The sequence below is a fragment of the Amblyomma maculatum genome, chromosome 9, assembly GCF_055883805.1.
Source record: "Amblyomma maculatum isolate TAMU_Amacu chromosome 9, ASM5588380v1, whole genome shotgun sequence".
Lineage (NCBI taxonomy): Eukaryota > Metazoa > Arthropoda > Arachnida > Ixodida > Ixodidae > Amblyomma > Amblyomma maculatum.
The window spans coordinates 35,587,806-35,659,894 of NC_139352.1; the positions used below are offsets into that span (position 1 = coordinate 35,587,806).

The window sequence follows — 72,089 nt, forward strand, 5'->3', positions numbered from 1 at the left end:
TCAGATTATGATCTGAGTTGTGAGTCTGGACTCATACTCAGATCGTGACCTGAGCCACGAGTCCGGACTCACACTCAAATTATGATCTGAGTTTGAGTGAGTCCGGACTCACATTCAGATCATGATCCGAGTCGTGAGTGAGATCCGGACTCGCATTCAGATTATGATCAGAGTCTTCCCGAGTCCGACCTAGAAAGTTCCTATGAAATCAAATTAATTCTTGCTCAGAGGTTGAAGAATCATGATCGGAAGTGATCGAGTAAGTAATGGGCACAAGTTGCTGCTAATTAGATCCTAGCAGACTCGAATTGCCTATGTTATTCTAATAATGAATAAGCTTCTTAGTGAGCTGATGTAGAGCAATTTCATTGTTTTTTGTTACGAAATTATTTTGGCTGTGGCGATTAATGCAGGTTAATCGAGCATTTGTTCTCAGTTCGTCCTTCGCTTTTTATTTACTTCGGAATATCTCACAAATGATTTCACAAGTTAGCTGCCCATATTGGTGCACAGCGATACAAATGAGACAGGCTAGACGTGCATAGCTAATAATATCAGGCTAAGTTAGAAGAGACCATTGTGTAACTACATTTTTAATGTTCTTTCTTAGTGCGAAAGTCACAGGCTCACCACCAGAGGCCAAGAATCTTGTCCGATATTTCATTTTGTGTGCCATTGCTCTAATTGGGTAGGCTGCTTGAAAAGGTCACAAATATGTGGCTATGTACGTGGGCAATTTAAACGCATTCCGGTATAGCTGAAATTTTGCTTCGGTCGATTTGGTCCAAAACCGGTCCAACATAATTCACCTACGGCGACCACAATGATGACCTCCAGGACCGCCTTATATTTTGCCCACCCACCGCCGAAATTTGACCTCGACTGATTCGGGCAAAAATCTGTCCAATTTAACATGACTATGGCGAACAGGATGGTGACCTCAAATTTGACCGGGCCCACCCTCAAATTTGGTCCTTTCACCCTAGTAATTGACCTGAGCTGATTTCGGACCAAAATGAACGGACATTATTCGATTATGGCGAGCACGATGGTGACCTCCAAATTTTGGTTTGGGTCACATATAGTTTACCAACCCTCGAAATTTGATTTTGGCCAATTTACATGAAAAGCGATCAGTTCCTAATTGCATTGACTATCCTCGACACTATGGCTACCTATGAAGTTGGCCATGACCATTTCCAGAATTTGGCCCAGGCCGCCTTTGAAGTTCCACCTTTATAAATGGTATCCAACCATTATTGACTGTGCCCGACAAGACGGCAACCACCAAGTCGGCCAAGCCATATCAAAAATTTGGCCCGTGCTATAGCTAAAAAGACCAAGCTTTCGTACTATAATCAGCTTAAAAGAGATAATTCCTACCATATTTTTTCCTTCTCCTGTAACCTTTCAACTCATTCATTACTGAAGAAAACAGTCTAATCATGTAAGGTTACACATTTTTTCTATTTATTTCCAGCGTTTTTCTCTGTACTGCCTTTCGCCTACCTATACAAGCTTTAGGACCGTCACTCGTTGCTTGTCGAGAGTGGAAATGAGTGAGTCTATGATGAGTGAGACCCAATAAGTTGAAATGAGTGAGCTCAAATGGGTCGTGAGTTGAAATGAGTGAGTCCAGATGCGTCTGAGTTCAGATGAGACGTGAGTCGAAGTGAGTAAGCACAGATGAGTTTTGAGTTAAAAATGAGTGAGTCGAGATGAGTGAATTCAGATGAGTCGTGAGTTGAAATGAGTGAGTCCATGACGAGTCTGTAGTCACGAGTCGAAGTGAGTGAGTGCAGATGAATAGCGAGTCAAAAATTAGTAAGTCAAGATGAGCGAGTGAGCCCAGATTAGTTATGAGTCTGAGTCAGCCTGAGTGAATCTTCATCATGCGCGAGTCTGAGTTCATGAGTCTGAGTGAGACGTCAGCTTGCGCGAGTTTTTCATGAGTATGAGTCCAGGTCTTGTGAGTCTGAGTCAGAGTGGGCCCGCAGATGGACCAAATTTTTCTGAGCGAGCCTGAGTGAGCACACGTGATTTTGCCAACCTACGTTCAGGAATTCAAAAATCTACTTCTGCAAAGGCAAGAATAAGTAAATAGAGCTGCAGCACTAATTAACCTGATATAACACCATGAAATATATTTCAGCAACATTGGGTCTTCCGCTTCCCCTTTTCAAATCTCTTTTTCTGCAGCCGCTACATGTTGAGGCTGTTTCTATACATTCTCAATCGACTCGTGCCGACCACTGGTTAATGCCTGTGTTGCCTTTTGATGTTCATGTTTTTAGCACTGTTTCTCAATAGTGAACTTATGGTGCCTGCTAGGCTGACAAAATGACCCAATTAAATAACTGCATCCACAAGACATCTGAAGGCCAAGTGCTTGATTATTTTGTCATCTATGGCATCAGTAGCAGAGTTTGTCACTGGTATATTGATAAATTTTACAAAGGTGCACTCATAGCATATAATTAATGCAGTTCGGTTGCCTTTGTACTCTCCATCACCCACATTCATGCCAGCCTGGCGGGATCAAATGTTGAAATATTTTTGTTCTCGTCAATGGGGAAAGCACAGGCATCATTCATTGTTCAAAAACTCTGGCCTGGGGGATGTTCTCTGTCAAACCTCTCAGGCAGTGTTTAAAGAGTCCTTCAGCGAGGACCTTGCAGCAGTAGGCTTTGCTAAGTTCAGATATCTGTAGGTGTAGTTTCGCTCAAAGCATGGTCCAGTATGATGGCCCTTCACAAGCAGCATATATCGGAGGGTAATGTTGCACATCAATGAATTGAATTCAGTTCTAGTTTAGGCATGTTTTAAATCACCTCTGCCACCATGAAACGTGTCAACGTTGCATCAACGCATTCTTCAAACTGCTTGCCTTTCCTAGATCTCACGAAGCATTATTACCTCAGGATACGAGATGGTCAAAACATTTCAAAATTTCTCTCTTGGGCTACGATAGCCCCATGAATTCAAGCACACGTGAATTCTAACCTTATATGTGCACTGTACACAGGTGGCTTATCTAGTCCTAAACACACACAAGCAGCTACAACAGTAAACAAAAACTGAAACAGGTTACAGCTACTTTGGCTTGATTTAAGTTTGACCAGATGCTTAACCTACGACGCCATAACACTAGTGCCGCCAAATGATGATTATGCTGATGATTAAGATGTAATTCAATAAAACTTCAGGAATCTTCCGTACGAACTGGGAAGGTTGGCAGGTATGCATCCACATGCCATCATTACTAACGTAAACTTCTGTATAAAAATTTTATTCGAACAAAATGACTCAAGGACACGTATTAGGAAGCAAATTTGTTGAAAATTGACCAAAATTGATGCCATTTATTTCGTGCTTGTACCGCCACGATGCACCTTCATGTGTGACAATAGATTACTCTTGCGATTAAATGCACGAGAGCACGTGCCACAGCCAAACGGCCTCTCGCCTTTGTGGATCATCTCGTGTTTCTTGAGATTCGATGTATGCGAGAAGGCCTGTGGGCAGACGGCGCACTTATATGGTTTCTCGCCCGTATGTGTCCGCATGTGCAACGTGAGGCTCGCTTTAACACGCGTCTCATAGGAACAAAAGCTGCAAGAGTAGCGGCAGTCTTCGATAGTGGCCATGGCAATGCTCCGGCAACCTCGCCCGGCCACAGAGCCAGAAATTAAGCTGCGTGTTGGTACAGACTTAGCAAAGTCTGCATCGGCAAGGCTGCTTCCATTTGCTCCTATGTCCAAGCAAACGTCATAGGTGGATGAGCTTGCTATCCTCCCGATCTCTGTTGTCTTGCTGGCCAACAGCTGGCTGGAGCCGTCACAAGCCAAGCCTGGGAAAATAAAGGACTGCTGAAATGGCATGCAATAGCCACAAAAATGGCAGGAAGTCTGAGCGCAGGAAAGAGAATTCCTTTGAACATTTCTAATGCGCATATCTCCAACCTAAACCACATTTATACATTCCTCGCTTATCAAGATCCTGACAGCTTCTGTGTTTATTTTGTCTAACTTCCTTTTTTACAGGTCCTGAATAGCAATATTGCGCCAGTAAAGACTGCTACAAATGTATTGCTGGTCTCAACTGCAAAGTTAAAATTCAAATGCAATAGCAACCACAATGACATCCTAGTGATACTTCCTAAAGTGAAAACAAACAAAAAGTATGGGAGCCTGTATAAAATAAAGTGCACAGGCAACAATCTGCATTCCAAGATAAGCATGGCAAGGTATGACCAAACTCAAATGAAGAGAGAAGGCTGGTCACAAATGGCACAGGGTATAGCTAATTGGAGAGCAGTACCACAGGTCTAAGTCCCACATTGGACATAAGCAAACTAATGACAATGATGATCATCAAGAGAGAACTATGCTGTACAGTGAAACCACCTAAATCACGTCTGAATGCAATAACCTAACAAGACTAAACCCCACCCACCACAACAGAAAAACACTGTCCATCAACTTGGACAGGGATATACTTATTGAATATAAAGTCTGCTTGGGGAATAAATGGGTCCTTAGCGACAACACAAAGTAGCCCTTTTCACTCAAAGTTGGGTGATATGCAGCGAGTGCAATCCATGCATAAAGTAGGCTTTGTTCCTTGGTTATCCACAATAGAACGCTCAGAAAATCAAATTCACAACACTTTGCATTTATATAGAAGAGCCCAAGAATACACCACATCGGAATCTTATGCCCTCATTTCAGTCTACTCTCAATAATATCATAGCTTCATGAAAGAGACAATTTCACTGCCAATACTGCAAAAATATATGAATATAACATCAACAAAGAGAGCAAACTACAGATGCTTGCTCCATAAAACTTATCAGAAACATGTTATGTGGTCTTATGCTAATTAGAGTTCAGGCAAAATGCTCGCTCGAAACTGAGAGATCAGATGAGTTGTACTTATTTACGCTACATCATACAGTTTATAGTCCATGTTAAGGTAAACAACAAATGCACTCAAATCTGAGTTGTTTTAAATGCCTATGTCTGCAGAAAAAAATTAAGGGCCATCTAAACTGGTGTCTGTGTGTGTGCATATTAGGCATTAAACTAGAAAAGCATAAAAAAAAAACCCGCCCAGAAAAGTGCAAGACAAAATGACCAAATAGCAAAGAAAGTGACCAAGAAAGCACCCTTCAATACAAGTTAAACCAAATGTAACGACTATTCCGGATAACTTATATGTCACCCAAAGATTTCAGGCCTTGCACCAAGCACAAGAACCTTTAGAGCACATTAAAAGGAGCATTGTGAAATAATAGGGTTGAATTTAGAGACTAGAAATCTTTATTGTGGCAAGCACTATTTCTTAATGATAAAATGCTCGTGAAATTAATGGAATAAAGATGCATATCCCAACCACAAACTCTCTCCAAGAAGCTTTCATAAATCCAGCCCTCTGATACGATCGGCCAAATCACTATAACACTTAGCTTTGAAAGCTCTTGGCTCTACAAAACATATACGACAAAATTCAATTAGTACCTAAAACAAAGAAAAGCCTGCAGGAAGTAATTTTTAATTGTTCAACCTAGCCTTATTCTTAACTTCAAATTTGACCAATTAGAGTAAGAATATTTTATCAAATTTTACGTAATTGGCTCACTCTCAACAAATGCTTACAAAGATGAACTAGGCACAAGCTACAACTCGTAGAAAAAGCCATATGCATAACACCATACAAACAATGTGCACGTATTCCTCTTCACAAAATATGCAGAAATATAAGGCACAATGAACTAGAAAGCAAGCAGGAGATCATTACGGAAGAGCCAAGATTCTTTTGCAGGCATCTATCTCATCTGTAGAGTACCAGTATAGTCACTAAGAAAAGATCTACCCTCATTAGCAGAAACTGACACCAAGCAAAACAAGCAACTCCAACAGTCATAAAACCTCATGTTTTCATTATCTGCAAAGAACTACACACAGAATTATGTTAACAATTTTAGTTAGATACTATGTAACATTTTAACAGAGTGCACGACCGCTTGACATTCTTTGCACTTCTTTCAACTATTTCCGATACTCAGTAACACTGCAAATACAAACTACAAGATGTTTTGTTTTCATGAAGATGCTTCAAGAAATTTAGTTTTGCTTTGACACAAGCTGCTGATGAATGCTGGCTAACAATATAAATAATGGGCAATGCACATTCAAGCATTTCCACCAAAATACCAGGACTGCGCAATTCAAATGGCACTGTTTTTCGGCCACAGCTGTACTATGAGTGGCACAGTACAGTAGAACTCCTGCTATAGTAAACTCGGATACAGTAAAAACTCAGATGTAGTGAAGGGAAGCTGAAGTCCCAGTTCCTCTTCCATATACAACTGTACACTTCTTCCCCTTTATAGCAGAGATATTCTTGATAAAAATTGGCTGTAGTAAACTGCACATGGCTGAAGAGATGTACTTCCATTTTAAGCACCACCTAAATAAGTCAACTGTTTCATTACAAATCTGTGCCATTTAAAATAAACCAAACAATCTAAGCACATTGAGAACCAAATAATGTTAAATTCCAATCAGATCTACAGGGAGGTTGTTGTAATCTAAGTTCTTCTATTCTCCATTTTTACCAACTGAAACAAATAAAATCACACATCAAAAGATCACCAATGTTCATTACGACACATAAGACCAATATGCTCAATACTGCAGAAATCTACAATGCGAGCGATATATACTTTAAAAGACCTATTTACCAAAACATTTCATTTCACAATGCCCCCGCATCATTGCTGCATCTACAGGAAACAAATGCAAAGTGAACCTCCACACTTTCAATCTAGCACCACATTTCTGTCTAAATTTGTATAACCAGCAGTCAATGTATAGCCAAGCAGCAATCCTACCCATGTTCACGACAATGAATTGAACACTGATGAGTCGAAATTATTACGCATGCATTGCGATTTCTTGATATATCTGGCATGCGCAGGCCAAAAAATAAGCTCTTTGCCATTATTCCACCACAATTCATTCTAAATTTAAGGCGCCAAAACAACATGCACACATACAAAAAAAGAACTGGACAGAGTGCCTTTTCTTCTTTTCTTGTGTATGTGCATGCTGTTTTGGCGTCTTAAATTTAGAATGAACAGACACCAATTAGCCCAACAAGAAGTTCTCTTCTGCCACAATTGTTTAAGCAAGCCTACTATGTGGCTAATGTGTATAAGAAACAATGTATCTGGAATGTGATTAAGCTGAAGAATAGAAGTTGATCTCCCCGGCACTTTTCAGTGCCTTGTCACACACTTTGGTTTTTATAGCCCAACAAAGAAGTAGTACACCTCTGCAGCCTACACAGAAGGAATGGCCATGACGTTATCATGGTAGAGCTCACTGTATATTTCAAATGAAGATGGCCTCCCAAACCTGATTAAAGCTAGTAAAAATGCAAAAACTGTTTTCACTAGCCATGCTGAAAATGAAACGTCGTTATCGCACATATACATGCTTTTGCACGAAGCAAAAATATTCGCATGGTTGCTGCTTAAAATTCTTCTCTGAATCACACTGACATAGTGTCTATTGCAATTATTTCCAACGCAAGAAATTGGAGCAAGGCTAGGATGAAGGCTGCCCTTGAGTTTGCTAAAACATAAAATCTGTTCTCAAATGCAGTTTTGATATCCTTCAACAAGAAGTACACATTCCTTTATCCTGCTTTAATACCAATGCGAGACCCTGAAAAAAATTCGACAACCTCAAAGGGGCACTTACGAAAACTCCATAAGACATTAAATCTGAGCGAAAATCTGCTCCGTGGCTCTGTACAAATCCACTCATATTTCTTCAGCAGCAGAAAGATGCATTGATGCCAAGAAAGCTAGACTTAAAAATCAATATTTGTGCCACTCAATCCAATCTGATGCCAGCAATACAAAAGAGGTGCCCTTTTCAATTCAGCCTCAACTATGCCAAAAATTCTTCACAAGGCATACATGCCCTCCTTGCTGCCAGTCACTTAAAATTCGTTATAAGTAATGCTTTGGGCCCCTCCTGAAAAAACAAAATTAAGTAAAGATGGCTTAAGGCCATTTATATATAGCCTTTTCTAGCGATTAAAAGATCCACTTACAGAATAAGTAGCCTCAAGTATCTCTACATATCAAAAGTAATAAAAATTCACAGTCAAATGAACTACTGCTGCCTTAAACAACAGAAAACATCCCAGTGCCAGTGACATTGGTCCACTTTCAAGGAAGCCCTCTGAAATGAGACCACAGATAGGTTTGCCACTGGCAACTGCTCCACCAGGCCAACAACATATCACTGAACACTTGGTACCGCAATACCATCCACTGCAGGTGTGTTCGGTACTCTCGAAACTGCATGTGGCACAGTTGCCTAGTGATTCAACAAGTGGCGTTGCAGCGAATACTTGCGACAAAACTCCTTTGCGCAAAGGTCACACCGAAACCGCTTCTCTGCCGTGTGGCACAGCATATGGCTCGTGAGTGCAGTCTTCTGAATGAAGGCACGCGAGCAGATACCGCACTTGTACTGCTTCTCACCAGTGTGGATGCGCCGGTGGTGCACAACGTGCTGTCGACGCCTGAACGCCTTGCCGCACACGTCGCACTGAAAGGGCCGCTCATTGGTGTGTATTCGCTCATGGATGACAATCCTGGCCTTCCGCTCGTCCTTGTACGGACAGTATCGACATCCATACATTGTCCGTCCCAGAGGATTCGCTGCTACCACAGGATCAGGAGCGATTTCACCGATGTTACTCAAAGTTCTGCTGAAGGACAATGCTACTGTGTTGTCATCTACTAGCTTCTGTGTGTCCAGCGAACTAGATGTCAGTGCTGGGACAAGGATGCCGATGTCGGCCTGGCCAGAAACATCAGCTGCCAAGGAGGTAGACCACTGGCTGCAAGCATCGATGGGAAGCACTGCAAACAAGAGGGCTTTTGTCAGCAATGATTTTTTCTCAGATTGATGAGCATTGATGAAGAAGCATTGATTTAAACTAATGGTTGAATGTTTGATCGCTAATAACTAATTACAGTGAGGTTCTCTCAAATTCACTAAATAACACAACAGACCACAGCAGCCAGAACACTAAAAGCACAAGTAAAAAGAGATAAGATCGAGAGATAAGAAGATCGAAAACAGATAAGAAAGAGATGAGAAAGAGATAAGATCACTTTTTGTGCGACACCTTCTCTGCCTCTTCTAGTGCCTAAGCTTCCCCGAGGCCACGCAGGATAGGATACAACTTTATACTTTCTTGAATCCTGACAAAACACTTTCCCCTTCTGAGCAGACATTAATGTAGAAATTCTCGTTTCCAATATGCCACATAATAAGAGAAATGATCAGCACACGTGATTCAACTTCAACGACAACATTCCGCTGGACATCAGCAGGCATGATGCCCACATAAGCGACAAGCAAACCAGTTTTTAATGCAATGCGATAACATTAATGGCCCCAGTCTGCATTCCGAGTACAACATGTTAACCCTGGGCCACGCAGGCGAATCTGTAAGGCTTGCTTATTAAAATGGTAGCTAACAACTATGCTCAGGAGAATATGTGGGACAACAGAAACACAAATTAGGTGATTAGTGATTAAGCAAGTTGCAAAATATGTGGCAAAAAGAGGCATAAATTGTGGAATCAGTAGCTGCATGTATGCAAATGAGGGCGCACAAAGAAGCCGCAGATGAGAGACTTTAATGCTGTTGCACGATGCCCTCAATGATGGACTTATGTACCCGCCCCCATTTTTTTTTAATTACTGGTGTAGAGAAGATCAACTTATAAATACCAGGACTTTTCTGTGTAGCAACTCATAAAATGACTAGAACTGCACGGAGCCTATGCCAAATTCAGGGACTGCAAAAAATAGTCATGATGCACACCATAATGAAAAGGGTACTTTAAGAAGCATCTCTAGGTCAGTACTCTAGCAACATATTGATTGAAGCACTATAGACGCACACATCACAATGCACGAACCACATCCAGTATTTCCTTACAACTGCAAACATTCTACAAATTAATTCCATCTTGATGCTGTTTGTTTCTCAAGAATGAAGAACGGCTTTAACATCCAAATGTTTTAGGTTCAAAGAAGGCATTAAAATAATATACATATATATATATATATATATATAATCGATGAAATACTGTTGGCTGCCGGAGAAGGGGTAGGCGGCGAACGCGATGGTTAGATGGCATCCTCGAGGCACTGCAGATGAAGTTATGTGACGTTAAGAAGATAGTGAGAGACCGGAAAGCGTGGCGTGACATGGTCCATAGGGTCACGAAGAGTCGGACACGACTGAACTGAACTGCCATCTTAGTTATCGAAACACACTGGCTCCCTCAATGTTATGAGTTGAAATTATGTAACAGCTCTTATACTCTTTTTTTTTTTCATGCATTACATGGCCTAAATATTTCTTTTACATGTCACAGACATCGTTTCATTGTGCAATCAAAACTAAAACAGCAACAAGACTTCCCTAAAACCCCAAATATTTTTAGTTAAACACACCATGAGTTGATCCCTGTAATAAATGTTGCACTAATTGAAAGAAGAAAAACATGCAATGAAAATATTGCTTTTTAAACTCGTTTTAGGTAAAACAACAAACTACTTTTTAGAAACACTTCCTCTGTACAACTTGTTTAACTGCATCTCAAAATATTTCATCCCCACAAAATGGAAAATCTCTCAACACTGGTCTGCACGGAAGCATTAAATAAAGTGACAGGTTCAATCATAATGCATGTATCCAATTTCTGCAGCACATAACAAAAGCTTCACCATATTAGGGAACATTTTTAAGGTTCATATCTACAAAATGTGTATGCTTCAAGTAAAAAGGACACACAAACAGATACAGTATACGCTTAAAAGTGAATGCCATAGCACCGTAGCCCGACATCACCTATAAAACCAGCCCTATCCCTGGACACTGTGATACATCATGGCATGAAGCAAAGACGAACAGGGTAGGTACACTGCCACATCAAGTTCTGAAAGGGCCTCCTCATTACTTATAACAGTAAAGATTTTCTTCCAGGCAAGCAGCACTACAGCAATTGCAGTATTTGTGAGAGCTTGTGAAAGTGGCTCTAAAAACATGCCTTCATTTCCATAGTACAAAAATAAAACAGAGCATACAATACAAACACCTGTGCACCTAGAAAGATGGACTTGCATGTAAGTGGGAACATTTAAGGTCACCGCAGAGAATCACAGAGGTAACACTAAGACAAACTGAACTATGCTACCTGAGTTAGACAGCTTTGATATAAAACCATGTTGGAACAGTTCTTCCTGTCAACATGCATAAACATAAGGACCAGTCCTACCATGTTAGTGGGACTCTGAATAGGCCATGGTTGCACATGATGTAACTGCCACACCAACAAATGCCCCTTCGCCTCATTTTGATGCAGCAGTAATGTCAGCAGCAAGGGAAGCCTCTCAACGAAAACACAAGTGTCTTATCTTGATTTGGTGAGCGCCATATACTAAGTACATTACATGAAAAAAGCCGCTGCCCTCATCATGCAATCCCACAGGGACTGTGACTGTTTCGTGATCAGAAGCTATGCTTAATAACAATTACCTAACAAGGCACAGCAATGAACAAGCTACCACAAGTTAACAAAAAGTACCTATTTTGAGACCAAATATGGCTCATAAGCATGCCCTTCTTTCATATCGACTGAGCATTTCCTCAATGAGACACATTTTTGCCAGACCACAAGCATCCGAGTAACAAACAGTGCTTAAAGGAGACGTGACTTTGAAACTGCAGACAAATTGTCAAATATTTGCTTTTTTCAAATATTCGTATCTGCTTATATACCTCTTTTTTATGCTGTTTTATGTTTTTATGCTGTTGCCCCATCCACCAGGAAGTACTCATTTTTCTTTTCGTTCCAAGCATTGGCTTTGTATTGATGAAATGCACAAAGAATCATTCTTATTCTGCATTGTGCTTTCTGACTAAATGACTACTATGGAAGCACATTTTCTGATGACTGCTTTATCTTTTTGATCCTGCTGACAATTTTTTGTGCACTCGGAGCTATATGCAAGTTAAGACGTTCTTTGTTTTTCCAATTTGCTAACTTAAATTCTTAGTAGACAATTTCCTCTCAGTCTAGGCACATCTAAGGAAATCGCATTGCAAAAATTCGAAACTGAAAATCTGTCTTTTGTAGGAATAAAATAACCTAAGAACATCTTGACCTGGAGAATGCTGGGAGATGCTCAACGAATGCTGATTCAGCTGTCCGCCCTGTTAACTCTGCTGGTTTTTCACAAGAATCAAGACAGAAATATTCTGGATAAACAAATGTTCTTGAGCTTTAGCCCCGAAGTTTTGTAAGGGTAGTCATGACAGCATTCTCAATGAGCACAAAAAGATGTGTGCAAATAAAACAAGAAATAAAAATCGTCTTCATGAAAGCCGCATCCCCCTCCAAGGCTAGCATAAGGTAACATGGCTCTTTTGCCCTGGCCACACATGAACAAACAAAAGCTGCACAAAATGTTGCCACTGTAACACTGCCACAATTCATACAAAGAGCCAGAAATTTTAAAAGCCTTGGGAACTGAAACTTTTTTAAACACCGATGCAACATCAAGCTACTAATAATGGTACTGCACAGGGCCAAATGCAAAACATGAAGCTCTGAAAACCGCAGCTTCGGCTGACCCAATATATAAGGCAGTTATATAACAGTATACAACGCGGAAGCCAAATCAGCAGCAGCTTCAACTGACCCAATATATAAGGCAGTTATACTAACAGTGTGCAATGCGGAAGCCAAACCAAAACCAGAATTGTGCAAGGGAATTTCACCGCAACCTGCAGCTTCTATGTGCTCCTATCCCAACTGCACTATTAATTTTTCACTCTCTGGTATGGCAAAGGAGTGTTTACCATAAGTGAGTACGAAGGGCAACAGCAACCTTAAGACATGAGGCTAACCCAAAACAGCTTCTCCGCGAGTTGTCAGCCGAGGAGAGAGACATTACTTCATCAGAATCTTGTGTAATCAGTCTCGTAAATAGGCCCTATGGGCCCAAGCTAGTGGAATCAAAAAAACAAGGAGAATTGGCAAAGCTGGACTGTCACTGTCAATGACACAGGTGCGCTTGAATAAGTGACCATACACACCAAAGTAAACTGAGAAAATATTTGAGACATATACAAGATCTAACACCCATGTTCCGCTCACAAAACATTTCTTGCAAAGTTCTCTGTCAGGGAAGTGCAATTACAGGGCAAATTTCCTTTGGAAAAGTCTCCATGCTGATTTGGGATAGGCACCTGAAAAGGAAAGTTTACGAATACAGCAAAGTCAGTCTGGATGTTACTTTAAGATAAGAAGCTGCTTTCACTAAGAAGCAACTGGCTTTTCAAATATTCAATAATAGGAATGAAGCATTAAAAACAGCTGCAGTTGATCACATGCAAAATAGTAATAGAAGGCGATTCAGCCAATTGGTAATGCATGCCTGCATCACTCAACACTCAGAACAAATTAGACAAAAGGAATCAGTGATGAAGTGATTGAAGCCATTAACTGTCTGCAGTATCTGCAACAAGGCACGTGAATATGCATGCCCAGTTTGGAGTTGCAGATGCATAGTGATCAGCAAAACATGTCACTAACTGCTGCCGAATTCGCGGCAAAATTAACATTAAAATGGAGTTAATCCTGGCCCTATTCATTAATTTGTGGTATGACAGGTACAGCTTTGCAATATATAACAAGGCCGTGGGGGTTTGTTTATGCAGTGGACTTATTGGCCAGGTTTCAAAATTCAAGAATTCCAGGATTTTAAAGATACACAGGGCATTAATCAAAATGGGAAAGCAATTTGTTTACAATATAAATTAACAATGTTTTGACTCTTGTTTAGCTTTGATTTCTATTTTACCATTTCTCTCTCTCTCTCTCTCTCTCTCTCTCTTTTTTTTTTTTTTTTTATCCGAATATTGCAGCGACCGCTCGCTTTAAAGCTTCGCAGCGGCGAGGCCAACACGGCGAATCGAAATGTACGAAGACTAAGCGTGAAGCACTGACTTTGAAGCTTAAAAGGCTACCATTTCTCAAGCTTTTCGAAGTATCTCGGTTGCCGCGCAATTCCGGATGTTATTAACACAAACATGCCAATTTACCGAGTCTCCCGAGCAATCTGTCATTGAACAAAAAAATAATAATAACAATAATAATAGGGCTTGTCCTGGTCCCTTGCGCCTTGTTTAAATATCTCTGCAGGCATTTATATTCATGAATACCAGATATTCCGCCTCAACAACTTTGCACGACAGTCGGGCAGCGCGGGAACCACATCCGCACCGCACATGCTGCAGAACAGGATTGCACACATGAGAGCACCCGAAAGCCACCGCTGAAAACGTCATGGTCGCTGTTACTTCCGACACATGAAGATAACAAGGAAAAGCGCACACAGATGCAACGACTCTGCACACTACACAAACGAACCGCTTCGACACATCCTTGACCATTGTGCCCGCGACATCCTTGAAAACTACAGACGCCGACTTCACGACAATCGTATCTTGGATCCAAATGGCTCGTGGCGGCTAGCATAGCTTTCGGTTTCGGAATTCCATCTACCGATTTTGCACTGCCACTGTCCAGTTTTCCTTCACTGCCAGCGTTCTCCTCAAAGAGCTTGCACGCAGTTATTGCCCAATCTACGCCATATTAATAATAAAAAGCAGTGTTTGAGAGGCCGTCAGGCAGTTTCAACACCAAATATAATATCAGCGTATGCTGCTGCGCTTTCAGTTTGTCTAGAACATTTTTACTGCAGTGTTTGTGAAGGTATATAATTAAGTTCATCGATTTAGATTCGAAAGTGGTGCGCACATGTTAATTTAGTATCGTTGGAATTTGTATTTATATTGTTCGGCGGTATGCAAATACTTTCCAATCCCGTTTTCAACAAACTTCACGCACGGAATTCAATGAGTGAGTTCCAACTATTGACATGTGGCTCACGTCAATTCATGACTTAAAAAGAAAAAGGAAACGGCTAGAACAGTGAACTTTGCTCTTTTAAATAAAGATATTAGCAGGTTGGACAGCAGAATTTTTTTAATAACTTCCTCTGGGCAAGAATAAATATCAACATTTACTGAAAGGGGCATATATAGTATCAGGCAGCAGATTATAGGGGGGCATAAAAGAAAAAGGAAAGTGCGCAGCCCACACTTGTTGCAGCAGTCAGAATACCATAAATATGGGTGATAATTTGCAATATGATTGAGGCTAAGAAGGATTAGATTAATTGTTATATTACATCAACTTAAGTATTCAGGTTAAGGTGGGGTCCAAAATTGCTGAAGCATAGTCCAGTTTGCTGTGGACAAGTGTTTTTTGTAACATGAGCACTGGAGAGGTAGGGGGGCACATATCCAATGGTAATTAGCATGCACTGTTGTGGTATGGATAAAAAATAAATGAACAAGAAAAGGGATATACATGGAGGCTGAGATGGATGACTGCCACTAATGACTGCCACGACGGTAACACAGCTAATTACAGTAATAAATTCATTTGCTTCCTCTATAGATAATAAAGGCCAAATCGATGCAATATTTTTGGATTTTAGCAAGGCATTTGACAAAGTTCCTCATGATAAACTAATTTTTAAAATGAAAGAAATTGGCATTCCTGATATTTTAGTAACATGGATTAATGCATACTTAAAAGACCGAAAACAGTTTGTTGAAGTGGGGGGGACAACGTTCGGGCTCTTTCCCAGTTTCATCCGGTGTTCCCCAAGGAAGCATTCTGGGCCCTCTGCTTTTCCTTTTGTATGTCAATGATATTGTTGAAGTTGTTAACCCACCAGTGCAAATTCGATTGTTTGCTGACGATTGTGACCTGGACAGTGCCTTGAACAACGTTTTCGAATGGTGCGACCGATGGGGCATGATTCTGAATGCTGATAAAAGTGTTTATATGCCGATAACCCGAAAAACCATACATCATATAGCTACACATATAAATTAGGCTCTCTCCCTCTTCAACAAGTATCCAACTACAAATACCTAGGAGTAACCATAAGTAGCAATCTATCGTGGAACTTGCACATAAACAATATCTGCTCTGCTGCATTTAGAAAATTGTGCTGCTTAAGACAAAAATGCTCCTTCTAACATTAAGCTACTTTGTTATTCTTCATTAATTAGACCTAAACTCGAATATGCATGCATTGTGTGGGACCTGTATACTAAATCTAACGTAAAAAATCTGGAAAGAATACAGAGAAGAGCTGTCAGGTTTATTTTAAATAAATATGCAAGGTCTGACTCCCCAACCACTTTAATGGAGACAAATAAAATTGAACTACTTGAACATCGAAGAAGAAAGCTTAGATTAAAGTTTATTTATCAGTTATTACATAACAAACTCGGTTTGGATCCGTCATCATACTTAACGTCAGCACCAACCAGACAAACTTGTCAACACCATCCCAGTTCCCTAACCCCTATATTCGCTAGAACAGACACTTACAAATTTTCGTTCTTTCCACGCACAGTAACAGATTGGAATCAGCTAGTTAATCCATTGTCCCATGAGTTTTAACCAATTGCTGCTATACTGTGTTGTCTTTTTTGAAGTGTTGCGTTTTCTTTTGTGCCTTGATTGACTTGTTCACCCACCCTGCTTGGACTCAGTGTCTGCAGTATTTTGTAAATGAATATATATATATATATATATACATATGTTAATTAGGCAATAATTCAGCAGCCAGAGATAATGTGTAAGAAACATGTACAAGACAGATAATGTGCATATGAAACGAAGTTGCATTAGCCGCACACAGCATGCAGGTGTAGGAGTGGGATCATATTGTACACACAGTACAGCAAGTTAATTTTGATATTATGCAGCCATCAGCAAATAATTGTATCTGTTACAAAACATGCAGTTCAACACGCTAATATGTAACATATAAATAAGAAGGAAAAGAGATCCTATGAGCCCCTGGAAAACACCATGCAGAGCAGACGTCAGTGCTTAGTTGGGAAATAGCACAGTTAGCAATGAACCAGAATGGTAGAAAGGAACTAGTTCAGTCAAGACAAAAAAAATATAAATTAAATCAAGGTTAATGTGCATGACTTAAGAATGTCACGGCACATTTTCCAGTCCCTCCATCAAATCTAGAAAAGCACAGTTAGCCAATCAACATTCATCCCGAACGATATACTTTATGAGTGATAATACAGAGCTTTAAAGGGCAGTCACATTTAAGGAAGCCATGCTGCGTGTTAGTAAAAAATAAATAGGATTTCAGGAAATCAACACAATTCCAGGATGCACTGCGTGTTCTGTAAGGTGAGGGTTTATTCATTGGTTATGCACTGGGACCCGAAGAACAGCTGTGAAATCTGTGGACATCCAGAATGGAGCACGCACAGTGAGAGAGATGTTAGTGATAGGAATGACGCAAATGTTCTTCTTTAGTGTGGGCAAGTAAGTGAGGTGTGAGTTCTCATTACCCGAGTTGTCAATCTGAACCATGTTCCAGATCATTGGGAAAGGCATAATGTATCGAAGGATTGTAGAAACTCTCGAAAAGCGGCATTGAACAAGGGTGCCATTGCATTTTTTATATAAAGATGTAGCCGCCATGGCTGGGATTCAATCCAATGACTTTAAAGTTGATAGCTTAACATCATGATCACTGACCTACCACAGTAGCTAGTGCTGACATATTAAGCCAGGAAACAAAATTTATGATTTGCACCTAAGAATGCAAGATGTACTTCCTGGAATCATATATATATATATATATATAGGGCGAACAGTTAAGCCCACTAATTTTAAAGAACACAACAGTAGTTCTTGCAGGAAAATAAAAAGAAATAAAGCATGCACTACACCCTCTGCAGGAAACACAGCTATAAGTCATATATTTCAGATTCTCTCTTTGTTTCCTTACCTGTCATGACTGGAACATTTCTGGATCCTCTGGTGCAAATCCTGTGTGACAATTCCTATGAACACAGCTTCTCTTTGCTGTATTTCTCACAGTATATATATATATATATATATATATATATATATATATATATATATATATATATATATATATATATATATATATATATATATATATATATATATATGAGTCTGAATCCATATAAGTAAACAAAATTGTAGTCATGTGAATGCAAAACTATCAATGTCTTTTTCTTCATTAAGCTGACTCATTGTACAGATAACGCAGATCTATCATAGCTTAGTTAATCTTAAAATGCTTCAAGAAACTGAACCTTCACATATGGCTCCATATGGACCATATGGTAAACTAAAATTAATGTGCAGTGATACCAGGGTGCACTTATATAACAAGAAAAGTAGATTTTAATGACAGTTAAATCTGGAGGCGGCTATGTTGCTGGCCACTTATTTGTGAGAGCGTGCATTTCATAACGTTAAGCACACCCCTGTAGAAGCTGTTTTCACAAAGGTATACCTTTATTTGCACGGTTCACTGTGAATGAAAAAAGCAACACCTTGTGACTTATCCATAAACAAAGTACATTAACAAAGACATGTAAGAATCCTTTATACAAAAGGATGATAAAGTTCAGTCTTTCAGTGAACTAAATAACTTCTGCCTAACCCCAATAAACACAAAACATCCTCAGGAGATCCCCAAATGGTCCAAATGTCCTGGATTCAGAACAGACTTGCTGAGGATATCCTCAGGATAATGCAGTTTAGGTGCAATATAATGCAGTTTCTTGGGCAAAAAATATGACAGTCCTATATAAAGCCTCTTTATTGTAAAACTCTCAGCTAGGCCACAAAAAATAAAATAAGTAAATGTGAGATAAAGCCCGTACCGAACTAGAGGTGATCAGGTAAAAACCAACTGAAAATAAAAGAAAAGGGGCAATTGCATGCCCAAATAAAAATTTCAGAAAAACCAATTAAGAGAAAAAAATGACGCAAATGACAAGTGAAAAAAGTAGGTATTAATTTACAGGCCCCAAAGTGGTAACCGTTAAGAAATAAAAGAGTAAAAAAACCACACAAAGTTAGATTCAGCGAGCTCAGAAGCTTGGCATATGTGCTTGCATGCCAGGAGAAGGGAAGGTGCTGTGGGAAGGAAAAAGGGTCAAGGAAAGAACACGAGCGTACTAAAAAAAAAGAGGGGGGGGGGGAGATAAATGGACAAGAACGCAAAACATTATTAGAGAGAAAAAAAATGCGTGCCAGAGAAAAGTAAAGCAGCTGGAAAAGTAACAGGTATAAGGGCAGGCAAAATGGTGTGTAACCACAAGATAATAAAACAAAAGAAAACAAAATGGAAAGAAATCATCTGAAAAAGAAGGGAGAAAACTGTCCATATCTAACAGCTGTTAGCAACAAGTATAGGAGGAACAACATATAAGACAAATGTAGCAAACCGGCATGTAGCTAGGCCTACGAGCTGTGAGGGCAGGATTGGATGCGACTGATAGGTGGGAGTAAAGAATAAATTCAAACAGCAATGCAAATAAGCAGCGCATGAGCGTTCATGAGCTCAACTGACTCTTATTAGTTAACTTATTAGCAACATATTCATTGTGATGCAATAGCGTTAAGGCCCAGATCTCCAAAAAATTCTTCTTTGTCACCGCGCATTGTGAGCAAAAAACCATGAGTATGAGGTAACATGGTTCAGCACAGAACTGGTGGTCAGGTTGTGGGACGTCACATGACCACATAACATGGTTAAGTTGGCTGAAGCTGCCAACAAGGGCACTTCTTTTGACATGAACGGGTAAGGTAGAAATCTGACACAGGACACGGTTTATTGCATAACGTGGTAGCTTATGACAGTATATGCTAATTAGCAAGTGTGGGGATTGAAGAATTATTGATTAATGAGTAAAGTGGATGCATGTGAACAATAATCCACATAGGGAGGCATCGACGAGTGCCAGTAATAATGCTGCCGCTTTATGTTTCAAGCCAAAGCTTGAGCATTCCACTCCAACTTTTTCTCCTATAAGGAAGCCGTGTTGACCCCAACTCTATGATGAGTTAAGTAGAGACTTGCTAAACTTTTTAAGAACAGTGTATGAAAAAGTAATTTCACCAGGAAAAATACTCTTGAACTTGAGCTCAACTCTTGATGTCTCAACAAAAGTGTAACGAAGTGCAATTTGCATGAACTCGTTTTTCCAGCTTTGCAAAAGCAGTGGCTTCCCATTCAAACTTTAAGCACAACCAGGATTTCTTCAGGAGCACAAAAGGTGCGCTGAATTTCGAACATTTTGCACGTGATTTTGAACTGCTTAACGAATGCAGTGCAAGGAATTTCTGGGGATACCGTTGCATCAAAATGCTATACAAGATGATATTTGTTTCTGGGCGCTTCATCTTCTCCCTTATTCATTATGTGCATACCAAAAATTTACTCTGAATATTTACTGTGGTTTGAAATTCATGAGCTTTTGCCAAGTTCATTCACAAAATCCCTCCTTTTGATAGCATTGAGGCATGCTCCTCAAGAACTGTACATGCTAGGCGAATGAAAACTGTGTCACTTACAGCACTTGACCTATGCTTTCAAACATTTTCTTCCATACTTGTGCAGATTCTGGTCATGGAAGAAAGCATGAGAACAGTGCAGAATGATTTTTCTCATCTCTAGGACTCCAATACATACAAATGAGGAAACTGTAATTTTAATTCTCAGCTTCTCAACAGGTGCAATTTTGCATGAATGTCTGGTTTATATGTGGCTAGTGCCTGAATATTTTCAAATATGTTAGTATTAAAAATATTGCTGCTTTCATTAAAACATATACACCTGCATTCTGCACATCTAAAAAGGTTACGTATGCCACATTTGGTCTTGGTGCACTGAAAAAAAGTGTAAGAAATGTGCCCAGAAGCCTTGCTCGGCTGAAAATATGTCGAGAAAAACAGCACTGGAAGTTATGAAAGGTCCAGCAACAATATGTCTGTTCTGGCAGAAAAAATTTTTTTTATTATTATTGAATGTGTTGTAGGAATGTGGGTTGCACAAGCTTGACTCCAGGCAACACTGTGATTCAATGCATCACATGCTTGAAAATAAATTGGGACTGCACCCCTCATGCTGCCGTGAGTGCTTTAACTGAGCTTTTTTTACTAACTTCCTATCAGTGAAAGCGGATGGAATGTTCAATGTTTCTCAAGCAGTTAAAATAAAATTTATTTCTTAAAACAAACTTTGCCATTTTTCTATGCGTGTGTTTCGGGACTCGCCTTCATCTTAAACCCAATGTTACCATATCTCGAAGTGTTTAGCTGCGTTCTGTCTTGTTTTAATGCCAAATTTTTTTATCATAACAGCCTGAGTGCACTGCTACATACATGGAGCTGTACAATGAAGGAGCAATTAAATACTATCCTTAATGCGATGCATAGGCTTCTATGGAGCTGTCATTTTAGCATACTTTGCCAGCCATCATATGGAAATCGTTGAGGCCCATCAAAATGTTTGACCATAGTTATGATGCCTTTTAAACATGCTAGTTTCCTCTTCCCTTCTGCCTATCTGGAATCAAAAGAATGGGGCCATTTATGTGATAAACTGACATTAACAGTCCTGAATGACTGCCTTCCTGTCAGTGCTAAGCTAGCAGCTAGGCCTAATTACGGTGAGTGCGCATATGTGTCAAGAGAAAGCGCTTCTGTGTGAACGGCCATGAACACACAGGACACTGGTAAGGGCCACCACCAGAATGCCTCAGTAGTACATGGTCTTCCAGCTTCTGCTTCGAGAGGAACTGTCCATTACAAAGGGAGCACGCAAACTGCTCTGTGCCCTCGTGCACGGCCATGTGCCTCGCCAGGTCCGAACTGCTGGCAAAGAAGCTCAGGCAGGTGTCACACCTACTCATCGTTTCCACCGTATGGTCGTACACATGCCGGTTGAGATTGGCACGGGACCTTGTGGTGTAGGGACCCAGATGGCAGGCAAGCACCGGGCGCTCGTTACTGCCAGGTTTGCTCTTCACGTCCATTGTGGTGACCAAGTCATCCGGTAGCGTAGTCAACGCAGGATCTTTGACTCCACTAACAGTGTTCCCTCCTTCGGGAGAAGGACTGCGGGCTTCCTCTTTAATTTCAGGTACGCTGAAGTCAGACAACTCTGGAAAGACAACAGGACAAGAAAAACGATATAACCTGCCGTCATGATGCAATAAAAGTCATATTTTGGCAGCAAAAAAAAAAAAATAATAAAATATGCACTCACTTCTAATCTGCCTTCTTGTAGTTCTTTGTTTGATACTATGCCTAATTTGTTTCGTGTTATGACTTCACTGAAGAGTAAGGCAGAGGATATTACATGTCTGGTGAGCAGAGCACAGAAGTGATTGTAAAATGTGCCCCTTGAACTATACAGAACACAATGCACTATTTATTTATTCTTTTTTGCCCTGAATTGGTACACGGTATATTAGAAAGATAATATGGTCAAAGAACAACGACAAATTACTACCTGTTGTAAATCTAATCACGCCCTCTGTTTATGCTATGTACAGACTACAAAAAGCTATGTGAATAAAAGGGTAGATGACTTAGTAGTAAAGATATGCTTGCTGTCAGTAGAGAGTTTGGCAATATATATATAATATATACCTTCCACCGAGGCAGCAGGTGACATACATTGGTTCCACTCTGGGATAATTGAAGCAGTTAATTAATGTAACAGGTGAACAACAAGAACACAATGTAACTAATGATGATGGAACATTATAGTTGAAATGCACCAAAAGGAGATGCACTAGGACATAACTACAGATGCGCTAACTGAAAACTGCAATGAGCAATCTGCAGTCATTGCTTATCTATGCAAGCCACACTATCTGTCAGAAGTCTAAATCAGACCAAGAAACTAGGTCAAAGTAAGACAGAGACACTGAAATAACAGTTTAAAATACAATGCTGCATGTGATTCCTACCTATAATATTTAGAACAGTGTTGTAGATTGGTAATAAGGAACAACTTTTAATAACAAATAACTTGCCTAACCGGTGAAGGGATTGAACATAAGGGCAGCAGTTGCAGCAAACACTTCACTGACCATTAATACTCAAAATATCAGACTGAACTTTTTTCAATATGTGAAAGTGTACAATAAAAAAGCAGAGTAGTTCATAGTTTATTTGGCAACTTCTAAAACATAAGGCAAGTAGAAAAAAGTTTTGATGCACATTTGTTTTCTTTTGAACCATGCACATAATATAGTGTATATGAATAATGGTGGGGAATTCATCTGCACCAGCTAGATGATTTATAAACAGTTTTTGCTTGCAGTTTTGGTTTCATCTGCCAAATGACAGCAAAGGCTTCGCAGATGCACTTTCATAATGTGAGACATTAAAAGTGCGATATAACTGCTGATTATTTATCTTCTATGATTTTAACTTTTAGGCAGGCTAGCGTATAAACTGGTGCTAGTTAAAACGAGTGCAGTGGAAAACCACACAGCTCTTTAGTGCATTCCTCAACGCATCTACTCGTAACATCACAGCTGTTGTTTGATACTTGAGACCGAATCTGTGTGAGGAAAAAATTCAATTACGAATAATTTGCATTTTCTGAGGCAATCCACACTGCCAATCATGTTTGCTAATGTGCTGCACATCATTCCACAAACATAATACACTAAAATTATTTGGCATCTCTACCCATTTAAGGACATTACCTTCTGCCATGTGCAGTCTCTGGTAATGAGAACAAGCTGACCTTTTTCTACATATTAAAAGGTCACACTCGTAGAGTGTAAAAAGGTGCACTATCATCAGTGGGTCCAGAGTGCATTTACTCGGTAAGAGGTTTGACGTTAGTCTACAAAGGTCAGAGGAACATTTTGCAGTTTCCAATATTTGTCAGTTTGTTTAACCATTCCTGATGCCATGCAAGCTAAGAGAAAGTCTGTGATGCAAACAGTTGCAGTCAACAGGCTGTTCCCTGATGGGATTTGTCATGCCAAAGCAGCTATAGTCAGGCAGGCCATAGTGAAAGGCTATGACTTATAATTCTGCCACCTGCACTTATATAACATGCTTTGAAAAGTAAGTATAGGTTCGTCAACTTCTAGCTATAACATGGTCACTGCTTTCAAAGCGTCGTTTCATCCAGCCTGGCCACGTAACAAAGCCAAGTGGCAGACCACGCAAAGCACCCCCTCCGGGAACCCCTGTGCATGTATCGCTTTGCTTCGATATGTGCCTGTGTGCAACACAATGTTGCTTTGAAAGCAGTGACCACATTATAGCAAGAAGTGAATGATGCTGTACAAAAGCATTTTCGCACTTTAAATGGCAGCTAGCTTGAGGATTGATGGTCCCCCCCCATTTGACATTGCTAAAATACTTCTGCATTTGAGTTCGTCGTCTAGCAAGCATATATACATGCTACAAAGGTGAGCTATATGGAACACAAATGGTGCACTGTCTTGGTTTCTGCACTTGCATATGATGGTCCACACTTCTGTCTGTTGTAAGTTAACCCTACACATTAGGTTAACTAATGTTTTTTTTTCCAACCAGTTATATCACTTATGACCCCATGTGGATTGTAAAAGCTCAGTTCCACTCATGGTATGTTACATGCAAATTTTGTCGTCTCATATGGCATTATTTACTTTTTCTAACTCCTACACCTTGAAGTGAAAATGTTTTTCAAGACTTTCAGAAAAAAAACTGCAAAACTTTGACTGCTTAGTATGTAACTTACGAGGATGCATGCGCCCGCAACAATATTGCAGTTGCTAGAAAAAAAGTAATTTTGGCAACTAAAAATTACAATTCAATATGCCACATTGTAGTCCAGTACAACGCCATTTATGACAAAGAAGTCACCCAACAAGAAGAAATTCGGACATCAGGACCTAGTACCAGCTGCAAGCATGCTACAGAATACAGGATACAAGTACAGCTATACCACTAGATGGGTAAGATCTCCACTCAGCCTAACCACTATACTATACCCAACTAACACGAAAACTGCAGCCCCACTTAATGATGCCAGCACTACTAGCTTGGATGTCGGAAGCAGTTCATAATGAAAAATCACACAGCTGTACTGCCTGGCAACTGCCGAGAAACATTCCATTCAAGCAGTAGGATGCCAAATTTTCAGTGTGCGTCCTTTCTTCACAAAAACACATTTCAGTAAATAAGGAGTACCGCATGAAATTCAACCCCGCCCGTCAAAAAAAAACATTACCATTCAAACTTTCCGTCAAGTTGTTTTGGTGGTAACCAACAAACAGTGGCTATGGCACCAGGTACGAGTTGACAAACTACTGAGGTTATACAAGACATGCAAAACTTGTGTGGTAATTGCTGTTCATTTGTTGCCATTACGGCAATTGGGGCAGGCCTGTGCAATGAATAGATTCAAACGAATGAGATGATTTTATTGCCACTTCAGTATGCCTCGTGCGATGTCGATGTTATCTCAATGTGTCCATGATGTCAAAGCCACCATTTGCCAGTGTAAACTAAAGAAGTGACCAAAAAAAATTTGAATAGAATTAGTGCACACCGGACAATACTAAGTGGTTAGTTCATATGTATATTGATGTCTCATATATATAGGTTCTCGAACAAGAAACATGACAAAAAATGTGGCATCTCTACTTGTTTAACAGCCAATGCAAACACAGAAGTTAACCAATGGTAATTTGTTAAGCGTGTGTACAGAATTTCATACAGCGTGTCACAAAGTTTGAACATTCAAAACACACCATCATATCACGAGGACACTTGAGGGATCAAAGGATTTTTTTTTCTATTATCAAAGATGCATACACTACAAATATATGAAATGGTGGTACCAATTAACACAACCTGTTTACATGACTATGTTAAAGAACCTCACCGTTTCGAGAGATGCTATTAACTGCGTTTCCTTCATGACAATTCTGAGAAATTGTATGTGGGGTGCCAAAATAGTATATAAGCTGAAGAAATGGCTCTGAAGGTTTTTGAATTCGTAGTGTAGTACCAAGTTGTGAGAATGCCTGATGGGTTAAGGATGAGCAAAAATAAATTGTTTAACTACATGCACAACGCATGTGAAGAAACTGTGAAAAAATCCGAGTAAACAGTAGAAAACAGCAAAAGTAAAACTGTTTCTAACCTTGGCTGGCATATGAATTTTAGCTGTATATTTTCTTTCTACTTACCATTAAATTCCTAGCATTGCACGAAAGTGTGACTGTGCGCAAACCTGCATTTCTTCTAATTGAAGTTTTTTCACCACAGACTCGACTTATGATGTGTAAGGGTTTAAACACACAAATGTAAACACAGTGCAACTTTCAGGTACACTCTGAACTTGCTTACATGACAGGACAAGCAGGGCACCTTTGAAAAATACAGCAGACAGCCAACATTCACAATGACAGTTTACTGAACTCAATAACAACACAAAAACACAAAAATTGATGAAAAAGCACAGCCATAAGCAAAAAACAAAGCATAAGGCTGCTGTTTTATAAAACTGACAGGAATAATCAAGAGGACATAAACACATCCAATGTCACATCAGCAATAGCTAAAACCTAAACTTCAGATGTGCTACCCACAGGAAAGCTGGGCAGTTTTGCAATTACTTTGCTCTTGAGGAAATAAACAGAACTCTGTAAACGCAAAAATAGTAAAAATGTCAATAAATAAATAAAGCTAAGCTTACACAAGTAGGAACTTCTCTTCAGTCTTTATCACAGCCTTATACATAAAGAGTTGGTTTTGTAAAATGGCCTTTGTGAACATCCTCCTCTCTGAGCATACACAAAGCAAGCGTTATGAACTTTCAACATGTGTTAACTATACTTCATAACTTCTCATTCAAGAGCAATGAATGCACATTGTCTTGGAGCAAAAAGCGCTGCTGAATGAATTTATATCTTCCAATAAAACATACCACAGCTCATCCCAGAGACGCAATGCTTGTCATTACTGGGCACTTGGCACACAAGGCAACTTTTTCATTTAAAATATTCGTGCACTTGTCATAAAATCTCTGCTGTCTTAGTTTACCAACTGGTTGACTAGAAGAACAGGTTACAAAGTGTTTGTGAGATGAACTTCTCTCTGCCGTGAGAGTTCACTCATCAAAATGGGCACACTATTTAATTCTGCCATTAAATAAATGATTGATCCAATACACATTGCCTTTATAAGTGCAGAACATCACAGAGTTGTAAACCTTAGCTACGTCAGGTGTGACTCGGGGACAAAGTAGCGAATGCCCTTCAGTGGAGGCCTTCCTACCAGCAGCAATGACCAAATGTTGCTGCATTAATGCCATTTGGTGGAGGGCCTCCTCTGAGGAACATATGTTCAGTCGTAAGCTGCACCAAACTGCTTTATCGCAGTCCATTAAAAGGAGCAAACCTCCCCACATTTTCTCAACATCTTGCAAGCCATGTAACATGTAAATCTAGAAAACAAAAGTGAGCCAATTAGACAAGAGTAGGCACATGAGTATCATCACACACTCTCCAAGCAGCACCAATGAACGCATACCTATGCTAAATTTTAATGTGCCACTACTGGTCAAAATTTTAGTCAGTTCGCTAGTGTGACAAACTATAGTGGAGAAAAATAATATTGCAACCATTTTCAACACAGAAACACAAAACACATAAAAGAGCACCGGCATTCAACAGAAGCGTGTACACTAAATGGAAATCAAGCCATGCAAGCTGGCATGATACTTAGGCACTTGTAGCTGACTAGCACATGTTCTGAGGTATTGAAGCAGTTATAATACAAAAGGGACAGCAGGGCAAAGGCCTCTATTACCCCAACTAACCCAGTCCTGTGCTAGCTGCATCCCCTTAACCCCTACAAACTTCTTAACCTCATCCGCCCACCCAACTTTCTGCCACCCCCTGCTACACTTTCCTACTCTTCGTATCCAATTTGTTACTATCTGGTGATCGTCTTCGCACTACATGTCCTGCCCATGCCAATTTCTTTACTTTATTTCCATTACAATGTCAGTAACTCGAGTTATTTATCTGACCTACTCTGCACACTTCCTATCTCATAACATTACACCTAGCATACCTTCGCTGCAATACCTTCCCAATATGTGCCACACTGCTCCTTTTATTTTTTTAAGGGTGCTTTTTGGGGTGCACCGGTAGGGGGTGGCATAGCGCCAAATGGTCCAGAAAGCTCTTTTTTGAATTGAACTTTTCCGGGCAAATGTGACAACTATGCGTTCCTTGCCCTGCGACAAAAGGGGTCAAGTGCTGTGCCTTCTGGGTCATGGTGCTGTGCACCGGTGTGTGCCTTAAAAACACTTCCTCAGACTCAAACCACGCCCCGCATATGTAGCACATCAGCGGCGTGTTGCCTTGATGCCTCAGCGCGCGCTGTGCGATCCGTCTCTGGTAGGGAGCACTGTAAGGGCAGTGCTGGTAGCAATGCACGCCATGACGGTTGGGTACAAACTTGACAAGGCCAGTGCTGCTGTTGGCTTTGGGCTTTTGCAGATCAGAACACACTGATTTGCAATTCTCGCCTCCACCAGAGGAGCTGAGGGCGTCTACTCCGGGCTCCTCCACCACAATATGATACACAGGAGTCGGCGGTGGCGATGCTGAAACAGAACAAGAGAAGTGAGTAAACGGCCCACGTTTCCAACACCCATATGGATGAACCTTAAATCTTTACACCATTATCAGCTGGGCTATACCCACTGCAGAGCAAAGGCCTCTCTCATTTTCCTCAAATTAACCCTGTCCTGTGCAAGCTGCATCCACTTGACCTCTCCAAACTTCTTAGCCTCCTCCCTCCCCCCTCCCCCCCCCTAACTTTCGGCAGCCCTCTGCTATGCTTCCCTTCCCTTGGTCCAATTCATTAGCCTTTTCAATCATCGGTTATTCTGTCTTCGCGCTACATGCGCAGCCCATTTTTTCTATACACAACACACCCACAGCACCCAAACTGAGAGCCCCTCCGTTTGCAGCGACGCTGAAGACTCCACAAAACTTGTTTCAGCAAAATTTATTTGTCTGGCACATTCAACTACGCTGGTACATGCTTCATGGCATAAGAACCATCAACTAAGACAAAGAATGTTTTCCCCATCATTCAATTCAAGGTTCTGATTTCAAGAACGAAAAGTAATCTGTGTTTATAGTTTAAAAATGAACAACTTGCCTTAAAGATTTACGCAGGCAAACGCACTGTCGCTAAGATTTACCCGTAAAAATAGCTGCATTTGATTTCCTTGCATTTGCAGCTAATAAAAAATAACGGAATCAGGCTCTTACTAGCTAGCCCATTCTTGTCTATCAATACCTCTGAACGTGAATTTGACCTTTGTGTTCTTTTATTAAATGCTCGTAGGAAGCGACAATAAAAAAATTGTAAACCCTTCGACAAATCCTTGCAACTACACACACCAGTAGTGCAGTAGCAAATGCTTTTTTATAGAATGCAGCTTACAATTATCCACAAGCCCAACCACCGACTTGTCAGTAGCGAGGCATATTTCAAGCAAGAACCCCTTCTCATAACTATTGTTAGTAGCTTCATGTGACAGCTTGGAAATGTATCACGTTTCCATCAACAAATTGCTAAGCAGTGTAAAACCAGACCTGTCAGAATTATACAGCCATCCCATACCACTAAAAACACAATATCAAGAAACTGCTTTGATACAGTTACCATCGCCATTTTCAGCACAGCTACACTCACTGCCGGGCACAGGTGTCCCCATCTCCCTAATTAACCTGGTCCCGGGCTACCTAATCCCCCTCAAGGTTCCTAACCTTGTCCACCCGCCTAAATGTCTGCCGTCCCCTGCTATGCTTTGTTGTCCGTTGGAGTAGTCGCTTACTCATTGTAAACGTCATGCTTTCGAATTACATGCCCTGGTCACTATTTCATTTGGACTATGTCCTTAACTCACATTTGTTCCTTGACCCACTCTGGATACTCTCTACTTGCTGATGCATGTGATATGCATCTTATATAACTACTGCATTTTCATGACAAAGGATGCAATGTTTACTCAGTATGCAGGTTTTACACACTAGACAAAGGCAGGAAATCAAGCACAACCATTGCCTCTCCCCCAACTTTTCTCACAAGCAGACTGTGATAAATCCAAGAGTGTATTTTTTTTTTTTTGGTCACTGTATTCAAGCCTAGATTACATTGCCGTCAACTTCCAAGCAGCGCAATCATGCAGTCGTTGTGTTACTGTCTTCGCAAGCGTTAGTTATGTGCAGGCAAAGAAAGGTCTGACATTCAAATTAAACCGGTTACTGAATTTTCCAATGACAAATAACACACGAACACAGCCAAAAACATCCATGCGATTATTCAATCTTTACTATTTACTACAAAAAATAACTGCATGGTGTTCTCTTTAGTATCCCAACAACTACTCAACTTTTCATCTGTATTAGTTCAAATTTTATTGCCAGATTTCCTGCGACTTTGTTGATGCTTACTTGGCAGAAATTTGGAGTTAAACTTTGAATATATATTTTTCCCCACCGCTCATAATGGTGTCCTGGGCTGTCGGTCTGCTTAATTTTTTTTTTTTACTCCGATGAACTAAATGAACTGTCATTTTTTTACTCAACAACAAATTTCAGCATTGCCTTAATATACCCGTACAAACCATTTAGTAGTGACTGACAACACCTGCATTTTTCTAGCTTATAAGAGGTCCCTTTTCTGCCATAGCACCCACTTTGTCATGAGGAATTGGCAACATACTGATCTAGGGTACAATTTCACAGCCTCCTATGTTTTAGTTCACAATAACATCTACTCAAGTTTTCAAACACACGATATAGCATAAGGTGCTGCCACTTTCATGTGTATGCAGAATGATGGGGAAAGAAAAAAAAATGCTCAAGTTATTCCTAAACAAATTTTCTCAAAAGTTTCATCGGAACTCTAGCATTCATTCTGTCTTCCTTCCTGCTCTCATTTCGGATGAATTTATATGTTTATTATCTCCAAAGCTGCACACCTACATCTTGACAGGACACTCGCAGAAAGGATAAGAAATTTATCAAGAACTGCTTTTTGTGGATATTTTGCAATCTCTGTAACGTAAAGCATTCTCAATTATACTAAGCATTCAGTCCTTTCTGGATAAATATGAGCACCCTTAATCCTCAGTGGTTTAAGGGTTTGACTGACCACCGGTCCTTGAACCAATTTATGCAATATCACAGCAGCCTTGCATTTGTAAATCTACCCTCAATGCAAAACATTTGCAATCCATACCAAGCTTATGCACCTTAGAACAAGTAGCAACAGTAGAAGGGGGATACAGTAGTATAGCTGGGTTAGTAAATACAAGACAGTGGATGTGACAGAGATCCAAATGACACATGAAACAAAACAATAACTCAAACAAATACAACATAAACACTATAATATACACACTACCAAAACAGCAACTACACAATAGTCACTTGCACAGCACTGAGAACTTTGCAAGTTAGTGCTCTGAATAAAAAAAGTTTCAAAGATAAACTGATCATCAAAGTTAGGAGTACCATGACTAAAGCCCCTTAATAAACTAAAAGTAGCGCCATCTTTTCTCTCCTCCTCCGGCGCCGCCGCTCCTCCTCTTGCATTTTGACCATGGCTCCATCTACGCGGTGCACGGCTAGCGCGCCCTCTCCGGAGCAGGCGCTGGACACGGCCGCCTCGATTGGTGCGCGTGGCGAGGTCCTGCCATGCGCGCGCTGCGTCGTTTTGCACCGATGGAAAGGAGAAAAAAGCGTGCGCAAACACGTGAGTGACGGCGCTCGCCCAATGGAAGGGTCGAGCGCCGAAGGAGAGCGCCGGAGAGGAGGCGGGCGGCAATCTTCACAAGTTGGCGCTACTTTTAGTTTATTGAGGGGCTTTAACCATGACAGCACAGAGACATTGAATGCAGCAAAAGTAAACAAACAAACAAGGGGCAAGCGATGAAAAAAAGAAAAAAGAAGAAATGTCCTCAGCAAGAGTTCCTGTATCTTAGCAAGCATATTAAGCAACACAACGAACAAAATGACAGTGAAGTTGTCGTCCCTCGCAGACTTCAGTAAAGCTCTGAAACATCAAAAAAGAGATTGAATTAAAAGGAAGGAAAGGTAAATGCATCGACATATTATTTTACTCGCCTCTGTACCGCACTGCTGTCTGAAGCTGGTGAGCACATTACACGGCAGAGCGGACACGTGAGCAACCAGGGCATCAAACTTGCAGGCACTCTTTGCTTAGACAAATGACAGAAAAGCAGTCCGCACTGTGCAACATATCCTGCTTGAGTATCCTGCATACGCTGAAGAGCGTGCATACTATGAACATAGCATGAAAAAGCTCTCCCCAGTGCCTTTAACAATGGACATTGTCTTAGGTCCCTTAACCTGCCCCAGGTAACAGACTCGCAATAAACTTTTTATTTACTTATTTAAAAGAAATTGGACTTTTAGACAAGCTCTAATGTTCACCTTGAATGTTACCCTCAGGCATTTTTATTGCTGTGAACTCTATAAGCACATTTATCGGACTATGCATTTCATCATTTCATTTTATACCATTACTCCACGATGCACCTTACAATGGATTTAATGGCCATATTTTATCTCCCCCTTCATTTTTTTTAATCTCCTCACCATTCTTTTTCAATCTTTCCTTCCCTCGAAAGCCCTTCCTGCACGGAGTAGCATGTCAGCGAAATTTAAACACGTCTCTCTCTTCTTTTTAGAAATAATACAAAACTGCCAAACTGGGTTAGAAACACCGGATTTGTGTCGAATTAGCGTCGAATTACAGTAATTAGCACCTAAGCTCACCAAAGGACCTATACTTTGTGTAAAAAAAAAAAAACAAACCTTGGATGATGTCACATCTGGTAGAAAGACATTGAGGCAGTGTGAGAAGTAACAAAGCGAGTAAAAAATGCTAGACTTGTGTCGAATTAGATAAACAATGTTTACTTAAGCGTTATTAATGCTTAAGATCACCCAAGGACCTGTAATTGAAGTCAATACAGGTCAAAAATTGGGTCCAACGAGTGAAAAATAAACGAGGTCAAACGCAGCAAATAAGTATAGGGTTGCATAAGGGCTTTAACCTTACTGCACTTAAGAGGTATCAGAGTGCCTCCAACAAATTTTTTACAGCTGCCGTTTAAAAGAGAGAAAAAGAAAGACACTATAAGCAATAAAAAAATAAATAGAAAAAAAACTGAATTTAGGTTGGGAAGAAAAATAAGTTCAGCAAAAAAATAAATGGGTACTGAAACAGGTTTACAGGAAATTTTGGAGAAACAAAATAAATAGATAAGGTCCTACTGCCAGGTGAGATGAAAGCAGCTAGAAGGCAATAGCGAATTCAAAAGTGTGCATTTCTTTATCAGAATTCCAGCAGTGTGGTGTGTGTGCCTTCTTTGCCCTTGTCCTGCGTCTGTTCTCTCTGGTTTTCTTTCTACACAAAGCAGCTAACTTTGAGGTATTGAGAAAGCATTGCTTGAACAAAAAAAAGAAGATTAAATCCAGTGCATGCACACCAGCTCTGTGCATCCAGCCCCAAGGATATATATGAGAGCAGCAAAACAGCAAAAAAATGAGAAAAGGCATCCGAAAAAGAAATATAAACAGTGCAAGAAGGGTAGGAAAGTGAACAACATGGGCTGAATCAGGAACTCGCAAAAACCAGTCACTAACTGATCTGTCATTCATCTCCTTATTAGATCACAATGTAATACGGTCGATCCTAGATTACAATATATACCAAACATTAAATGTGGGAAGCAAGCACATACAAGCACGCACATATACATCAAAGGAAAAAAAAAAATGACGGCCCAGAAAGAGATATCGAAAGGATGAAAAGTAAAAATAAAAAGCCAAAGCAAGAAACAGCAAGAGCAAAATCAAAGTTGAAAAAATGACAAGTGAAATTAGGAGCCAATACTTGAATTGATATACAGTTCAATTTCATTACTCGATGTATAACTCATGGCACAACATTGCATCACATTAAAAACGAAGCTCGCTGGTCAAAGTAACTAAGACCTGTCAATATTTACAATCGCATGCAAATATTTGTTCGACTACTCTAATAAATGCATTATACTACAAGATGGCAGTGTTAGTGCATGCTGGATATACTGCTCCAAATGAGTGAACGGTGGCTGAATTATCTTTCAGCACTTTTCATACATCCATCCATCATGATACATCAGGTCCACATGCACCATTCCAGTGCAACGCAAAAACATAACGCAGCCACTCTGGTAAGAATAGCTGTCTGGCAACTGAGCAACACCACTCGCTATTTCTGTTCAAAGAATTTTCTTCCCCTTTAAGCAGTACAATGCCAAATTTTGAAGTGCAGGTCCTTTCTTTGCAGTTACGCACAGGTCAGTAAATAATAAATGCCGCATGGAATTCACCCCGTCCATCAAATAAAAAATTGCCATTCAATGTTTCTGTCAAGATTTTTGGTGATAATCCGCAAAGAGTGGCTATGGCGCCGGGCGTGAGTTTACAAACTACTGAGGTTATAGTACAAGGCGTGCAAACCTTGTACAGTAATGGCTATTTATTCATTTGTTGCCACTACGCCAGTTGGGGCAGGCTGGTGCAATAAGGTGGAATAGATTTAAGCGACTGAGATGATTTTATTGCAGCTTCAGTATGCCTCAAGAGTCCTCAATGTTATCTCAATGTGTCCATGATGTCATAACCACTACTCGACAGCGTAAGCCAAAGCACTGCCCAAGAAAAAATTTGAATTAGATTTAATGTGCACAGGACAATTATAAGTGGTAATTCATATGTATAATGATGTATCATGTAAGAGTGTATCCCTTCTTCCCTGTGTATCATCTTTTGCATGGTTTCAGTTTTAAGTTGACCTATCATGGTACTGTTAAAAAAAAGAAGCATGGCACAAAAAACTTTGGCATCTCTACTTTTTCAAAGAAGTTAACCAATGGTAATTTGTTAAATGCATATACACAATTTCTTACAGCGTGTCACAAAGTCTGGACATCCAAAACACACCGACATAACACGAGAACACTAGAGGAATCAGGGGATCTTTTTTTCGATTACCAAAGATGCATACACTACAGGTGCACGGAATGGTGGTACTAATTATAGTAACACAGCCAGTGTACATGACTATGTTAAACCTTACTGTTTCAAGAGATGGTATTAACTATGTTTCCTCCATTATAATTCCGAGCAATTAAACGTGGGGTGTCAAAATTGTATAAACTGAGGAAATGGCTATGAAGAAGGATTTTGAATTCGTAGAGTAGTACCCAGTTTGAGAACACCTGCAGGGTTAGACAGTAGAAAATGGAAAAAACAAAACTGCTTCTAACCTTGGCTGACATATAAATTTCAACTGTATATTTTATTTCTGCTTGCCATTAAATGCCTAGCATTGCATGAAAGTGCAACTTTGCATTTTTTCTGATTGTAGTTTTTCACCACGGACTCAAAAAATTATGCGTAAGGGTAGGAAAACACAAGCGCAACTTTCAGGTACACTCTGAACCTGCCTACATGACAGGACAAGCAGGACACCTTTGGAAAACACAGCAGACAGCCAAAGTCTACAACACTTTACTGAACTCAATAACACAAAAAATAACAAAAACAAAACAAAAATTGATGAAAAAGCACAGCTATAAGCGAAAAACAAGGATTAAGACTGCCGCTTTATAGAACTGCACAGGAATAATCGAGAAGACATAAACACATTCAATGTAACATCAGCGATAGGCACAACCTAAAACTTAAGCTGTGCAACCCACAGGAAAGCAAGACAGAGTTGCAATTACATTTCTGTTGTGGAAATAAATGGCCCTCTGTAAACACGAAAACCGAAAAAATGTAAATAAATAAAGCTAAGCTTACACAAGTTGGAACTGCTTTCTTCAGTCTTTATCACAGTCATATACATAAAGAGTTGGTTTTGTAAAAGACAGAGGCTGCGTCCACGACGTCATGAGAGTCAACCGGCGGTGACTGCGTGCACGATGTGACTGACCCTCGCGCCACCTTGCACTGCCTGGGAGATGTCTGCTGATTTCGCACCCTCGCCGCATCTCCGCACGCTGCGCACTCACCTTCGGTGCCTTCAGATGTCCGGTCACGGATTGCCTGGTTGCCTGGAGTCTTCGTCGCCACGTGCGACATGAAAATGATTGACGTTGGAGCTACATTTAGCAGTTTCACAGAATTTGATAAAGAACTCCGCGAGTTTCAAGTAAAACACAATGTCCTTTTTGTCAGCAAAGCGTTTTGTTAAGGTGCACAAACATCACACAGTACGCTGGCGCATTTGCCTCCATCAAACAACAGCTGCAGCCACAGCTGGGATGGAGCCCACATCCTTGGTGTTCACCAGTCTAACCATTGAGCTACCAGGGCAGGTGGAAAATTATATGAAACTGCCAAAGGCCTACAGATACGGCATCTTGAATTAGAAAACAAGTTCTGTGGTGGGGAATAAAGTTCTGCGTTCGTCTCGCAAAGTGAAATACTATAGGGAGTTACTACTTTGCCATAAATTTCATTTGGAGAAACAGCTGCAAAAAAAAAAAAAAGAGCTTTAGCAGGAACGTTGTAGTCCTTGCTCAAAGGTCGTACTCATGACAACTGCTTGCCCAGGGTAGCCACTTTACCGAAAATTAACAGGAGTTTCTTGATTTAACATGGACAGCTTGCATGTGGGCAGGTTGACTGCTTGTAAGGTTGGCAGTCGTTACTTTACTTATTTTTTTTTTTTTTTCAGTTTTTAGCAAATACAATTTCTGATAGGTGACAGCTAATCGTTTTTAGTGAAAAATTCGGTAACTTAGCCGCGAATGCACCCCCTCTATCAGCTCGCATAAAGCAATGCAAGTGCCAGCTCGGCATTCAGTTGTTGACGGCAAATTCGTGCAATCATTTAAGCTCCAATCACATCACAAAAACTGTCACAAATCTGTGAAACCAATGTGACAGTTTTTGTGAAGCCTTGCATCTTCAGCCACGCAATCTTGCCTGCATGCTGTGCAATGTCGAGCGGTCATCAGTCAGCCACCACGGCGTCATGTGCCACTTCGGGAAAACTTTGCAGCCTATATCAATTCCTCGGTTCTTTGGCTCGTAGACACCTACTCGGGGTGATCGCAAAAGCCGAGACAGCCTGATGGCTAGAACAAAACGAAGTAGACAGCGGCGCTTCCCAGTGTTGCCTTCTTGTCGCTCTGGACTGAATCCTACTTGAAAATCTCCACTTTCCAGACCACGGTGTTAATTGCCCACGAACAGCAATTAAAATAAAGATAAAGCTGAATGCACCACGCACACTACGACTCCGACGAAGCGAGCGAAATCGACAGAGATCTCCCGGGCAGCGCAAGGTACCGCGAGTGTCAGTCGCGTCATGCACGCAGACACCGCCGGTTGACTCTCACGACGTTGTGGATGCAGCCTCTTTGTGGGCATCCTCCAGTCTGACCCTACACAAAGCAAGTACATGAACTTTCATCATGTCTTCACTATATATACTTCATAATTTTTCACTGAATACACGAGCAATGAACACAAATGGTCTTGGAGCAAAAAAGCAAAGTATTACTGGCTTGCAATAAAACATGCCACAGCTTATTCAAGAGATGCAATGCTCATTATTACTGGGCACACAAGGCATCTTTCCCATTTGAAATATTTATGCACTTGTCAGAAAATCTCTGGTATTTTAACAACCGGTTGAACAGGGAAATAGGTTCTTAAGTGTTTGTAAGATCAACTATCAACTTCTCACAGTTGTGCCAGTTCACTCATTAAAATGCATACACTAAATGAAATTATTGATCTAATACACATTGCTATTACATGTGCAGAACATCACAGAGTTGTAAACCTTAGCTACGTGAGATTCGACTCGAGGACAGAGTAGTGAATGCCCTTCAGTGGAGGCCTTTCTACCAGCTGCAATGGCCAAATAAAATGTTGCAGCCTCAATGAAGTTTTGTTGGAGGGCCTCCTCTGAGGAGTATACACCACTCAGTCTTACGCTGCACCCAACTATTTATCACAGTTTGTTAAAAGGAGCAAAAATCCCCACATTTCCTGTCTTGCAAGCCACATGACTAGACAACAGTACACATGAGTATCATCACACAATCTTCAAGCATGCACTGAAAAGATGCATACCTACCTATGCCAAATTTGAATGAGCCACTACCTGTGAAATTTTCATTCATGGATCACTCGCATGACAGACTAGTGAAGAAAAATAAAATTGCCTTCCGCAACCATTTTCATCCCAGAAACACATGACACATAAAAGTGCACCGCCATTGAACACAAGCGTGTAAAATAAATGGAAGTAAAATTCTATACAAACTACCGAGATAGATAGGTTCTTGTGGCTGACTAGCACATGTTCTGAGGTGATGAAGCAGTTATAGTACAGAAGGAACTGCAGGGCAAAGGCCTCTCCCATATTGCACAAACTAACCCGGTCCTGTGCTAGCTGCATACCCTTGACCCCTGCGAGCTTAACCTCATCTGCCAACCTAACTTTCTGCCGCCCCCTGCTGCACTTTTGTTCCCTTGGTACCCAATTTGTTACCTTTTTCGAGAATCGGTTGTTTTCTCTTTGCACTACATGTCCTGCCCATGGTCGTTTCTTGCTGATTTTTTCTAGAATTAATTTACCTAGTTATTTCTCTAACCCACTCTGCCCGCTTCCAATCTTTTAACGTTACCCCTACCATTTTTCATTGCATAGTCCTCTGCATTATCTTCAACTTAATTAGAAACCTTTTCGTTATCCTCCACGTTTCAGCCCCATAGGTGAGTGCAGGTAAGATGCCGTTGTATACTATCCTTCCTTCCCTTCAGAGTTTTCCTTCCCATGGAATACAATTTGCTACCCTTTTCAACCATTGATTATCAGCTTGTAACACGTAATGCTTATGCCCACTTTTCCTTGATTTCCACTAGAACGACATTAACTCCAGTTACATCTCGGACCTACTCTGCACGCTTCCAACCTCGTAACATTACACATAGCATACCTTCCCTGCAATACCTTCCCCATATCTGCCTGCTGCTCCTTTTACTTTTTCACGCGGCGTCTATTGGTGTGCAATGTTAGGGGGTGGCGTAGCACCAAATGCCTCATGTATCCGATTTTTGAAACAAACTTTTCTTCACAAATGAAACAACTGTACTGCCCTTGGCCTTCAAAAGTAGGGGTACATTTCGGCTGCTGTGCCTGCTGGGTCCAGGCATTGTGCATCGCTATATGCCTTGAAAACACTTCCGCAGACTCAAACCATGCCCTACAAAGCTTGCACATCAGGGATGTGTTGCCTTGATGCCTCAGCACGGGCTGTGCAATCCATCTCTGGTAGGCCGCACTGTAAGAGCAGTGCTGATAGGAAGGCACGCCGCGACGGTTGGGCACAAACTTGACGAGGCTGGTGCAGCTGTTGGCTTTAGGCTCTTGTGGGTCAGAACACGCTGGCTCACTGGTCTCACTTCCACCAGGAAAGCCGAGGGCGTCTCCTCCGGGCTCCTCCACCACAATATGATATACAGGAGTCGGCGGCGACGACGCTGAAGCAGAACAGGAGAAGCGATAAACAGCCACACTTACAATCTGCCATTTTTTGGCCCACATTTGCACCACCCCCATAAAGATGAACATTCTTTAGAAAACATCTTCATCATCCAATTTAAACTTCCAATTTCACGACTGAAAAGTAATTTGTGATCATTGTTTTTAAATAAACAAGTTGCCTTAAAAATCTGTGCAGGCAAATGCATCGTCACTACAGTTTACTCGTAAAAATAACAGCATTTGATTTCTTTGCCCTTTGCAGCTAATAAAAAAGAACAAAATCAGGCTCTTAATACTTTTGTGTTCCATCATTTAGTGCTCGTAGGGAACAACAATGACAAAAAATGCAAAAATTAAAGCAACTTCAACACATGCTTGCAACTACACACACCAGTGTGCAGTAGCAAATGCCTTTTTATGGAATGCAGTGTACACTTATTCACAAGCCCTATCGCCAACTAGTCCGTAGTGAGGCATATTTCAAGCAACAACTCTTGTCAGTAGCTTCATGTCACAGCTTGCAAATGTATCACATTTCCCTCAACAAATTGCTAAGCAGTGTAAAACCAGATCTGTCAGAATTATACAGCCATCCCATACCACTAAAAGTGCAATATCAAGAAACTGCATTGATACAGTTACCATCGCCATTATCAGCATAGCTGCACTCCCTGCCGGGCACAGGTGTCCCCATCTCCCCAATTAACCTGGTCCCGGGCTACCTAATCCCCTCAAGGTTCCTAGCCTTGTCCACCCACCTAAATTTCTGCCGTCCTCTGCTATGCTTGTTGTCCGTTGGAGTACAATCACTTACCCATTGTAAACGTCATGCTTTCGAATTACATGCCCTGGTCAGTTTTAATTTGACTATGTAATTTAATCACATTTGTTCCTTGACCCACTCTAGACACTCTTCATTTGCTGACACATCTGATATGCATGTTATATAGCTGCTGCATTTTCATGACAAAGAAAGCAAGTCGCCTTAAAAATCTGTGCAGGCAAATGCATCGTCATTACAGTTTACTCGTAAAAATAACAGCATTTGATTTCTTTGCCCTTTGCAGCTAATAAAAAAGAACAAAATCAGGCTCTTAATACTTTTGTGTTCCGTCATTTAGTGCTCGTAGGGAACAACATAGGATAGGATAGGATAGGAAATCAATTACAAGGATTGTCCTCACTGGCTGTTCTTACAAAAAAAAAATGTTAAACCTTCAAAAGTACTTTTTTCTCTTTTGCTCACAGTATTCGAGGCTAGATTACATTGCCGCCAATTTCCAAGCAGCGCAATCATGCAGTCGCAACATTATTGACTTTGCAAGCTCTAATAATTATAGGCAGCAAAGAAAGGTCCCACTTCTAAATTAAATTCTTCAACCAGTTTTGCATCTTTTAATGCCAATCAAGCACTAGCACACACAAAAACATCAATAGGATTAGTCAACGTTTACTATCTGCTACAAACAACTACTACTTTAGTGCTACTAAGTTAGTGCTTTGAATAGAAAAGTTTCAAAGATCATCAAAGTTGGGAGTACCATGACAGCACAGAGACATTGAATGCAAAGAAAGTAGTAAACAAACAAAAAAGGGGCAAGCGATGAAAGCAAAAATAAAAAGAAAAAACGTCCGCAGCAAGAGTTCTTGCATCTTGGCGAGCATATTAAGCAACACAATGAACACAATGACGGTGAACTTGTCGCCTTTCCCAGACTGCAGCAAAACTCTGAAACATAAGAAAATAGAATCAATGAAAAAGGAGGAAATAAAACTGAAGCTGGTGAACACATTACACAGCAATGCGGACACATGTGAGCAAGTAGGACATCAAAATTACCGGCACTCTTTGAGAACAGAAAAAATGTTACGGAATCTGGGAACCAGAGATGATAACACAACCTTGATGTGAAAAAACAGATAGTGAACTAGCGGTGTGCAAATACTTGAATTAATACACACTACAATTAAAGTATTTGAACTGTAACTCATGGCAAAACATTGAACCATATTCAAACAAAGCTCACTGGTCACAGTAGCTAAGGTTCGCCAATATTTACGCTTGCATGATGAATATTTGAGTACTCTAACAAATGCAATACTACAATCGGCAACTGCATGGCACAAAAAGTTTTCTTCTCATGATGTCCAAAAACGTACATGATTAGCTAGAGAAAAAAAAAAAAAAGCACCCTGTCTTTACGTTACAGGACAATATGCAGAAGCATGTGCAAAATATTCCCTGAGCTGAATTTGCAAACCCATTGCATTTTGCATTACTTACTACCTACACAAATCCTCAGGGGAACAAAACGTATGACAAAAAGGGGACAAGGCTGCTTGTTTCCCATTCTCCGCAGTGGATGCTTCCGCTGCCATCACAAAAACCTTTCGGCCTCAACGTCAAGTGCCCTCTTTGTTTTGAGACATTTGTCAGACTTGTGCATAACAAATTACAGGTATTCAAGCAACTGCCGCCGAGACAGACACAAACCAACACATATATTGATACCCATTGCTTGAACCACGTTGAACCTGTCCAACAGCCTGTAAGACGATCAGTAAGCTTGAGTTTTGACCCCTCGGAGTGTAAACAACAGAAAAGTCATAGCTTACCTTGAAGGTGGTGAGCAGGGTCATCACATGTTAAAATGCATTTCCCTCCATGCACTCAAAAGCAAACGTAGTCAGGAGAAGGGGAGTTACCATGTTATAACCCCTCCCAAATTCGTAGACAGCAGCATACCCCCCTCCTTTTGGCTTTTCTTCTTTTCTCTCATTATTTTCGACTAGTAGCGTACAAGACCTCCAAAAAAAAGCATTTTGGGCTAAGCCAATGACTGCACTACTCATGTGTGCACAAAGAAATGCAAAAAAAAAAAAAAAAAAAAGTTCACGAAAACACTGCAAAACACGCTGCAGCTAAATTTACCCAAATATTTTCTGTGAAAGATTGCAAGTCACAGCAGGTGATTCTCTATGTATACAATTGTGCTTGCTCTTAAAGGAAAATGAAAATATTGTAACAGTAGTTGATCACTTTCCTGCAATTGTTTGGGTAGTTTTTGAGGGTTGTAACAGGCTAGTGAAATCTTTTGCGATCTTTTACATCGGCTACTTAATTTTTTTTTTTTTAGGTTAGGCTTGCAAAAGTCACTCAGGCTATGAGGAACCCTGCAGAGAAGGGTTCCATCTTGGTTTCTTTGATGTGCCCTGCCATCGCGCAGCATACGGGCACCTTGCTTTTCGTCTCCATCAAAAAGCGGCCACTGCGCCCGGGAGTCAATTCCACATCCTTGGGCACAGCAGTCGAGTGCCTTAACCACTGTATATATAGGAAAGGTCACAAATGAAGCACACATAACCGCAGGAAATCAGCGTTTCCAACATGGATAAATCATCCACATCTCCAGAGAAAAGAGAACTCGGCAAGACAGCACATATATCACTTTGCATCTCCTGCCTTCTTCCCGTCTTCACCTTCTGTTATAAAGGTCAGGTTCTTGACTGGCATGTTTTCCTCTACCTGACACAAATGGAAATGTTCAAATTACCGAGACATAAATTTAGCACAAATTTTGTCGCAAATAAATTTTCAATTAAAGATCAGAGCTTGACTGTGATTATATACTGCAGTCTGTCACAGTAGTTATGCTGTGTGTCCCATGATGAATCGACAGACTGACCTATCTATAACAGTTAGTTGAGCATGAAGAAATGCCACACATGAACCATTTTTTGCTAGTGGGTACAATTTGGGTGCAGTGGTAAGATAACAAGTAGTGAAAAGCGACCTCGACGTGACAACTAGTTCCGACTTCGATGACTCCTCCCTGGCTGTGCTCTGCACGCATTTTTACAGTTAAGATCCCACTTTGAATAAGGACTGCAGACACTACCTGGCTATCTGTCCTATTAGTATCTAATCAGCAAACAAATGTAGGGTTAATGAGGGGCTCGTTATAAGATATATGCCAATAAAGCCAACAGATGCAGACAACAAGGAAAGCATAGGGGACTTTCTAGTGTGGAGCGTGAAATAACAAGAAAGTTAGGGAAACAAGTATATATAAATTAGACGGAAAAAAATCAGCTGTGGTTTAGCTTAAGGTTAAACCTGGAGTCACACGAAAGCAATCTGCATAGCTACGCTTAGGTTCGGATTCAAAGTAAAGACATGGCTTTTGCGCATAGTAGAGTAGAACTCCTTTATAGTAAAGTCACTGGGACAAGCAAATCTTTACTATATCAGGGTCTTTACTATATCAGTTATTGGTTATAACATAGTTCTGAAGATGCTGTCTGGTAGTTAAATAGGCACTTACTAAAAGCTTCATGTTGCTTAATGAAAAAAAAAAAAAAACTGAAATACCTTCCATCTCACTCTTATCACTTCATGCAATTTTCTTTTGTTATAAAAATTTTTTACATCTTATGGGAGTACAGTTAAGCCTCGTTACAAGAGACACTCAAGGGAACCCAAAAAGGTGTCTCTTGTAACCTAAAATTCCTATCTACTCGTATGTGTGACAGTTTAGATTCCCTTATCTAAATTCTGCTCCATATCAGTGTCCTGTTTTGTTGCAATATGTCAGGAACCAAAAAGGAGTGCCTCCTTTTGACTGGGAAGTCAAAATGTCCTTATTTTTTCAGCCACTGTCATCACATTCCTGTGTGACTGAAACAACAGGGACATCTTGACTCCTCAGTAAAGAGGAGGCACTCCTTCTTGGTTCCTGACATTTTGCAACAAAACAGTATGAAGAAGAACTGAACAAGGGTAAATGGGGTACACCTCAGTTCGCAGATGAGCCAACGTTTCGACAAGTGGATTTGTCTTCGTCTGGGCAACAAAACAGGACACTCATATGGAACAGAATTTAATTAAGGGAATCTAAACTGTCGCACATATGAGTTGGTACAAGTCAGTTGCATTGCATGAGTGTACCTGGGTTAATTGTGTCTCTTATAGTGAAAAAATTACTTTAGGGACCTGGAAAAGTCCGTAGTAACAGAGTGTCTCTTGTAAACATGTCTCTTGTATGCAATGTTGTTAACATGGCAAACATAGAAAACCAACCAATCCATTTTCAAGTGTCTCTTATAACAGAGTGTCTCTTGTAACCATGTCTCTTGTAACGAGATTTTACTGTATCTCTTAAGCTTGATTACGTGGCTACGAATGCAACAAAGTTTGACTTCATGTGAAAACCAAAGCCTTGCATGAACATGGTGTCAGTTTTTGCTGTTTGTCTTTTAAAAAGCAATAAATGATAAATGCGCATGGCAGTCGTGCTGCAAGGCCACACACGCTGCACCTCTACTTTTTGCTTCCGCTGCCTCATGCTTCGTGCTGCACAGCACTGTGAATGTTCGCCCGTTCCTTCCCCTTACCTATTTCTTGCCGCATTTTTACTTTTCTTTATTTTCTGAACGGACCGAGCCGCCTCCTTTCCATGTTCGTAGACAGCTTTACTGTTTTTTTTTTCCTACGTGTTTTCCCTCACTGCTCTAAGGCCTCCGTAAAGTAGGCTTCTTCTGAATGCTAGCATGGTGGTAAAGCCATTTAATGGAACACTCGGTGTTATTGTTTTCAGTTACAAAAAACCTTTGCCTCGCGATTCTAGGTAGCGCGCGCGGCAATGTCATATCATGGGAGTCGTCGCCGCGGCCAAGGGTACTTTACTATAACCGATTTTAACCAAAAACATCTTTACTATAAAGGGGGAAAACTGTACAGTTGTCTATGGAAGATGAACTGGGACTTCAGTGTCTCTTTACTATATCAGAGTGTTTACTATATCCGAGTTTACTATAGCAGGGTTCTACTGTAGTTTACTCTGTGGTTTCAGCTTTATTTATGCCATAGAGGAATCACTTAGCATATGAGCACCCCTTGCCTCTCATTGCTGACCATTCTCATTCGGGTGTAGAAGACTTCTAGTGGTATGACATCACCTCTACTTCGAACTCCGGGGCACACCGCCGTCACAACGTTCAAACGAACCTTCTGTCCTAGCAACTCGCTGTTGGTCGCCACTACCAACTACAGAGTTATCTGTCTTTTTTTTTCTTTTTCTTCGTCTTTCCACGGTGCAACGTTGACGGCTTGAAAACCTACTGCAGCGTAGCTTTCGCTAGAAAACAACCACATGGCATGGGTGGGATTCGAATCCGTGGCCTTCAAATTTTGTGTCCAGTGTTCTACTGACTTAGCTATGGCTGGTTGGTTGGTTTGGTTGGTTTGTAGGGTTTAACGTCCCAAAGCAACTCAGGCTATGAGAGACGCCGTAGTGGAGGACTCCGGAAATTTCGACCACCTGGGGTTCTTTAACGTGCACTGACATCGCACAGCACACGGGCGCCTTGCTTTTCGCCTCCATCGAAAAGCTGCCGCCGAGGCCGGGATTCGATCCCGCGTCCTTGGGAACAGTAGTCGAGCGCCGTAACCACTGCGCCACCCCGGCGGGGTGACTTAGCTATGGCATTTTTCTATTTATCTTTATTGCCGACTGAGCTATGGCGGTGGCTGTTCAGTCTTTTTTTCTTGGGCATTAATGTTGTGTGTGACCAAACCTTGAGAGCGTTCACCACTGCAACCCTCATCCACAGCAGTAGACGTAGTGTCCTATGCTACCACAAGTATTACAGGACGTTTTACGTTTGCCGCTGTCCACGCGGGTGGCAATGGTGAAGAGTCTTAAGGATAGGTCACAAACAACATAAATATCCAAAAAGGTATAAGATGTGGTTTTTATTTCTATTTTCTAATCAATGGTCTTCGTGATTTCATTATTGTCAATGTCATTAACGCCAAAAAGAAAAGCTCCTGTGCCTTCCTCAGTGCCAGCAACTGCTGGCTCCCTTTGTATGTATCTAGGTACTACTTTGATGCCATGAGACCACAACACCACACCATGGAATTCTGTAGATGCTATTTTTAGTGGCTATTACCCATCTGAGCAGTCCTAACTGCTACTACTTAACAAGCGTTTTCACACCGCCTCTTGAACACTTCTTGCAGTCGAGACCAGTAAGTGGCAGCGGAGACCTGCAATAATAATAAAAGAAATGAAACGAAAATGACCTAAACCAAGGAGACTACAAGAGGGTACAGCACTCGTGGGTAAATACAGTTGTCACTCACAAGAACAGCTACAATGAAGTCTTGCTAGCTTTTGTTAACTTAAAATTTTGGTTTATTCAGACCACCAATATCAACCTGCGAATATTAACAATATTCATAATAGACTGCGACTAACTGAAAAACATATTTTAGTTCAATTTGATCTTTGAACGTCAACAGCATTTGTATCATTTCAAAGTCGTGAATATCTCGTTTTCTCTTGCGCAAAAAGACCCATTATATCGTCAAACCCACACTTCATAATTTTGCAGCATAAACAACCTGGCAAACGTGAAACCAGGCCACGTTAGGGGTGAAATCTTATTTGCCTCAGCTGCAGACGGGAGAGAAAATAGCTGTCAGCAATGGGGCCGCCATTATAGAAGAAATAGGGCAGGCACCAGGATGCCTCTAGCTATCTTTAATCTTCGGCTGTCCTCTCAATTCTCACTATGTTAACATGGCGCTCAGTCTCCATCTTTCGCGCGCTCTCTCACACACCTCGTCTGCCTTCTCTTCCTTCTTATTGCAGATTCTTATGCGAATCTGCAACAGCCATTTCATCGTTTTCTATACTAGCAACCACCGCTGAGCAAAGGAATTTGAAACAGAAACACCTGTGAATACAGATAAAAGGTTAAATATTATGGCAATAATAAACAATTTAGATTTAAAGCATTTGCACCGCAAGCTGCCTTTATTCACTGTTAGGCTGCTGAAATCGGGAAACAGCCAAAGCTCATTGCAATGAACTAACAAAACACAGAAGCCAGGAAAAATTTCTTAAAAAAGAACTTCATAAATGTTTATTTCTCACTTCGAAAAAAAAAAAATAAGCTCCATAATGATGGTGTTCCAAGATTGTTTCAGAAAACCTGCAGTAGCCTTCCGCTGCATTCCTGCTAGCTGTAGAACTTCAGCACAGCAGTTGTGTTGTTGTTGTCATTGCCTGAGCTTATTCATCTGTGACTGCATAGAAAAGAATTCATTTGCTGTAAGGGCGATACTCCTGAATAATTAGTCCCTCCCGTGCGACTATTTTTCACGGTAACACTGTCTGCTTACTAGGGTGTTCGAATGGCGATGCTGGTGCCGAAGTGGCACAGTTTTGGTCGCTTTTCTTGAAAGACAAAAGCCTAGTATGAATGGCAACTGGGAAACAGCATTCATTGTTGCCCCACAGAAGATTGCAGGTACTCATTTCGCCTGAGCTACACCTGCCAGCCCCGTTTGACAAACGCACAGGTGCCAAGACCTAGGGTGGGAAGCAGAATGGTGTCATCGCAACTTGACCACACAAATACAGTTCTTATTTTTTTTTTTTTTTACCGTTCACGAACGTGTATTTTAAAAAACATGAGATGCACCTGTACTGCCTGCACAAGTGATTTTTGCAGCAAGGTGGACATCATGCGTGTCACAGAATCGTATGATTGGACGAATAATAACTGAATTAACTAATAAACTTTCTACCGATCATTTTAAAGTGGCAATATTATGTTGCAAAATTAAGGCTGCCAATATCAAAGCTGAGCTCTGTTTTTAAATTTTTCTTAATAGTAGTGTGGTCCAAATGATCAAATGTCAAAAATATGCGTATGAGAGCCTGCAGAGTTGGCTTTCCAGCATTGCAGATTCATAAAATGGCGTCTTTTGCAATTCTTATGCAACAAGTACGAACGCCATTTGTACATTCAATAATGTTAAAAAAGTCAACATTGTTTTCGTGAGATTACCATGCACAATATCCTCATTACATTATTACGCAATGTGGAAAAGCTAAATCAACAAGTTATAAAATGTAGATTTTAAGCATTTGGTACTTCCAACCGCACTGCCAATAAAAAAAATATTTCAAACAGGGCTCCCCTTTGATGTTGATGACCTCCAATTCACAATATACTGCCACTTCAATCAAAAACAAAAATTTTGATTACTGAATTTCAATCAATTAATCCCTACATAATGTAAATCGTGCTGTATGATTCACCTGCACAGACCCCATGGACTTATCTTTCAGAGCTTTTTTAAATAAAAGTTTTATAAAGGGTAAATCACTCCACACATACCCATTTCAAGCAAAGGAGGGCACCAATGCACGTACGCAGCCTGCCTCCAAAACGCTACATGAGTCATTAACACTGGCTGCACTGTGTGTTGGATAGCTGCAGTAAAGATGCAGTGTTCAACAAAATTGTCACCGTAAGTCAACAGTTTGAGCATTATGCATGACCAGCCCTCCATATCTTGAAGCATGCTGCTCAGAACAGCCTCTCACCCTCCTCAGTTTTTCTGCATTCACATCCCTAACTCCACAAGACAAATATGCGACAAAACTTTTGCCAGCAATACCATTGAACCTTTCTTTCCCCTGCCACTGCGTCCAGCAGTTCGAACCCGAGCAGACATACAACTTGGTGAAAAAGCCTTTTACTGTAAGTAGAAAACAGCAGTGTGTTTAGAAACCATTTTAGAGAGTGGGTGCACTCTACGTGCTGCTAGGGGGTGCCATGAAGTCGGCCGCGGCATCACGCAATAGGCTGATGCAACAGACCAGTTAAGCAATGTTAAACCAGCTAGCCCCCAACAACACCCTCATGAAATTCACTGCTTCGATCTCGAGTTGTATTTGACTGAAATAGGCTGCCCACAGAAAGAGCCCTCTGTAGTATCGAGATATTGAGTTACCCCTGGCACCCCCTCCAGTTCGTGAAAATGGCCAATATTCAATTTAACGGCTAATCAATCCTGCTTTTTCACAGAAACAGAACTGTGTGTGCGTGGGCCTCATTTACAATGGCACAGACTATTTTGCATAAACTCTGCTGATTGCTCAGAACTGCCCGAATAATTTGTAGAGACATAACGTCTTCAAAAGTGCCGTCAACAGTCTGGAGGCTGTCAAGTGTCAACCAGCATGCACCATTACTTCTATTCCGATTATTACGAGGGGGGGGAGGGGGGATGGCACATAGTGCCATAACTAATTGTTTGGCATGCAAAAGGTGGGGTCAGCACTCCGCCTTTCATAAGCACTTCACCCCAGCTGAGCACCAGGGCAAAGAATAGATCACATCCACTGGTAACTGGTAACTGCCTTGTGGCTCTGGGGATTGAGCACCACACCACCTGCAAAATAAAACAAAAAACATAGGTGTCAAAGCATTTTTTTTTTTTGGCTGCAGCAGCAATATCGGCAAGAAATTTCTGCCCCCTGTAACTTACCACAACAAGACTGATATCTAAATTATTCAAATGTTCCCACTACCAGCCCATTTCGGGGAAATATTAATATAAATGCCTGACACGGGAATTTTTAAAAACAAAGCCTTACATTGGGAAAACTGACAAAAGTTAGCTGTGGTTTAGATTGTGGTTAAATCTGGAGTTACACGAGAGTTATCTGCATGGCTACGCTTCGGTTCAGCTTAAAAGTAAAGACATCCCTTTTGCACACAGTAGTTTACTCTAGGGTTTCAGCTTTATGCCATACAGGAATCATTTCATGTGTGAGCACTGCTTGCCTCTCGTCGCTGACCATTCTCATTCGGGTGTAGAAGACTTCTAGTGGTATGACATCATCTCTACGTCGAACTCCGGGGCACACCGCCGTCACAACCTTCGAACGAACCTTCTGTCCTAGCCACTCACTGTTGTTATTCACCTCTACCAACTATAGAGTTATCTGTCTTCTTCCTTTTCCTCTTCTTTTTCTCCTTCTTTCTCCGCTCTTCAGAGGTGCATGGACAGGCACGGCGAAATGGCGAGGCTGTGGCCAATGTAGCTCTCGCAACAAAATTGTAAAACCTGGCAAGCATCCTGAAAGGCAGTGGTTGCTTGCCCTGAAGCTTTACACTGCAAAGTCTGGAGGCTGTCAAAATGCCAAATACACAAACTTGTTCCTATTGGCTTCTCTCTGTGTATTCCACAGATATAAGATGACTGCAAGTTTCAAATCTTAAAACCTTAACCTATATGAGTTCTTTGCCTTGTTCTCGGTGCTTATCAGGAACATTAGCAGCGCTGTAGTTTAGTTCAGAAGAAACTCTCACACATCTCGTATCAAAAAAAATGCCCAGAGGCGCTTGCTTCTACACTACCTAGTATTTGTAACGACGCAAACTTCCAGCAACATGAGCCTTTTGCAAGTCGCGAACCTGTTACAAACGCCTGCAACATTTAAAACTAGTGCACGAAATGACACTGAAAAGAGTATAGAATATTTCTTACTCTCAGACATAGTGGCCTGATATCTGTCTATCCGAACTTTCTGAAGACCGCAAAGCCAGTCAAGATCTCAGGAATCTCAGAACACCAGCGCTACCATTAGGGCTTGCAGCACCCAGCACGATCCTCCACCGACCACTACTGCACTGATGCAATGTGATGCTGGCCGTATGCCATGCTATATTAAATTCAGATCATTATGTACAGCCCCTCTAAAAACTACATCTGTATATTTAATTGCTGAGGCAAAAGGTTGGAAACAGGTGCCTAAGAATTAGTTCTTTTTCTTTTTAGGAAAGAGATGCACGTAAGAGCAAATAAATATATCTAAACATTCAGCAACAAGGATTAGTACCATACTGCCTATGCAGTTAGCCAAGGACACCTTCGGCTGTATTAAGCTACTTTTACCACAGTTTTTCTTTTCACAGTGACACGAACATATAAAAAAGACTGAACGATTGCAATGAGGAAAATAACAGGGAAAAAAAAAATGTGCATTGTATGAGTACTCTTCTGACCAAGCACTCCATCCGTGCAAGCTCTGTCACTGCTAATTTCACAGTTCCTCACCATTCAAAATGCCCCCCCCCCCCCCCCTCCTTTCACGCACCTTCCATGAATTTAATTGAATCTCAACTCTCAAAAACATCACAATGAAAAGGCATGCACTCCTACTCCCAAATCAAAAAGACTTGCCCTAATCAAGAAAGACCCATCGGAACTGTTGAAAACACAACTGGAACCATCTGAAAACCAATCCAATGTTACTACTGCACCGGGAGCATTTCCAGCACAGAGAGGCCCAAACCATGTCTTTCGAGGGCCAACTCCACACTGACTGTAGCCCAGTCCTGTGTGCCTTTTATGCAGTTATATATGGTGGTGCCCCCAAGTGATAAATAAGTGTCGCCCCCCCCCCCCCCCCCAATCAATAAGACAAACAGTTATAATGACGGCAGACTGGAGTTACGGGAAATAACGCTGCATAGACTGATGCACTCTGGTGCTCTCTCAGGGTGGCATACTGATAAGTGTTCGATAAGGGGACGCTGTACAGTAAAAGCTCGTTAATTTGAACTTCATGGGACCGGGAAAAAAGTTACAATTATCCTATATTCGAATTATCGAATGACCTCAAAAAATCTGATAAGAACTGCTTGCATTACGATAAATATACCGTATTTACTCGCGTAACGAACCCACACGCATAATGAGCCCACTAACCCCCTTTTTGCCTAACAAAAAAAAATGACTGTATAAGATGACTTGTGTTTCTTCCATTAAAATCAGTTGTTAGTTCGCGCTCCGTGGTGTTGTGTTTATTGTCTTTCTATGTGTTAGCGCGGTGAACTACTATAATAAAAAAAAGGCGTCAGGTGTTCTCGCTTCCCACCGTTTTGTGCCGTCACAACGCATTTCTTGGCAGTGTGCCAAAATGCTGCAAGGGGGAAGCGAATTTGGCAGCGTTTCAGCGCTTGTCCGGCTGTGCAAGCCTCGTTTTCAGTATGTTCGCCTTATGCCGTGAGCAATTGGGGCAGGCGCAGTCTACTACCGTTCAATTATTGGAACGTGCAATAACCGCAAACCCCTTTTGAAGCGAACGACACTAAAAGCCGGCGTCCTGATCGCAGCTGACCGTATGCTTACCTTGACGACTGATGGGTGGAAGGATGGACAGCTCTCGCAAAAAAAAAAAAAAATTTCTCGTGTAATAGGATTATAGCACCCATCTGGAGTCATAGCCTTTCATGGGCTTTGCTGGGACCGTGCCGACAGTACTTATCCGTAATTCCCAATTAACAGGGCTTGAATTAACCAGTATTTAGTTGCGAATTTCAGAGGTTGCGTGGAAGAGAGTAGGCAGCTGCGACCGCAACCCCTACCCTCCACTGCCGCCGTGCCATGGTGCCATTTAGGCTTTATCCACTCTTCCATGATTTTACTTTGTTCCATCTTCTGTCCCCATTTCAGATGTGCGCAGCCTCTAACTATGCCGCTCTCTCGCAGAGGTTTTTTTTTTTTTTTTTGCCATGTGCTATGTGCCAAGTCGCCCAGGCACAGTGGCGCATTGTTCAAATTATCCATAGCAGAACCAACTCGCATCAGATTAACGGGCTTTTTTTATAGACAGATCTTTATGAAGCCTGGCCGGACCAAGTAGTGCAGTCAGAATTATCCGAATATTCGAATTATCAAGGTTGGATTTAACGACCTTTCACTGTACCTTTTTCAGCCCTTGGTTGTCTTGGTTCCTCGGTTGGCTCATCTGGACAGGAGTTTTCAGAGTGCTGGCCTGAGAAGTGTGGCACCAAACTGCCCAGAGTTGGATACGTCAGGACTTGGCCATGGCCATGCTACGCTCAACCTGGGGCTGCGGCCTGGCCTGCCAAGGTGATCATGACGACGCGTGCAACGTCCTGCCAGTTGGAGGTCTCACGAAAATGCTCTCTGAGCTGTGACCACAGCCGGCACCCATGGAGGCCCTGGCTGGAAGTTCCTGGTGAATACTTCATTTCTGGACTGCCCCTTAGCGCGACGTTTGGTTCCCTGGTCACATATGAATTTCTGCTTGAGCTGCTTTTGCTGCACAGTGATCTTCAGATCCAAAGAAAGCAGATCCATTGCAGTCTTCATTTCCTGTCCCAGCAGTAGCTCTGTCGGCCTATAAGTTTGTGTATGAAGGTTCCCAGGACCAACCTTCTCCAACTTCCTCTTTACTGTCTGGATGACACGTTCTGCAGTGCCACTGGAAGCAGCACAATGTCGAGCCAACCTTGGTTCACAAACATGACTCACAAGCACGTGACAGTGCCTCTGCAGATGGTGTTGAAACTGGAAACACCTCAACCCCTTTTGAGAATGCATCCACTACAATGAAACTGCAATATACTCCAGCCAACATGGAAACGTCAGCATTTCAGTCCACAGGAAAGCCTTGTTGGAAGTGGCAGACTCGGTCCGTCTGTATGTGCGATGTGGCTACCAGACCGGTAGCTCAGTGTACTTTGGTACCCAGACAACAACACAACTCACTGTAGCATCAGAGGAAGAATAACTCTAGGACAGACTTGCTTGCTGCGAGCAAACCCTGTAGTGATGGCTTCGAACGGTTAGCCCCACAAGTACTGTCTAAACTTCCTGACTCCGAAGATGAGGGCTAACACTTCTTTGTCCAACTGGCTGTAGTTCTTTTCTGCAGTGGCCAGATTTCGTGATGCAAAAGCAATGGGACGCTCCTCTCCCTATGTCTCAAGCTGTGCCATGACTGCCCCAAGCCCATAAGATGAAACGTCCGTGATCAGTACAGTTGGCCTTACAGATCCTGATGCTGCAAGGCCAAGTCCTGAACTATCCAAATCGGGGGAGTGGGAATGTCGTGCCAGGCTTGTCAGGCCAAAAATCTGAAAATTCCCGTCCAGAGGAGTCAACCGAGGAACCAAGACCACCAAGGGCTGCAGAAGGTACCCTCATCGAACACCAATCAGTACGCCACTCCAACAGAGCACCAGGGTGCATCGGCCTGTGCAGCATTATTCCCCATATCTCCAATCTGCCGTTGTTATAACTGTATTTTATTATATAATGGGGAGGGGGAGGGGGGGGGGTGACGCTTGTTGTTTACTTTGGGGCACTGCCACATAACTCAATAAAAGGCATGCATGACTGGGCTAGGCTACAGTTGGTGCGGGGTTGGCCTTCCAGGGTCGAAGTGTGCTAAAACTAGCGGACGTGAGTAACTCATTGCTTTTCCAAAATGCTTGCTTCTCCTCAGATGTCCAGTACCATCGAGGCCCCTGCCAACAGCCCGCAGTTCAGGGTGTGCAACACACCAGACAGGTTTGGCATGAATTGCCTATAAAAGTTTATCAAGCCTAAGTAGCTCTACAGCTCTTTCACATTCAGAGGCCCTGGTGCTGCTAACACTGCTTCGACCTTGGTTGGATTCAGTTGGAGACCAGCAGCACTGATGACGTGCCCCCGATATTCCACCTTAGGTACCAGGAACTCGCACTTGGGCAGCTTCAGCCGCAACCCAGCTCCTCTCAGTCGCTCGAAGACTCTACACGTTAGCCCAAAGGTCACTGTAGTTAACACCGGTCACCAGCATGTCGCCAAAGCATACTGTGACATGGTCAAGATTATGTAGAAAGTTCTCCATCTCGGGTTGGAGACAATAAAACCAGGGCTGACGACTCTACAAATTGAAGTCGGGTGAGCTGATACAAGCCCTTAGGGGTGTTGATGAGGATAAGCTTTTGAGAGGCTTCGTGCAGCTTAACCAGCTGGCATGCATTTCTCAGGTCGAGCTTTGTAAAATAGTTCCCCTCATCAGCCTTGCAAATAGCTCCTCTATGCGAGGCATTGGATACAACACTACGGTGGTTAGATGAGTAGGTGTGCTGACCGGCAAGGTACAAAACATAGCTCCTTGCGCCTCCGCTTCACGACAAAACTAGCGCTGCTGTTCTCCGCCTGGTGCTCGCCGGTGAATTGTCTGCTACTTGTCGCAAATACGCTGTGCGTTTTGCTAACTTCAATTGTTTAATAACAGTGTCTGTTGCAGGCCCAGTCACACTAAATACTAATTGAAAGTCACGCTCTTGCACTGAAACAATAAACAGACGACAGTTATTTTCTGCCATCTGCTTGTTCTCTGCCAAGTTCGATCGTATGCAAGCGCCACAGCTAAGCAGGCGCTGCGCTTTTTCTGAGGATCGTGAACGGAATGAAGACATAAAAAACACACCCCATACTTAAAATCTCACTGCATGTCAACGAGTGTGGAACCAAAAGTTTCTGTCTGCTATGCCGCGAGATCCGAAATTGTTCAAAAGGTGGAAGCTCGCTCTTCATACAGTAGTGCCGACAAGAGGCTGCAGCCGCAATCTGTTGGGTGAGAGTGCCATTTCTGCGAATGGTTTATCAAACGGGACAGTAAATTTATCATAGAAGTAGGTGTTCTAGTACGCTATAACAGAAAGCAACATTGTTTGCCTCCCACAGTCATGTAATTGATGAAACATTCCGTGCCTCTGTCTCGATTACCTGTGAAGAAAGATGCCTGCTAAATGAAAGACGAAGAATTTGACAGGCTTCTGCTGAAGCAATTGAGGCTGCCAGAAAGGACAGCTGCAACCTGCATGAAGCAATGCCGGTCGAGGTAGTGGCTTCAATCTCAAGTGAACATGCATGGAATGAGGTGTCCGGACACCTCATACAACCTTGTACCTTCATCATCATCATCATCAGCCTGATTATACCCACTGCAGGGCAAAGGCCTCTCCCATATTTCTCCACTTAACCCGGTTCTGTGCTAGCTGCATCCACTTGACCCGTGCGAACTTCTTAATCTCATCCACCCACCTAACTTTCTGCCGCCCCTTGTACCTTCAATTGCATGGTATAAGGTGTCCGGACATCTCATACCACGCATGTTCATGGATGCCCGCACGTATGTATCATGTTCAGTTGACTGCGTCGACTTTGCGGGTGGCCCACAAGTGACACACCATTGAATGCAAGTTTTTGCTGCTTACGCGTTTTCGACTTGCAGAAAAACTGGACAGATTATAATTTTTTAAAAGTAATACTTTTGGAGCACTTATCACGTCAGAAATCCAGCGACCATGTCTGTGTTAAAGATTGGTGCGATAAGGCACCATAACAGAATTGCAACCTCATCGTTGAGAATGTGCAAAAAAAAATTCTGAAGTGGACACGCTTGCTTTGAACGACACACAGGTACGTTTTCTTCTATTTGTCACTTTGTTGACTCAAAATCATTATTGTACTGCAGTTCTGTAGTTCAGCTGATTTCGTTTTTCAAAACAAGCTTGCACTTTCATTTACTTTTATTTACTCGAGATCATGGTTGAACTCTGTCGTAATATATTTCGACATGACCTTTTAATGGCACGGGACATTTTAAGAAAAAAAAAATCAAGAACGAGGAAGTAACAACGGCATTTGGAGTTTTTTGCCTTAAAAATAAGGAAGGCAAAAAACGAGCTGAAGGAACAAACTGTTTTAAACTCAGCTCTACTTCTGCTACTGTAACTTTTTCAAGCCTCATTCTAATTCCTGGAAAACAGTTTCTTCTGAATAAACTAATTTGTGCTTGAAAAGAGTAAAGCAAGTCGCTTTCAGTCATGCGTGACGATGGCAGGAACGGTCATGAACCGGGCTCTCGCCAGTGGCACCGCCACAGCGTCGTGAAAAAAGGCACGCTTGAGCCGCACTGGTCGGCACACCTACTCATCTAACCACCGTACCAACACCATCAATGTTACCTGTCATCTTGAAGTCACCGCATAGTCGAACACGGCGATCCCGCTTTGCTACGGGAACAACGGACACGGCCCAATCGGACGTCCTCACAGGTCAAATGATTTCATCATGTACCATCCTCTGCAGCTCCTTGTCAACTCTGTCTCATAGCGCGAACGGGACAACCCGCAGCCTGAAAAATCTTGGCTTAGCACCCTCTTGCTCTGTAATCCGGGTGGACTCACCATCACAGGTGCCCCTCCCCCACCCCCCTCGAAAATACTTCATGAAATTGGCTCACTGCTTCTTCCTCTTCCATGGACGTCGCTGCACTGACTGCTTCTGACGCAAATTCTCAGCTGAAATTCGTTCATCCAGCTTTTCCCACACAGCGTAGGGCACAGTCCTTTCCTTATGAACAACGGTAGCACACATTCTTCTTGCATAACTTCACGGTTGCTGCAAACCTGCCCAACACCGTCTTTTTGTTGCTAAAGGAGGTGCTCTAGCTGATAATTGATATGTTGGCAACGGTATTCAACTCCATTTCTAAGGTCACCCCGTTGACGGAAACGAATCAGCGTGCACCGTCTCTGGCCCAGCTGCTTGAAGCGCCCATAGGTCGTACCGCCCCTCCTTCCCTGGCTTATCTACCGACACCGCCAGATCGTCGCCCAGGTTGTGATCGTGCTTCATTTGAATACTCTTGGCAGATGTACCCCTGCGTGCACTTGAAACAGATGCTGCCCTCGTGTTGGCACTGTCGTGCAAGGCGATCTTCCCCATAGCGGACCCTACTGCTCAGTCCAGAATGTTCGGACTATGCGTTCGCAGATACGCGTTGGACCGGCGTGACGAGTTCGCCGAGTATATAAAGGAATTTTCCGCGCGGCCTCTATGGCAATGATGGTCTCAAATCCAAATCTGCTGTTTTCAGAAGCCGCGTCTGCACTGTGGCATAGTTGATTCCACTCTATGCGAAGATGCAGATATCAGCAAGCTTCAATGAAGTGGTGAAGCTGTAGGCTGGCTCTCCGTCCCGCGGATGTCGAGAAAAAAAAAAAAATCTAGCCACCACCTCAGACACTCTCGGCGTGTAGTGCATGTCCAGAGCATCAAATATCACAGCCAAGGTGCTGTCCGCAGGCTTTGTAGGGGCGAGCAGGCTCCACAGCGGCGAGTTAAGTTTCAGGTCCACAACGTCAAAAACACGGCAGTCTTTTTCGCCTCGGCTATGTCGTTCGCCGCGAAGTACAGTTCCACGCGTTCACGATACCTTCCCTACGACAGATATGGCTGATACACGGACCCCGATATGCTACCATAGCTTACTTGAGTTGAAATAATCCGGATCGGGAGCGTTTACCGGGAGTCGAGGCGCGCTGAATGTAGCCCAGTCATGCGTGCCTTTTATTCAGTAGTTATGTAACGTATTAAGGCGAAAGCATTTCTAAACTCATGGAACGAAATCCCCTGCGCGAGACCTGTCATATCCCGCGAGATGTGTTCTAGTCTAGCGTTCCTGCCATCTGCAATCCAACACTTGAACGCGCGCCACGGAACGCCAAGCGACAGCAGCGATGGTGTACCGTTCAAACACACTTGCCGAAGAAAGTGTGACAGATACAATGCTTTTCCTTTCCTGTAACCCAATTATAATTGCATATAGCACTGCAACGAATGCTGATAAGAGGAAAATGACAGAAGAGGAAGGGTAGGCTTTCGCCACTCTCCTCAAGAAACATTTAAGATACCCTAAAAATATTTTTTTCAGTTAAGAGTCACTGGCGTGGCGCCTCCAAGTGAACAATAAACGTAAGTCACCAGTCTGATTTCACTAGCTTCGAACTGTTTTTGGAAGTTCTAACGGTCGTTTTTGGTTTCATCGACGCCTGCTGCCTTTATAAACAAGAAGGCCGGAGTGGCAAGAGAAGCGTCGTCGCAGTGCCCAACACCTCAAGCTTCAGACAGACCTAGTGCAGTACACAATCCCCTATGCGGCGTCTGCAACCCACGACAGCGTTCACATCAATAGTACGGTTCTCAATGCTAAACGCTTTCGACTTGTACGAGCACATACGCATTTTTTATATAGCGCTACTGCCATTATCGATGCCGAACTGAAACACACAGTCCATAACCGCTAGGCACGTTAAAGTTTTACGAGGATCCCAAATAACCCGCGCAATTGCAGACTCTTACCTGCTCAGAGGTGCACTGATAGCTACATTATAACGCATCCAAAGAGTGAGGTTGGTGACTGCGTAGCTCCTCATACAGAAATATGGACAGCCACCAACAGGCAACAGCACAATAATGAGAAAACTGCGAAAAATACTAGTTTCTAGCGCTCCCAACGATACGAGACAGCGCGCCGTCGCGCCGTTTTCGTCTAGCGGCCCGTGTGATGCGTGTGGCGATTACATGGAGCAAAACAAACAGAGCTCATAAATGTTCCTTTTTATTTTTAACCTCACGCACAACTATTAAAACATTCTTTTTTCAATTAATGCTTTAGTAGTATCAAGGTATACATAATATGTACGCAAAAAAAAAAAGAACGTTTTATTGTCGAAAAACTTGTGAGAAACGAAACAAGAACCAACTCAAGCAGAGATGTTCCGCGCGTCGATCGGGGCACCCTACTAGCAACTCCGAAAAAAAGTTAGGTGTCTGGTCTTATCCGTACTTCGTTGCTTTCGTTGTCAGGTTAAAAGCCTCAAAGGAGGCATTTCAGCCAGTGACGTTGACTGATTTTCATGACTTTCGTATTCACGATTCTCATATTCAATTCAAGCCCTAGCGGGTTACATGATGTAACCTCTGGGAAGATGAACAGGCGTGGACAGGTCTCGACCGAGTGACGCCCACCAAGTGACGAAAATTTCGAGGACGGGGCAGGGTGGAGGGCAGAGCAAAAGCAACAGTAATTTTTGTTGATCATCAGTGTAAAAAATAAAATTAGCTACGAGTCAAGACAGTGCCTCCAATAAACAATGCGGTGTGTTGGTGGGAAATCAGACCGCCAGCGTATGAGCAAACTCAGCACAACCTGCTGCTATGCAATCTAAGCAATGGATGGGCACCACTGGATAGCAAACTAATGACATATCAGACTTCAGATTTAACTGATTTTCACGCGATCATTTCGAAAACTCGTTCGGATGGATAGTTGTCTCCTCTAAAATGAAAGTGACAAATGTACTTCAACTATTCACAATATTTTTTTGCATTCAAAGCTGAGATAATTTTTATGTTGGCATTGAAATACAAGTAATTGCACGTAATCATTTAGGGGTACATAAGACACCCAGAACACAGTTTTTCAAATGCTTAAAACAGCTGTGGGATATTCAGCTATGTCCATACTAGAACTTATGCCTGAAAGTAATCATCACGAAGGTTCTCATAATCCAAAGTGTCATCAAATAAAAAAACATGTTCATTGTCCAAAGGTTGCCTGAAGCAAATGTTTGACTCCTGTAAAAAAAAATTAGGCAACACCAACTGAGAGCATTTGGAAGAAACATTGAATGTTAAACTCTGCAATTATTTCTTATTAACTTATGGAGAGATACAGCTGCAGACCAGTGTCAAATGTCCCCAAGTGGAAGCACTTCAGCCAATTACCATGTCAGATGATGGCATATGGTTTAGTGCCTCACACTTGGTATTGCCGCATTGGTGCCATATGTGATTGACTGCAATGCTGTGACCGACGTCCTTGTTTGGAGAGCCTTCTTTGAGGGCACTTGCTACTCCTTATTCGAACTGCTTCGACATATGGAGACACATAGCAAAAATTGACATAGCCAGCACATATATATATTTAGTGCCTTCTGAAACAATGAAAACGCAGCAACAATGACAGCAACAGTACTTGTGCCTGTCAACAACTCTGACTCCAGATACTGAGAAGGTTCAGCACATTACATGATGAAGGCAATTGTCATTGCACCATGGTATCATCACGATCTTCACCATTCTTGTCCGGTCACAGAACTGACTGCTTATCTCTTACACAGCCCAAGAAGGCATGTGACAAAAAATTACAAAGCTGCACGATTATTACATTTTTGCTGAATGACACTAGTCTCAATGTGAATCTAACCCCTGCCATAAGTTGTTTTTAGTATAATAAATCATTAAACTCCTTGATAACTTCTTGTGGCAATGGAGTAGAAGATTTAATACCCTTTCTTTCTACACAGTAGAATGTATAGCCCCAACTTAGTTACTAACTTTCCTTATTTCCTTAAAACATTCATAGTCATCACTTCAGGCCCCAGTTTCACATACCTTCGGACATTTAAGAATTGAAAGAGAAAGAAAAAAATATTAGCTGTGATTAGATTCTGGTTAAGCTTGGATTTACACGAGTTATCTGCATGGCTACGCTTAGTTCGGTGTGAGAGTAAAGACATGGCTTTTACACATAGCAGTTTACTCTATGGTTTCAGCTTTATTTATGCCATAGGGGGCACTTTGACCACTAAAGTGCGATGAGGCAAAAGCCTCTATCGTGCAGTGGTCCGAAGCCCTCCACTACGGCACTTCTTTCTCTGTGTTTTCACTCCTACCTTCGCAATGACGTAAACTACAAGCCAACATATAAAGAACCACTTTAACCAAGCCGTATGAACATGCTTGCGTGGCCTAGGGATAACATGAATGCAAGTGTTTTGGCAAGCTGGTTGTGATATCAACCTCCCATATGAAAGAAGAGGCCCAAGATGGCAGCTCCTGCCCATCATAATATCAGGAAGCCCTATGTCCAGTTAGTGCTCGGCCATGGCAACTGCCACCTATCGCCTCCCACGGCTACTTCTTTTTCTTCTTCTTCGTTTTTCGAAGACAGGCACGGCGAAATGTTGAGACTATGGCCAATGTAGCTCTTGCCACAATAATTTCTTGGTTACAATAAATCTGCCAGCCATGTCTTGTAGCAGAAAGCTTTCATAAATGCATCAGCCACACCAGTGACAGAGTGAAGATACTCAATGCAATAAAAAAGCTGCACTAACGAGACAAGGATGAAGAAAAGGCTGGACGCACACAAACGCAGACTGACAACTTTATTTCGCGAAGAAAACCAAGGCATATATACGTGATCTCTGCTGCTATCTAATCACCAAAAGAAACCAGCATGCGAATAAGTGGCGTACACTATATCAATACGAAAGAGCAATATTTCACGGCAAAGAAAATAGACTTAAACAGGGCCGGTCCACTAAGTAAGACAAAACCATAAATTCATCCAATCTCATGGATCATCAGAAACAACTATCAAAAAGGGAATGCTCTTATTCAGGAATGCGCAAAACGATAGGCAGTCAGGCACATAGTAGTGTGGCACAATTATGAAAGGTCCACTTACGCGGACACCCCTTCGTCACCAAGAAATGCTCTCATCATATGTATAGTACCTTAGAAAGTGGCCAACTAACAAAATGCCAGTCGGCCAGCTCACTGTGATCAGGGCATGCTCTCATTTAGTGCAGAGAGCATGTATGTAAAATATGTACCTGCCGCAGTGGTGCAGTGGTTAGGGCACTTAACTTCTGTGCCGTAGGACAAAGGATCGAATCCCGGCTGAGGCGGCCGCTTTTCTATGGAGGCGGAAAATTTGGCGCCTGTGTGCTGTGCAATGTCAGTACACGTTAAAGAAACCAAGCTGGTCGAAATTTCCGGAGCCTTCAATTACGGCATCTCTCATAGCCCGAGTCACTTTTTGATGCTAAACCCCATAAACCAAACCAAACCATAAAATATGTGGACTGGCAGTACTGTGGTAAATAAACATTCTGAGATCAAATTACATATATTCAATACTATGACTGGGTATGAAAGTGACAATTAGTTTGTTGCTTGAAAATGCCACGAAAATTGCTTCATTGTTATGTTATGACACTTTTCTCTAGGTTTTCTAAAGTGCAGTAAGCTTTGCAATATGTTCACTAAAATGCAAACATGTGTTCAATGTCCTTTACAGTTCTTAGCAAAAACCAGATTTCAAAAAAAAAAAAAAAGAAAAAAACTAAGGCAGTTTATTGCGCACCTAGCAAGAAACAAGCAGTTATAATATGCAAAACAAGCAACAACACAGTCTAACCATAAAGCACCAAATAGATAAACTTTTAATTAGACATAAGGATGCAAACAAGTGATACTGGTTTCAGAACACTACGTAACTTACACTAAGTAAAGGTCACTAGAATGTAACACTAAGTAAAGGTCATTAGAATGTAACGAAAGACAGATTTCACAAGTTTCAGACATTAGGACTAGACTCACAAGTATTTGCAGCAAGCTCAAAAATGATATGGCAAATGCTGACTGAATAAACACTGGAAAACACAATGCTTAGAAATTGCAACACGCAAAGGGATATATGCAGTATATAAGGAAACATAGGCAATAAGAATAAAGTTCACAAGAAGTCACATGAAATGTAAGTATACAATAATGCTTTGATGCACTATTATTTTTTAATGCCCTGCAAGCAGCTCGGTTGCTTCGACATGTCAGCTGCTACCCAGGAATATGTCAGGATATCCACCAGCTCACGGCGCATATCCGGCAGTCTATACATATGGAGTGGGTTCCGAGAGGCCTACTGCCTTTTCAAACATATGCAGGTTTAGCGGCCCGCTTCATGACCTTAGGGTCATCATTGCCTAGGCTCCTTAATTTGGACATTGCTACTCTCCTTTCATCAAGAAAAGAACACCTCCAGCGCCGCACATGTGCTCTTATCCCTCCGAATGCGGTGACACTCTCTCACGGTCTCATCCATGCAGAGAAGATTGTGCTTTGGAGGATCGGTACGGGGTTGCCGTCACTCAAACGTGGCCTTATTTCCGGCATTTATATCTCTGCCCAAGGTGTCAGATATGCAAATGTGAAAGCACTGAAGCAGACATTCACCGCTGGCTGTGGGAATGCCCAACACGGAGACCGACAAGAATCAGGCACCTGGTGGTAGCTGGTCTTACAACTAGGAATCCTGCTGCATATATTGACTGAACGCAGGAACGACATCATCGTTCACTCTTGGACTTCATAAAATCAGCAAACTTGTTGCCATTAATTCAATCATTTCATCATCCTTCATTATACTGCCCTCTGGTGCCCTGAGGCAACAAGTATTGTTCATAAAAAAATAACGCTTTGGTAGAAAAAGTCTGCCTTAAATTGCATTAAAGCTACTTAGACACGAATTTTAGATTAGACACAAGAGTTCAGATCACTTTTCTGCTGTAAATAACCAAGTAGCAAATATCTGGAACAACCAAGCTGTGTCACTAAGCAAAATCAACAGCGATGGAGGTCTGAAGTCACCGATTTTGGTACCCATTTTGCAGTTTATTCTTCTGGTTACTGCTGACTAGTAGCATGTTCAATGCTAGAAACAGGAAGCATTGCTTGTTAGATAAGATGTCAGTCATAGCATCAGAAGTCATAGTTACCAATAATATACTATAGACCCTATTCACTACTAGATTTAGTGGGCAGCAGCTGTGGCAACCCTGTATGGTGGGAGCCGCCATAAATTTGCGCAGTTTGAAACTAAAACAAACAAAAAAAAAGTTCATAACACGTCCTAGGCCGCTGTGAGATTCGAGTAATCCAACTCCTCCTCATGCTCGACCGACAGCTGAGATGCTTCGCAATGCCGTGCAACCACAGCTCATATTTCAGCGATGAGGGCATTAAAAAACGCCATAGGCACTCTCTCTCTCTGATGTGGCGTATCACGTGCTATGGTTGCCAGCAGAGCCGCAATGATATCCCATGAATAAGCTATATAAGATTGTAAAAGTGCTCAGAAGATGAAGACAAAGAAGGACGGACGGAAAAATGGTCTTCATCTTTAGAGTGCTTTTATGAGCCTACAATACACAACTAACAAGTCCAAACACTGCTCTTGCTTAGAAGAGGAAAGTAGAAGGATGAAATGGCAGAAAAACTGTTAAAGGGACAGTCTACTGAGTGTTTAAAAAAACTTTTTTATAGTGTCAATTGAAAGCTACTTTCCCATATTAATGAATACCCGACTATGGTGCTGAAAAACATAATGCAACCATTTAAAACTGAATTTTTCAATACAGTAGTATCGTGTTCTCAATTGTAGGCCGTGGTGCCTGCAAACCCTAACATTAGGGACACAAATAATATATTGTTAGTATAGTAACTCTGAGCAACTCAGTGGTCACGCAGACTGGCACTCTTTCGTTACCACGACAAAAATGGCCATTTTTCATAGGTGTTGAAAGATATTCTTTTGTATGTACAAATAAAATTACAGCATATGTTGCAGCATACAAAATTGCACATAATGGAATGCTTTTTCCAGAAACATCAGTTACAAAGCAAAAACTTATTAGGGAACTCGCAAAGAAATCGGAAAATTGCCATTTTTAAATAAGGTAGAAAAGGCACAATATCTGCAGATGCATTATTAACAAAGAAAATTTAGAACATATATATATATATATATATATATATATATATATATATATATATATATATATATATATGTTGAAGATCAATGACCCAGGAACACTGTGTAAAAAAAATAAACTACTTTTACAGCACTATTCTTCAGCTACATAAAAAAACTACAGGTAGAAACAGCCTCATTTCTTGTGCCATGCAGTGAAGCAGTCCCTGATTTTTGTAAGGCACCAAACCAAAACTGCTGCAACATGCCTGTAAAGTCTAGCGTACTCTTGAGACATGGATAAATAAAGAAATGACAACACAGCGCTGTGTTTTTATTTCTTTCTATGTCCATGTCTCAAGAATGCGATGTTTTTTTCCCAAGATGAACTACCAACTAGCTCGTTCTTCCACCCTGGCTGTAAGATATACATGATGGACATGCGGAGGACCTTCAGGAAAACCTTTTTATGGAATAAAACCACCCAGACTCAAAAGTCAAAGCTCACTAGCGAATAGCTGGCGCCATTTTCGCGTAATTATCATCACTCAACACTCTCAGATAACAAAGCCGATAACAGCATTCAATATTTTCCACGCCGCTGGAAGTCTTTTGATCACAAAAATTTGACGTTAATGCTGCATTACCACGAATGGAACATCATTTTTTCAAGCGCGGCCGCTATGCCCTCTTTCAAAACAACACATGCACATTAGTTTTCAAAAAGGTTCGTCAAAATTCAGAACGTTGCCAGAGCGAGAAAATTTAAACTCGTTTGGTTTGGTTTGTGGGGTTTAACGTCCCAAAGCAACTCAGGCTATGAGAGACTTTAAACTCGTTCTGCAAGAACAGTGCCTCTATGCAATAGCATGGCAATTTTCTGGTTTCTTTGTGAGTTCCCTAATGAAGTTTTTGCTTTGTAACTGATGTTTCCTCATAAATGAACAGGTGGCGCTAGGTGCACGAGAAGAGATTCCAACATGTCGAAATCGGCGATTTAAAGCATTCACCACCGATGATCGATTTGAATAGGCCTGGTAACGAAAGAGTTAAACATCTTGCAGTGGCGATACTGAGGATTGAACTAAGCTACACGGAGTTTTGTTAAAACTACAACTGATGCAATAAGGTTGTTTCAAATAAAATGGTGAAGAAACGAACTAAATAAAACTGTTCATATCAATCACTGATATACCAAAAACCATTCTTGCCTGTAGTAGCGCTGTCATCAGCTGCACCACTGCAAGTATAGCGGCGGCGGCGGTTGTAGGATTTAATTATTGAAAGCATTTTAAAATTGGATCAAGCAAGGTTAAATATTTAACATAGCTGCACTGTTGAAACAGAGGAAAGTAAGCTGCCTTAAGTTGATTTGAATAAAAATAACCGTCTCTATAATGTTCTGGCATAGCGATTAAATGTAATATGTTCACTTCATCCACTGCTGGCAGCTACCATGTCAGCCACAGTGAGAGCACACAGCATGGTGCCACCATCTGTTCAAACCCAACTTTCTTGATCAATTTAAAATACCAATTCCTGCCTAAACTTTGATTTCTGCCATTGTTATTTCCACAAAGTGGGCAGATTTACCAGAATATATCAATTTATTTATAGTCATCTCACACAGTAGGCTGTCCTTTTATGAAATATGACCTCTGGCTGACCTTTTCGCAAATGCACATTTCACCGTGGCACATAGGAAGGTAAATGTATCACAGACTTTGAAAGGCAGTTCATCGAAGCAAGTGTAAATGTACATTGCACAATATTTTTCACTCTATGGGGGTCTGCACTGACAACTTGCAAACTTTTGCAATTGAACACATATCCAGGCAAAAGTTCATACCCTTGACGACTTGTGCACATACAATTGATGGCAGTGGTTGGTGCTAATCAAATATTGGTCTGAGACAGGTTCAATAAAAAATCACACCTGCAGTGGAATGATAAAAGATCAAGGGATTCCAAATATTTGGAAATTTAACAAGTTTTCTCAATTATACAGCACATAATAATGAGATAGCACTGCTTCACGAGGCTTAACTGACTCACTGATTCTGAGTGTTGCTTGTCCTTGAGTGATCTTGCCAGTCTATCACAGCAACAGTAAAATAGAAAAAAAAAAAAGTGAACAAAGCGGATTTGAACCCAGAAACCTTTCATGGGAAGCAAATATGGAACCTTGTAGTGATTGTTACGACAAATCGTCCACGTGTTTTATACCCTTTTGCTCATGCCGACCATTGCATGTTGTTGTCTTCGTCAATTTCTAAACTCAAAGCAAAACCAGAAGGCAACAAGGCTAAACACATGCTTTTGCACGTCCATTCAGTTTAACTATGCATACTTCTCTCTCTTACTCTACTCTCTAGTTTACTCTAGCATACTTCTTTTCTTGCCCAGGACTAGACTAAACCCAAAGTGCATAAAAGGCAATATAGGATTTCAGCACTCTCTGCTAAAATCACACTAACGCTGCATATTGGACCGCACCAATAACTTCTGAAATTTACCTCAATACATTTGCTAATCTGCCTTTTCATGACGCCCTCTTGGGAGTGGTTGAAAATTTCTCTACTACTGGTTGAAAATGTCCTTGGGAGTTGCAACTGTCTGTGAAGTGGCAATATGTGTACTTCACAGCCACAGCTATCTCTTGAATGTGCCTGTCACGAATAGGAACTCCACATGGTCTCGCTGCACTGATCATGGAGGCCAAGAACCACGCATGCACGGCTGGACTCTTCAACCAGGAAAAAGGCATGCGTGCGCAGAGTGTCCTTGTGAAAAACACAGATTGCAGGTACTGCTTTAACCCTTCGACTGTTTTTGCCATACGGGTACTGCGCTAAACGCATAGCGTTTAAAATAATTTGATACCAGGGGTAACTTTTTTTCGGATTAGACAGTCAAAGGGTTGACAGTCAATTAGCGCTCAACATTCAGCTGCGATTCCCGTGACTGATCATGTGAGAATCCAAGCTTTCCTTTCGACTAAACGCCTGGGAGCAGGTGCCGCACTTGAAAGGCTTCTCGCCTGTATGTGTGAGCATGTGCCTCCTCAGATTGGACCTGCGGGGAGTCACGTACTGGCACAAACCACACGTGAACGAGTTCCCCTTCATGTGTACATTCAGGTGAGCCAGCACAGCAGCACGACTGTTCAGTTCCATGCCACACGTGTCACAACGAAAGGGCTGGTTGGCCGGATAGGACTTGACAATGTCGAAAAGAGACTTGTGGTCAACGGCCAAGTACCTTAAACTGTCCTCCGCTGTTACCTGGTTGTCAGTCAGTTTTGCAGCTTGGAGCCTGTTGCTGACGCCAACTGTAACCACTGACTCGCTGTTATGCTGATGCACATACGCTGTGCCTTCATGACAAGGAGGCTGTTCAACACTCAAACAATAAAAGGATTTACTTTCAACTGGGAAGTAGGGACCCTGTCTTCCAGGAGGTGGCTCCATAGATGAGTGAAGAAGAGGTTCTGAAACGTAAGAAGAAAATTTTGTCCATTTTTGTTCAAATAATGGTTATATAAATGTGACAGATGTCTGACAATGGTTCTGGAAGCGCATAATGACACTGCTGATGACAGGTAATGTCACTGAGAGATAAAAACACTGAGTGTGGAAACATATTTCAATCATTGAGCAACATCATGGACATGTCAAAGCCTTTGAAATATTTGAAGGGCTAGGTTTCAAGAAGGTCTCTTTATGCAAAAAAATACTAGGAGTGAAATTCCTTTGCGGTATATACAGGTATGAAAATGGCATTCACAAAACAATGTTCATTAAAGAGCCGCAATACCTTTTTGTCTAGAAGAGCCAATGTGCTGCATTAATGTGTTTATGAATTCCCTTTTTCCTATCACAGCTGAGAAGTGGAACCAGCTTGCTAATGGTGTCATGAGTGCATCTAATTTTTTGGACACTTCTGAAAACCTTATTCATTGAGTTTTTTTTTGTTTCTAAATAAAGATGCTTTCATTGACGGAGCTTTCACCGCCTTCACCACCTACTGCATTGCCTTGCTAGTGATGTAGGTATACCAAATAAAAAATAAACAAACAATTAAAAAAAATCAGGAAGGAAGGAAAAGATCAGATCGATGTGTCATTAAGGGCTGTGCGTAGCTGCGAAAAATGAAAACCATAACAAAAACAGACTTCAAGTCATCTGGCACTGCTGTTACTTTCAAGAACTATGAGAAACACATTCATGAAACACTCACACACAAGTTCATGGAGTAATAAAGGCTACAGAGACACTAGGAAAGGCCGGTAGCATCGTTCCATGGGAGTCTTTGAGCAGAAAACACTGAGAGCACACTTACAAAGCGTCGAACTGTTCAATATGCAGCATGAAAGCGCAGAGAATGTACACCCGTGTGCAAAAATGGAGAGACCATGCGTTTTGATAAAACTGCAAGCCAGTTTTTTCTGACAGTGAAGATGTTATTTTAGAGTTATGCATAGGGTGGCCTCACTAATATGCTTGTCATCTTGCCCAAGCAAATTTGTCAGGTGCACTGTTTTATACAAAAAATAATAATTACAGCGGTTCGCATGGTCTCTCCACTTTTGTGCAGGGGTGTACACAGTGTGCTCAATACTGTATTTAATACTCAGTGCAGTAAGCGGAGGTTACAATTAATGAAAGCAGCACAACTTCAACAAGTGTTGCAAAGTATTGGCTTTAGTCAACTGTAGCCAGTTTCCACGCGAAACTTGTTAAATTTTAGAAATCCTAACACTTTAAAGCCAGTTTGGCTCCTCCTTCAGGGGTGGCAAGGGGCACCTTCTTAGCAGCTTTGAGTACATGGTGGAGAGGGATGGAGAACAGTGAGGCATTGAGAAAGGTGTGGAAGGGAGGGGGAGGCATTCACTTGAGTTCAAGTTGTCAGGCTATATGAGGATGACTGTTATCATTTTTTCTTCTTTTGTGGACTGTGGGCGAAAAGACGCCAATGGCCACCCTTGCATAGCCTGACACCATCACGCCACAGCATCAAGTCAAAGTCCCCCCCCCCCCTTTCCACACACACACATCTTTTTCACACCCTTCGAAATGACACCCCCCCCACACACACACACAATATACTTAACGCTGTTAAGCAACTGCCCCTCGTCACCCTTAAGAGAAGCTGATTTAGCTTTGAAATGACGAGACTTCTATAATGAAAAAGTTTTGGTTAGGGACTGCCTGCAGTTTACTACGGCTGTTAAAACCAATCAGGTCTAGATACAATTCTGTCAGAATGTTTAAGTTTGAAGAGAGTAGCTCCACCTTATTTGCTTGGAACTGTTTATTCCCTCTGCTGTTATACTGGGCTTCCTTTGAATTCTTCAGAATACCTCATTCCTCTCTGAAGTAATGCCACAGAATCATTTATTTTCTAACCCAGTTCAGGGCAATTTACCATTTGCAGCAGGCTTTCAGCAAACGAACAAATCAGTTAAAACAAAGGTAACTATCATCTCTTAATTTTGTCTCTCAGTCAAGTACTTTTGAAACCAATGTTTTTTTCCACATACGGCTCAGCAAAAACTAGCCTTCAGAAGCATTCCAATAATATTGTGTGAGCTTATTGAGAATAGCCCTGATTTAAAGCAGTAGACAAAGCCAGAAAGTAAGCCTGCCTATACTTGTTACCATTATATAGTCAAGCTCAAACTGCTGCTGTTTAACACCAGAGGCAGAAAAGCATACAAATAAGGCTTGCATACAGCAAAGCTGTCAACAGTTTTGTTAATTAACAATATTTCTATACAAAGGCCTACTGTTTACTGCTTGAAGACCTGCATAAACCAAATAAGCAAAAAATGAATGGTTCAATGATGGCATGCAAAACACATATCTTAGGTGCACATTTAAAAGAACCTCGACGACAAACTAAAGCTGACCCATGCTTTAGAGATTACCGCATGAATGAATGGTATTCCAATAATATTGTGTGAGCTTAATGAGAATAGCCCTGATTTAAAGCAGCAGACAAAGCCAGAAAGTAAGCCTGCCTATACTTGTTACCATTATATAGTCAAGCTCAAACTGCTGCTGTTTAACACCAGAGGCAGAAAAGCATACAAATAAGGCTTGCATACAGCAAAGCTGTCAACAGTTTTGTTAATTAACAATATTTCTATACAAAGGCCTACTGTTTGCTGCTTGAAGACCTGCGTAAACCAAATAAGCAAAATATGAATGGTTCAATGATGGCATGCAAAACACATATCTTAGGTGCACATTTAAAAGAACCTCGACGACAAACTAAAGCTGACCCATGCTTTAGAAATTACCGCACTGTAACCACAAAGG

The 72,089-nt window shown here is 41.6% G+C and overlaps 2 protein-coding genes across 2 annotated transcripts; both read right to left on the minus strand.

Moving 5' to 3' along the window:
• Nucleotides 1-3,279: 3,279 nt before the first annotated feature.
• LOC146178833 (uncharacterized) lies at nucleotides 3,280-14,591 on the minus strand. The gene is made up of 4 exons (XM_084578577.1): nucleotides 14,335-14,591; nucleotides 13,311-13,359; nucleotides 8,564-8,947; nucleotides 3,280-3,850 (listed from the first exon to the last, which is right to left on the minus strand). Exons 1-4 carry the CDS (start codon nucleotides 14,563-14,565, stop codon nucleotides 3,363-3,365), a joined length of 1,152 nt encoding a protein of 383 aa, XP_084434703.1. The 5' UTR covers nucleotides 14,566-14,591; the 3' UTR covers nucleotides 3,280-3,362.
• A 7,123-nt stretch (nucleotides 14,592-21,714) lies between these two features.
• LOC146178834 (zinc finger protein 639-like) lies at nucleotides 21,715-36,276 on the minus strand. The gene is made up of 3 exons (XM_084580049.1): nucleotides 36,207-36,276; nucleotides 28,452-28,697; nucleotides 21,715-22,217 (listed from the first exon to the last, which is right to left on the minus strand). Exons 1-3 carry the CDS (start codon nucleotides 36,274-36,276, stop codon nucleotides 21,715-21,717), a joined length of 819 nt encoding a protein of 272 aa, XP_084436175.1.
• Between the last annotated feature and the right edge of the window lie 35,813 nt (nucleotides 36,277-72,089).

Excerpts from the sequence above, each read along its gene's own strand:
- LOC146178833 (XM_084578577.1), bottom strand. The coding sequence starts at position 14,565 with ATGGTCAAGGATGTGTCGAAGCGGTTCGTTTGTGTAGTGTGCAGAGTC. Across the intron at positions 8,948-13,310 it reads TTCCAAAGGAAATTTGCCCT|TGCTTCCCATCGATGCTTGC; the intron begins GTAATTGCACTT and ends TCTTGTTTGCAG. Across the intron at positions 3,851-8,563 it reads CCACCGGCGCATCCACACTG|GCTTGGCTTGTGACGGCTCC; the intron begins GTGAGAAGCAGT and ends TTATTTTCCCAG.
- LOC146178834 (XM_084580049.1), bottom strand. The coding sequence starts at position 36,276 with ATGTCGCACGTGGCGACGAAGACTCCAGGCAACCAGGCAATCCGTGAC. Across the intron at positions 28,698-36,206 it reads GACATCTGAAGGCACCGAAG|CATCGCCACCGCCGACTCCT; the intron begins GTGAGTGCGCAG and ends GTTCTGTTTCAG. Across the intron at positions 22,218-28,451 it reads GCGCGCGCTGAGGCATCAAG|AGTTGTCTGACTTCAGCGTA; the intron begins GCAACACGCCGC and ends TTGTCTTTCCAG.